At 42.1% G+C, this 72,089-nt stretch overlaps 2 protein-coding genes and 1 pseudogene across 2 annotated transcripts; 2 read left to right on the forward strand and 1 right to left on the reverse strand.

Moving 5' to 3' along the window:
• Window positions 1–1,816: 1,816 nt before the first annotated feature.
• LOC139394280 (zinc finger protein 850-like) lies at window positions 1,817–8,402 on the forward strand. Its single transcript, XM_071142307.1, has 3 exons — window positions 1,817–1,890; window positions 4,627–4,765; window positions 5,017–8,402. Exons 1-3 carry the CDS (start codon window positions 1,882–1,884, stop codon window positions 6,831–6,833), a joined length of 1,965 nt encoding a protein of 654 aa, XP_070998408.1. The 5' UTR covers window positions 1,817–1,881; the 3' UTR covers window positions 6,834–8,402.
• A 6,932-nt stretch (window positions 8,403–15,334) lies between these two features.
• On the forward strand, window positions 15,335–45,145 carry LOC139394281 (zinc finger protein 850-like). Its single transcript, XM_071142308.1, has 6 exons — window positions 15,335–15,480; window positions 42,221–42,359; window positions 42,614–43,969; window positions 44,051–44,387; window positions 44,459–44,641; window positions 44,795–45,145. Exons 1-6 carry the CDS (start codon window positions 15,472–15,474, stop codon window positions 44,985–44,987), a joined length of 2,217 nt encoding a protein of 738 aa, XP_070998409.1. The 5' UTR covers window positions 15,335–15,471; the 3' UTR covers window positions 44,988–45,145.
• A 4,515-nt stretch (window positions 45,146–49,660) lies between these two features.
• Window positions 49,661–72,089, reverse strand: part of LOC139394273 (E3 ubiquitin-protein ligase RBBP6-like) — a 27,332-nt pseudogene continuing 4,903 nt past the window's right edge.

The following is a 72,089-nucleotide window of genomic DNA, read 5'->3' on the forward strand; positions in this document are numbered from 1 at the left end:
GCCAGAAGATTTGAGTGCCGGGAAAGGGAGGGGGTTGGTCAACTGTGCCCATAATTGATTTAGACCTTATTTGAAATAGTTTATTTTAGGGTATCAGGTTGATTTTGAGCTCTACACTCTACGCTAAATGTGTAGTCATTTATGCTAAGAATTCTTTGAGATGCACATCCCAACCAGAAGCCCCACAGTGACTATACGTACATACCCCAACCAGAAGCCATGGACTGAGCTAAAGGGTAGAGCTGCTGCTTTCAAGGAGTGGAACTCTAACCCGGAAGCTTATAAAAAATCCTGCTATGCCCTCCGACTAACCATCAAACAGGCAAAGCGTCAATACTGGACTAAGATGGAATCGTACTACACCTGTTCCGACGCTCATCGGATGTGGCTGGGCCTGCAAACCATTACAGGCTACAAAGGGAAGCACAGCTGTGAGCCTACCAGTCAAGTTAAATTACTTCTATGATCACTTTGAGGCAAGTAACACTGAAACATGCATGAGAGCATCAGCTGTTCTGGATGACTGTGTGATCACACTGTCCGCAGCAGATATAAGACCTTTTAAACAGGTCAACATTCACAAGGCTGTGAACTCCGAATTGTGAACTCTGACCAACTGGCAGGTGTCTTCACTGACATTTTCAATTTCCCTGTCTGAGTATGTAATACCAACATGTTTCAAGCAGACCATCATAGTCCCTGTGCCCAAGAACACTAAGGTAACCTGCCTAAATGACTACCGACCCGTAGCACTCACGTCTGTAGCCATAAAGTGCTTTGAAAGGCTGGTAATGATAGGTAGGTAAAAACACATCTGCCACACTGATCCTCAACACGGGGGCACCTCAGGGGTGTATGTGCTCTGTCCCCTCCTGTAGTCCCAGTACACTCATGGCTAGGCACGACTCCCAACACCATCATCAAGCTTTCAGATGACACAACAGAGGTAGGCCTGATCGCAGACAACGATGAGACAGAAAAATAGGGACGGGATCAGAGACCTGGCCGTGTGGTGCCAGGATAACAACCTCTCCCTCAACGTGATCAAGACAAAGCAGATGATTGTGGAATACAGGAAAAGGAGGACCGAGCACGCCCCCATTCTCGTCAACGGGGCTGTAGTGGAGCAGGTTTAGAGCTACGAGTTCCTTGGTGTCCACATCACCAACAAACTATTATGTTCCACGCACACCAAGACAGTCGTGAAGAGGGCATGATGATGCCTATTCCCCTCTCAGGAGACTGAAAAGATTTGACAGAGGGTTGTGCGTACAGCTCCCTGTCATCCAGGACCTCTATACCAGGCGGTGTCAGTGTAACAGTATTGCTTCCGTTCCTCTCCTCGAACCAGGGACCCTCTGCACACATCAACAACTGACACCCTTGAGGCATCGTTACCCATCGCTCCACAAAAGCCGCGGCCCTTGCAGAGCAACTACTTCAGGGGAACAACTACTTCATGTTGCATTAATATTTGTGTTCAGCGTAATTAAAAAAATGCATCAAATTATGTGTTTTTTTTCTTCCTATGTGTTTGCAATGCTGTGCACAGTTGTACTGCAATATAGTGCTTCAAAAATCTATAAATTCGCTGGTTATTGGAGGACGACTCTTATTTTGAAAAACATATCCGCCTTTTCTGCGGCCATTTCATGATCTGCGACCAGCGGAATGGTAACGTGAAGGAAATGTTTTCAATGGAACCGGATGTGAAGGCAGGGAGTCGGTCTTTTCTTTCGGGACTTTAGGCAGAGAGTCACTGGTTAGAATATAACGTTACCTCCATAATCTCCATACAATTCAACAGACTAGGAATAAACATCTCATCTGCTTCACTTGGTCTGAACTCTGCAAACGACCGACCGTAAACGAGTGTCTACAATGACTCAGGTGAGTAAGACGCATGTAAAATATAAATAAAAACACATCGGCGGCCACGAACGACGTAACACGTTTCACGGAGCTCCGTCAGATGGTGACACATTTATTTAACTTATAGCAGTTTCATTTATTGTTTAATTAATTTCGCTTTACTAAGTATTGTTTACGTGGTTTAATATCTCGTTGCTCTTCCCGAACGGTAATAATGGCCGTGAATTGCTGAATGGAAGATTGCTAAAGTAGGCCGCAGCAAAGCCTTGGATTTTCCTGAACGAGCTACCGACTGGAGAGCTGACTTCAACACCAGAAACGCTGACAATTCCCCCAGTTTGACTGATAAATAAAATGTATCAGGAGCATATTATACATGTAATTGTATTCATGAACATTGAAGGGAAGAAGTTTGAATTTGCTATAATTATCTAGTTATGTTAATCCACCACAAATATTGATTTTGATGGAGACCAAAGTTCACAATAATGGGAATGGATAGGTCTACTGTAGTATACTATAATTAGTCTGGTTAGTTAGGTCTACTGTAGTATACTATAATTAGTCTGGTTAGATAGGTCTACTGTAGTATACTATAATTAGTCTGGTTAGTTAGGTCTACTGTAGTATATTATAATTAGTCTGGTTAGTTAGGTCTACTGTAGTATACTATAATTAGTCTGGTTAGTTAGGTCTACTGTAGTATATTATAATTAGTCTGGTTAGTTAGGTCTACTGTAGTATACTGTAATTAGTCTGGTTAGTTAGGTCTACTGTAGTATACTATAATTAGTCTGGTTAGATAGGTCTACTGTAGTATACTATAATTAGTCTGGTTAGTTAGGTCTACTGTAGTATATTATAATTAGTCTGGTTAGTTAGGTCTACTGTAGTATACTATAATTAGTCTGGTTAGTTAGGTCTACTGTAGTATATTATAATTAGTCTGGTTAGTTAGGTCTACTGTAGTATACTATAATTAGTCTGGTTAGTAGTATACTATAATTAGTCTGGTTAGTAGTATACTATAATTAGTCTGGTTAGTTAGGTCTACTGTAGTATACTATAATTAGTCTGAATGGATAGGTCTACTGTAGTATACTATAATTAGTCTGAATGGATAGGTCTACTGTAGTATACTGTAATTAGTCTGGTTAGTTAGGTCTACTGTAGTATACTATAATTAGTCTGGTTAGATAGGTCTACTGTAGTATACTATAATTAGTCTGGTTAGTTAGGTCTACTGTAGTATACTATAATTAGTCTGGTTAGTTAGGTCTACTGTAGTATACTATAATTAGTCTGGTTAGTTAGGTCTACTGTAGTATACTATAATTAGTCTGGTTAGTTAGGTCTACTGTAGTATACTATAATTAGTCTGGTTAGTTAGGTCTACTGTAGTATACTATAATTAGTCTGGTTAGTTAGGTCTACTGTAGTATACTATAATTAGTCTGGTTAGTTAGGTCTACTGTAGTATACTATAATTAGTCTGGTTAGTTAGGTCTACTGTAGTATACTATAATTAGTCTGGTTAGTAGTATACTATAATTAGTCTGGTTAGTTAGGTCTACTGTAGTATACTATAATTAGTCTGGTTAGTTAGGTCTACTGTAGTATACTATAATTAGTCTGGTTAGATAGGTCTACTGTAGTATATTATAATTATGCTACCAATTATATCCTAGCTTCTGGGCCTGAGTTCATGCAGCACTAGACTATACATGGAGACACAGTTCCCATAATGCAACACTAGACTGACTATACATGGAGACACAGTTCCCATAATGCAACACTAGACTATACATGGAGACACAGTTCCCATAAGGCAACACTAGACTATACATGGAGACACAGTTCCCATAATGCAACACTAGACTATACATGGAGACACAGTTCCCATAATGCAACACTAGACTATACATGGAGACACAGTTCCCATAATGCAACACTAGACTATACATGGAGACACAGTTCCCATAATGCAACACTAGACTATACATGGAGACACAGTTCCCATAATGCAACACTAGACTATACATGGAGACACAGTTCCCATAATGCAACACTAGACTATACATGGAGACACAGTTCCCATAATGCAACACTAGACTATACATGGAGACACAGTTCCCATATTGCAACACTGGACCATACGTGGAGACACAGTTCCCATAATGCAACACTAGACCATACGTGGAGACGCAGTTCCCATAATGCAACACTAGACTATACGTGGAGACACAGTTCCCATAATGCAACACTAGACAATACATGGAGACACAGTTCCCATATTGCAACACTAGATTATACATGGAGACACAGTTCCCATAATGCAACACTAGACTATATGTGGAGACACAGTTCCCATAATGCAACACTAGACTATATACATGGAGACACAGTTCCCATAATGCAGCACTTCACTATACATGGAGACACAGTTCCCATATTGCAACACTAGACTATACATGGAGACAGTTCCCATAATGCAACACTAGACTATAAATAGGACATCAGGAACAACTCAGAGGAACAGTTTTCTGGACAAAGGTTTAATAGTTGAAGACTTGTTTTAGATCATTATTGTTTTGTACCAATATGACAACACTCCTCCTCTCTTTTTGAGTTGTGAAAGTGAAAATTCTGCCCCCTATCCCAAAGAGGTTATTAACGTTTTCTTTTTAAACGGGATTGGAATGATTTGAGTATTTTAAATTACTTGACAACACTCCTCTCTTTTTGGGTTAACAGGAAACACTCTCCCTCCAACCCTCCTCCCCCCTACCCCTCCCGGAGTCCCCGGGACGTACCTCTCCTGGTAACACCTTACTGCTGGGTCTGAAGAGGCTGTCTGTGCGGCTGGTCGACTGCAGGAAAACACCGGAGCTAAGTGGGTTTATGTTCTTATATAAATGTATTTTGGGACACTACCTGAATGTCATTAATTACCACTAAGTACAATATATTTAAGGATGTAGAATCATTACAACCCTACACCCTTGGATACATTGACAATTTGAAGATTTAATACGATTTTACATTGAAGATTTTAAATGCTTAAATTCGGTTACAAGAGTGTGAAAAGCTGGGCCTAAATCTGTCTTCGATAAGGAACCATAACTGTCTGTCTTTGCTTCTCAGGGGGCAGTCTTAACCGTCACTCTCTCAGTAGAAGGGGCTTGTCAACTTGGGAGGCTGATGCTGAGGAGGCAGAGAAAAGTCTCTCCAGATCAGAACACCTCAAGAAACACCAGCAGAGACCCACAAGGAAGAAATCTCACTGCTGCTCTGACTGTGGAAAGAGTTACACCTCTTCAACAGACCTTAGAGGACACCAGATAATTCATACAGGAGAGAAACCTCACTGCTGCTCCCAGTGTGGAGCTAGCCTCTCCACTGCCAGGGCACTGGAAGGACACCTGCGGATTCACACTGGAGAAAAACCATACCAGTGCTCAGAATGTGGGCAGAGATTTAAAGACTCCAGTGGTTTACGGATACATGAGAGAATAAAACACACCGGCGAAAAACCACACTGCTGCTTTGATTGCGGGAAGAGATTTGTTACATCGCAACGCTTAAAAGCTCACCAGCGGACTCACACTGGAGAGAGACCGTTCCACTGCTCTGAGTGTGGGAAGAGTTTCAAACAAGCCTCAACACTCTTTGAACACAAACGAATACACACAGGAGAGAAGCCTCACCACTGTGAGCAGTGCGGGGGAAGCTTTTCCTCCGCTAAGTTACTCAGAATACATCAGAGGATTCACACAGGGGAAAAACCTTACCAATGCACTGACTGTGGGAAAAACTTCAGATTTTTATCTCCTTTAAGATGTCACCAGCTAAGACATACTGGAGAGAAGCCCCACCAATGTACTGAGTGCGGGAAAAGGTTTGCTTTTAAGACTGGACTCTTGCTACATAACAAAGTGCACACTGGAGAGAAAGGCTACCAATGCCCACAGTGTGGCAAGAAGCTAGGATCGTCTCATTCTCTAGAGCAGCATAAGCGAACACACACTGGACAGAAACCCTTCCACTGTTCCCACTGTAAGTTAAGCTTTGCCACTAATTCAGCCCTGTACAAACACCAGAGAATTCACACAGGTGAGAAGCCACACAGCTGCAATGTTTGCCAGAGGAGTTTTGGACGGTCGGATCACCTGAAAAAGCACATGCTAATTCATACAGGAGAAAAACCATACCACTGCTCTAAGTGCGAGCTGAGTTTCACTAACAACAAATCTCTGAAAGAACACGAGGTCAGACACACAGAAGATAAACCTCACTGCTGCTCCCAGTGCGGTGCTAGTCTCTCCTCTGCCAGGGCACTGGAAGGACACATGCGGATTCACACTGGAGAGAAACCGTACGAGTGCTCTGAATGTGGGCAGAAGTTTGCACACAGAACCAACCTTGGGAGACACCGAATAGTACACACAGGAGAGAAACCTTATCAGTGCTCTGACTGCAAGAAGAGCTTTCCAAGACTTGGCTCATTAAATAGTCACAAGTTCACACATTCAGAGAAGAAGATGTACCACTGCTCTCAGTGTGAGTCGAGCTGCACAACACCAGACGCATTGAAGAAACACCAGCTTATACACACTGGAGAGAAGCCTTACCACTGCTCCCACTGTGACAAGAGCTTCCTTCGACAATATTCTCTCAAAGAACACGAGCGTCTTCACAATGGAGAGAAACCGTTCTCTTGCTCAGACTGCGGGAACAACTTTGCCACAATGGCAACCTTGCGAATTCACCAGCGAAGACACACAGGAGAGAGGCCATACCACTGCCCTTTCCCTGACTGTGGGAAGAGTTTTGCCCACACCTTTGCTTTTAAAGTACACAAGAGAAGGCACACAGGAGAGAAGCCGCACCACTGTGATCAGTGTGGGAAGAGTTTTGTCACGTCAGGTGAATTGCGAAATCACTCCAAAAAGAAGCATTAGTGCTTCACAGAGTGTTCAGGACTCAGTTTTTCAAGATCAGATTCCTTTAAAAAAATCACGAGAGTCCACACAGGAAAGAGGCGGTACAGTGTGGCAAGAGCTTCAAGTGTCAATGGACCTGAGATGCCACGTTCAGCGAAAACACAGTGGGACATCCTACCCTTTGCACCCTTGTCAGCGCAGCTTCAGCTCTCATCGGGCATCTGAAGTACCACCAGATGACACAAACGGGAGAGAAATTCTTTGTCTGCACCGCACACTGCGGGAAGAGATTCATTCAGGCAGGTGGGTTGAGGTACCACAGGAGGACACGGGAGAGAAACCTCACACCTGTGATCAGGGTGAAAAGCATTTCAGTAAAAGGATCAGTCTGCAATCACATCAGTTGACACAAACAGGAGAGAAATCTGTCAGCTGTGATGAATGTGGTAAGAGATTCCACACAAGGGAACCCTGGCTTCACACAAGAGAATTCACACCTGAGAGAAAGCTTACCACTGCTCTCTATCCGAGGGAAAGGCTTTACCACCTTAAGTGAACTGTTTATACACCAGAGAACACACACAGGAGCTAGGCCTAATGGCTGTGCACCAGAGAACACACACACAGGAGCAAGGCCTAATGGCTGTGCACCAGAGAACACACACACAGGAGCAAGGCCTAATGGCTGTGCACCAGAGAACACACACACAGGAGCAAGGCCTAATGGCTGTGCACCAGAGAACACACACACAGGAGCAAGGCCTAATGGCTGTGCACCAGAGAACACACACACAGGAGCAAGGCCTAATGGCTGTGCACCAGAGAACACACACACAGGAGCAAGGCCTAATGGCTGTGCACCAGAGAACACACACACAGGAGCAAGGCCTAATGGCTGTGCACCAGAGAACACACACAGGAGCAAGGCCTAATGGCTGTGCACCAGAGAACACACACACAGGAGCAAGGCCTAATGGCTGTGCACCAGAGAACACACACACAGGAGCAAGGCCTAATGGCTGCGCACCAGAGAACACACACTGGTAAATATTTTAATTCGTCATTTGTAAATAATTCACCACCTATAGAAACAACTATCGAATGAGCATCAAGGACACACGGTAACAACTGTGAGATGTGAACGCTAGTAGGTTGCCCTCTTCATCTCACAGTTCCACCTCCGCCAAAACAACCGCTATGCGGGTTGGTGACTAAAACGCATCTGATTGAATCAAGCCCTGAGAACGGTCATACCTCTCAACATACTCACAACTTGCCATTGGATACAATATATTTAGAATTTGGATGCAGAAAATGAAGTTTCTAGTCAAACGCTGTGTGTGGAACATGATATTTACCATCTACTGTTCTTTCTTCTCTGCACTTCTGAAGGAACACTTTTGAAATGTGTCTCTTTTATTATTATTTTTTGCATTTGGATTGTGGGCTCAATTAAATTTGATTTGGCGCCAGCCGAGACCTGCATAGCTGGTGTTGTGACGGTGTCTGAGGTGGGACTGTGTCAGAGCTGGTGTTGTGACGCTGTCTGAGGTGGGACTGTGTCAGAGCTGGTGTTGTGTGACGCTGTCTGAGGTGGGACTGTGTCAGAGCTGGTGTTGTGATGCTGTCTGAGGTGGAACTGTGTCAGAGCTGGTGTTGTGACGCTGTCTGAGGTGGAACTGTGTCAGAGCTGGTGTTGTGACGCTGTCTGAGGTGGGACTGTGTCAGAGCTGGTGTTGTGACGCTGTCTGAGGTGGGACTGTGTCAGAGCTGGTGTTGTGACGCTGTCTGAGGTGGGACTGTGTCAGAGCTGGTGTTGTGACACTGTCTAAGGTGGGACTGTGTCAGAGCTGGTGTTGTGACGCTGTCTGAGGTGGGACTGTGTCAGAGCTGGTGTTGTGACACTGTCTGAGGTGGGACTGTGTCAGAGCTGGTGTTGTGTGACGCTGTCTGAGGTGGGACTGTGTCAGAGCTGGTGTTGTGACGCTGTCTGAGGTGGGACTGTGTCAGAGCTGGTGTTGTGACGCTGTCTGAGGTGGGACTGTGTCAGAGCTGGTGTTGTGACGCTGTCTGAGGTGGGACTGTGTCAGAGCTGGTGTTGTGACGCTGTCTGAGGTGGGACTGTGTCAGAGCTGGTGTTGTGACACTGTCTGAGGTGGGACTGTGTCAGAGCTGGTGTTGTGTGACGCTGTCTGAGGTGGGACTGTGTCAGAGCTGGTGTTGTGACGCTGTCTGAGGTGGGACTGTGTCAGAGCTGGTGTTGTGACGCTGTCTGAGGTGGGACTGTGTCAGAGCTGGTGTTGTGACGCTGTCTGAGGTGGGACTGTGTCAGAGCTGGTGTTGTGACGCTGTCTGAGGTGGGACTGTGTCAGAGCTGGTGTTGTGACGCTGTCTGAGGTGGGACTGTGTCAGAGCTGGTGTTGTGACGCTGTCTGAGGTGGGACTGTGTCAGAGCTGGTGTTGTGACGCTGTCTGAGGTGGGACTGTGTCAGAGCTGGTGTTGTGACACTGTCTGAGGTGGGACTGTGTCAGAGCTGGTGTTGTGTGACGCTGTCTGAGGTGGGACTGTGTCAGAGCTGGTGTTGTGACGCTGTCTGAGGTGGGACTGTGTCAGAGCTGGTGTTGTGACGCTGTCTGAGGTGGGACTGTGTCAGAGCTGGTGTTGTGACGCTGTCTGAGGTGGGACTGTGTCAGAGCTGGTGTTGTGACGCTGTCTGAGGTGGAACTGTGTCAGAGCTGGTGTTGTGACGCTGTCTGAGGTGGGACTGTGTCAGAGCTGGTGTTGTGACGCTGTCTGAGGTGGAACTGTGTCAGAGCTGGTGTTGTGACGCTGTCTGAGGTGGGACTGTGTCAGAGCTGCCAAAAAAAACAAGCTGTTCCTGTTTTTGTGTATTTTGCATCATTAAAAGTGAAGACTGTTATTTTATCAAATCAATTCTCTGTAATTATTACTACCTGATTTAAACTAATCATGTAAATGTAATTAACTAGGAGGTCGGGGCACCAAGGAAAATCTGCAGATTACAAAGTTATAATTGTCCTAATGTAACTCTTCAGATATTAAAATATCTGATCAATTGGTCTTATTATTAATGAATTGGTTACCTCGAACCCAGCCTTTACTATAAATCATCCATACACTAATTGGCTCAATAATTTGTGTGTATGAGAAGGAAAAAAAATCACAACCTGGGATTGCTTATTTCAGCTCATGAACATGGGACCAACACTTTACATGTCGCATTAAATACATTAAACACTTTATAAATGCCCCTCTTCTCTAACTCTCTCCCAATGTTCTGCCACATGTTCCATAATCTACCGCAAGCCTAACGGTTTCTCCCCTCCCTGGGTGGGGAGACTTCCTTCCTGTTATCAGTTTCACAAGTCGTCTGTTGACAGTTCCTCTTCTCCTTGAATGTCTCAACTATACTTCTGCTTATTGTCAAATAGTAACATACTGTCTTAGTCTTCCTATGCACACACAGAGAATTATACTCTTATAATCCTAATACGAAGACAGGTTTTATTCACCAAACTATAAATGAAAAGACAACAGTCAGAAAGTTTAATAACAGTAACTTCCACTAGTCACCAATCAGTTAGCCTGACTTCAGATCAGTTAGCCTGACTGCAGATCAGTTAGCCCGACTTCAGATCAGTTAGCCCGGCTTCAGATCAGTTAGCCCGGCTTCAGATCAGTTAGCCTGACTGCAGATCAGTTAGCCCGGCTTCAGATCAGTTAGCCTGACTTCATATCAGTTAGCCTGAATTCAGATCAGTTAGCCCGAATTCAGATCAGTTAGCCCGGCTTCAGATCAGTTAGCCCGGCTTCAGATCAGTTAGCCCGGCTTCAGATCAGTTAGCCCGGCTTCAGATCAGTTAGCCCGGCTTCAGATCAGTTAGCCCGGCTTCAGATCAGTTAGCCCGGCTTCAGATCAGTTAGCCCGGCTTCAGATCAGTTAGCCCGGCTTCAGATCAGTTAGCCTGGCTTCAGATCAGTTAGCCTGGCTTCAGATCAGTTAGCCTGGCTTCAGATCAGTTAGCCCGGCTTCAGATCAGTTAGCCTGGCTTCAGATCAGTTAGCCCGGCTTCAGATCAGTTAGCCCGGCTTCAGATCAGTTAGCCTGGCTTCAGATCAGTTAGCCTGGCTTCAGATAAGTTCATATAGACATGATGATATAACCTACTATACATCAGGGAGGTGTCCCAAATTAACCTCTAATCCCTTTATAGTGAACTACATTCGACCAGAGTCCTATAAACTAGGGCCCATTAGACTAGGGCTCTAATGACTAGGGCTCATGAGACGAGGGCTCTAATGACAAGGGCTCAGTGGTCCACTTTATGGAAAGGGATGACTGGTTTAGATGACATTACCCTCAACTTGTTAAAATGAAAATAACCTTCAATTCATACTCTTCATCCATGTCTACAGGGGTAATGGGAGCTCATCCGTATCTACAGGGGGAAATGGGAGCTCGTCCTTATCTACAGGGGGAAATGGGAGCTCGTCCTTATCTACAGGGGGAAATGGGAGCTCGTCCTTATCTACAGGGGGAAATGGGAGCTCGTCCTTATCTACAGGGGGAAATGGGAGCTCATCCTTATACAGGGGGAAATGGGAGCTCATCCGTATCTACAGGGGGAAATGGGAGGTCATCCGTATCTACAGGGGGAAATGGGAGCTCATCCGTATCTACAGGGGGAAATGGGAGCTCATCCTTATACAGGGGGAAATGGGAGGTCATCCGTATCTACAGGGGGAAATGGGAGGTCATCCGTATCTACAGGGGGAAATGGGAGCTCATCCGTATCTACAGGGGGAAATGGGAGCTCATCCGTATCTACAGGGGGAAATGGGAGCTCATCCGTATCTACAGGGGGAAATGGGAGCTCATCCGTATCTACAGGGGGAAATGGGAGCTCATCCGTATCTACAGGGGGAAATGGGAGCTCATCCGTATCTACAGGGGGAAATGGGAGCTCATCCGTATCTACAGGGGGAAATGGGAGCTCATCCTTATACAGGGGGAAATGGGAGCTCATCCTTATACAGGGGGAAATGGGAGCTCATCCGTATCTACAGGGGGAAATGGGAGCTCATCCGTATCTACAGGGGGAAATGGGAGCTCATCCGTATCTACAGGGGGAAATGGGAGCTCATCCTTATACAGGGGGAAATGGGAGCTCATCCTTATACAGGGGGTAATGGGAGCTCGTCCTTATACAGGGGGAAATGGGAGCTCGTCCTTATACAGGGGGAAATGGGAGCTCATCCTTATACAGGGGGAAATGGGAGCTCATCCTTATACAGGGGGAAATGGGAGCTCATCCGTATCTACAGGGGGAAATGGGAGCTCATCCGTATCTACAGGGGGAAATGGGAGCTCATCCTTATACAGGGGGAAATGGGAGCTCATCCTTATCTACAGGGGGAAATGGGAGCTCATCCGTATCTACAGGGGGAAATGGGAGCTCATCCTTATCTACAGGGGGAAATGGGAGCTCATCCGTATCTACAGGGGGAAATGGGAGCTCATCCTTATCTACAGGGGGAAATGGGAGCTCATCCGTATCTACAGGGGGAAATGGGAGCTCATCCGTATCTACAGGGGGAAATGGGAGCTCATCCGTATCTACAGGGGGAAATGGGAGCTCATCCGTATCTACAGGGGGAAATGGGAGCTCATCCGTATCTACAGGGGGAAATGGGAGCTCATCCGTATCTACAGGGGGAAATGGGAGCTCATCCTTATACAGGGGGAAATGGAAGCTCATCCTTATACAGGGGGAAATGGGAGCTCATCCTTATACAGGGGGAAATGGGAGCTCATCCTTATACAGGGGGAAATGGGAGCTCATCCTTATACAGGGGGAAATGGGAGCTCATCCTTATACAGGGGGAAATGGGAGCTCATCCTTATACAGGGGGAAATGGGAGCTCATCCTTATACAGGGGGAAATGGGAGCTCATCCTTATACAGGGGGAAATGGGAGCTCATCCTTATACAGGGGGAAATGGGAGCTCATCCTTATCTACAGGGGGAAATGGGAGCTCATCCTTATACAGGGGGAAATGGGAGCTCATCCTTATACAGGGGGAAATGGGAGCTCATCCTTATACAGGGGGAAATGGGAGCTCATCCTTATACAGGGGGAAATGGGAGCTCATCCGTATACAGGGGGAAATGGGAGCTCATCCGTATCTACAGGGGGAAATGGGAGCTCGTCCTTATACAGGGGGAAATGGGAGCTCGTCCTTATACAGGGGGAAATGGGAGCTCGTCCTTATACAGGGGGAAATGGGAGCTCGTCCTTATACAGGGGGAAATGGGAGCTCGTCCTTATACAGGGGGAAATGGGAGCTCGTCCTTATACAGGGGGAAATGGGAGCTCGTCCTTATACAGGGGGAAATGGGAGCTCGTCCTTATACAGGGGGAAATGGGAGCTCGTCCTTATACAGGGGGAAATGGGAGCTCGTCCTTATACAGGGGGAAATGGGAGCTCGTCCTTATACAGGGGGTAATGGGAACTCGTCCTTATACAGGGGGTAATGGGAGCTCGTCCTTATACAGGGGGTAATGGGAGCTCGTCCTTATACAGGGGGTAATGGGAGCTCGTCCTTATACAGGGGGTAATGGGAGCTCGTCCTTATACAGGGGGAAATGGGAGCTCGTCCTTATACAGGGGGAAATGGGAGCTCGTCCTTATACAGGGGGAAATGGGAGCTCGTCCTTATACAGGGGGAAATGGGAGCTCGTCCTTATACAGGGGGAAATGGGAGCTCGTCCTTATACAGGGGGAAATGGGAGCTCGTCCTTATACAGGGGGAAATGGGAGCTCGTCCTTATACAGGGGGAAATGGGAGCTCGTCCTTATACAGGGGGAAATGGGAGCTCGTCCTTATACAGGGGGAAATGGGAGCTCGTCCTTATACAGGGGGTAATGGGAGCTCGTCCTTATACAGGGGATAATGGGAGCTCGTCCTTATACAGGGGGAAATGGGAGCTCGTCCTTATACAGGGGGAAATGGGAGCTCGTCCTTATACAGGGGGAAATGGGAGCTCGTCCTTATACAGGGGGAAATGGGAGCTCGTCCTTATACAGGGGGAAATGGGAGCTCGTCCTTATACAGGGGGGAAATGGGAGCTCGTCCTTATACAGGGGGAAATGGGAGCTCGTCCTTATACAGGGGGAAATGGGAGCTCGTCCTTATACAGGGGGAAATGGGAGCTCGTCCTTATACAGGGGGAAATGGGAGCTCGTCCTTATACAGGGGGTAATGGGAGCTCGTCCTTATACAGGGGGAAATGGGAGCTCGTCCTTATACAGGGGGAAATGGGAGCTCATCCTTATACAGGGGGAAATGGGAGCTCATCCTTATACAGGGGGAAATGGGAGCTCATCCTTATACAGGGGGAAATGGGAGCTATTATAAGTATACTTGTTTTCCACCATAATTTGCAAATAAATTCATTAAAAATCCTACAATGTGATTTTCTGGATTTTTTCTCTCTCATTTTGTCTGTCATGGTTGAAGTGTACCTATGATGAAAATTACAGGCCTCTCTCATCTTTTTTAAGTGGGAGAACTTGCACAATTGGTGGCTGACTAAATACTTTTTTGCCCCACTGTATAACTGGTCTTGGCAGTGGCCTAGTTCTGCCCTTGTCTGATATATAACTGGTCTTGGCAGTGGCCTAGTTCTGCCCTTGTCTGATATATAACTGGTCTTGGCAGTGGCCTAGTTCTGTCCTTGTCCGATATATAACTGGTCTTGGCAGTGGCCTAGTTCTGTCCTTGTCTGATATATAACTGGTCTTGGCAGTGGCCTAGTTCTGCCCTTGTCTGATATATAACTGGTCTTGGCAGTGGCCTAGTTCTGCCCTTGTCTGATATATAACTGGTCTTGGCAGTGGCCTAGTTCTGCCCTTGGTGGACATTCCTGTAGGCTGCATGCCAATTGCACGCTCCCTCAAAACTTGAGACATCTGTGGCATTGTGTTGTGTGACAAAACTGCACATTTTAGAGATGCATTTTATTGTCCCAAGCACAAGGTGCACCTATGTAACGATCATGTTGTTTAATTAGCTTTTTTGACATGCCACACCTGGATGGATGCTCACTAACAGGGATGGAAACAAATGTATGCACAAAATCTTAGAGAAATGAGAGAAATCGTTTTTCTTGCATATCAAACATGGGACCAATACTTTACATGTTGCATTCATATGTGTTCAGTGTAATAAAATTAATATATTTTTAAATGCATCAAATTATTTATGTTTTTCTTCCTATGTGGTTGCAATACTGTGCACAGATGTACTGCAATAGAGTGCTTCAAAAATCGACCAACTTCGCTTGTCATTGCAGGACGACTCTTATTTTGAAAAAAAAATATCTGCCTTTTTTTCTGCGGCCATTTTATGAGCTGCTGCCAGCAGAATGGTAACGGGAAGGAAATGTTTTCAGTGGAACGGATGTGAAGGCGGAGTCTAGTCTTTTCTTTCATGACTTCAGGCAGAGCATCACATGTTGAAATCTAACCATCCGTTACCTCCTTAATCTACAATTAAACAGACTAGAGATAAACATCTCACCTGGTTCACTTCTCCTGAACTCTGCAAACGACAATAAACAAGTGTTTACAATGAATCAGGTGAGTTAATATATATATATATATATATATTATAATCTAATTAGTATTGGCAGTGACCTAGTTCCTGGCATCCGTTTGACTTTCGGAAAGTAACGTGTGTTTAGTTAGGCCTGTTATGCGCAGCCTACCTTCCCGCCTATATATATATATATATATATATATATCAAAGTCAAACGGATATAACATATTGTGTGGTTTGTTTAACACGTTTTAGGTTACCACATGATTCAATATGAGTTATTTCATAGTTCTGATGTTTTTACTATTATTCTACAATGTAATAATGAAAAACCCTTAAATGAGAAGCTGTTCGGGTAGGGTAGTGTGTGTGTGTGTGAATATATATAAATAACAGGCTAAACTAAACACACTTTACTTTCCAAAAGTCAAACGGATGCCGGAACTAGGCCACTGCCAAGACCAGTTATTTATATGGGCGGGAAGGTAGGCTGCGCATAACAGGCTAAACTTTTGAGGGGTAGTGTAGTACACTACACACACTACACACACTACACTACACTACACTACACTACACTACACTACACACTACACTACACACACACTACACTACACTACACACTCTACGGGTCAAAAGTTCTCATTTAAGGGTTTTTCTTTGTTACATTGTAGAATAATAGTGAAAACATCAAAACTATGAAATAACACATATGGAATCATGTCGTAAAACAAACCACAGAATATTTTATATTTGAGATTCTTCAAGTAGCCAGCCTTTGCCTTGATGACAGCTTTACACAATCACCAAGCCTCGGTGTGAAAGAGCAAAAATATCATGATCTGATGATCCCATATATCCAGTGGAAAAGTCATTTGACTCAAACATAAAGATATAAAACTATATTTTTTTGTGAAGAATCAACAACAAGTGGGACACAATCGTGAAGTGGAACGACATTTATTGGATATTTCAAACTTTTTTAACAAATCAAAAACTGAAATTGGGCGTGCAAAATTATTCAGCCCCTTTAAGTTCATACTTTGTAGCGCCACCTTTTGCTGCGATTACAGCTGTAAGTCGCTTGGGGTATGTCTATCAGTTTTGCACATCGAGAGACTGACATTTTTTCCCATTCCTCCTTGCAAAACAGCTCGAGCTCAGTGAGGTTGGATGGAGAGCATTTGTGAACAGCAGTTTTCAGTTCTTTCCACAGATTCTCGATTGGATTCAGGTCTGGACTTTGACTTGGCCATTCTAACACCTGGATATGTTTATTTTTGAACCATTCCATTGTAGATTTTGCTTTATGTTTTGGATCATTGTCTTGTTGGAAGACAACTCTCCGTCCCAGTCTCAGGTCTTTTGCAGACTCCATCAGGTTCTTCCAGAATGGTCCTGTATTTGGCTCCATCCATCTTCCCATCAATTTTAACCATCTTCCCTGTCCCTGCTGAAGAAACGCAGGCCCAAACCATGATGCTGCCACCACCATGTTTGACAGTGGGGATGGTGTGTTCAGCTGTGTTGCTTTTACGCCAAACATAACGTTTTGCATTGTTGCCAAAAAGTTCAATTTTGGTTTCATCTGACCAGAGCACCTTCTTCCACATGTTTGGTGTGTCTCCCAGGTGGCTTGTGGCAAACTTTAAACAACACTTTTTATGGATATCTTTAAGAAATGGCTTTCTTCTTGCCACTCTTCCATAAAGGCCAGATTTGTGCAATATACGACTGATTGTTGTCCTATGGACAGAGTCTCCCACCTCAGCTGTAGATCTCTGCAGTTCATCCAGAGTGATCATGGGCCTCTTGGCTGCATCTCTGATCAGTCTTCTCCTTGTATGAGCTGAAAGTTTAGAGGGACGGCCAGGTCTTGGTAGATTTGCAGTGGTCTGATACTCCTTCCATTTCAATATTATCGCTTGCACAGTGCTCCTTGGGATGTTTAAAGCTTGGGAAATCTTTTTGTATCCAAATCCGGCTTTAAACTTCTTCACAACAGTATCTCGGACCTGCCTGGTGTGTTCCTTGTTCTTCATGATGCTCTCTGCGCTTTTAATGGACCTCTGAGACTCTCACAGTGCAGGTGACTATATACGGAGACTTGATTACACACAGGTGGATTGTATTTATCATCATTAGTTATTTAGGTCAACATTGGATCATTCAGAGATCCTCACTGAACTTCTGGAGAGAGTTTGCTGCACTGAAAGTAAAGGGGCTGAATAATTTTACACGCCCAATTTCAGTTTTTGATTTGTTAAAAAAGTTTGAAATATCCAATAAATGTCTACCACTTCATGATTGTGTACCACTTGTTGTTGATTCTTCACAAAAAAATACAGTTTTATATCTTTATGTTTGAAGCCTGAAATGTGGCAAAAGGTCGCAAAGTTCAAGGGGGCCGAATACTTTCGCAAGGCACTGTAGGTCTACTGTAGTATACTATAATTAGTCTGAATGGATAGGTCTACTGTAGTATACTATAATTAGTCTGGTTAGTTAGGTCTACTGTAGTATACTATAATTAGTCTGGTTAGATAGGTCTACTGTAGTATACTATAATTAGTCTGGTTAGTTAGGTCTACTGTAGTATACTATAATTAGTCTGGTTAGTTAGGTCTACTGTAGTATACTATAATTAGTATGAATGGATAGGTCTACTGTAGTATACTATAATTAGTCTGGTTAGTAGTATACTATAATTAGTCTGGTTAGTTAGGTCTACTGTAGTATACTATAATTAGTCTGAATGGATAGGTCTACTGTAGTATACTATAATTAGTCTGGTTAGTTAGGTCTACTGTAGTATACTATAATTAGTCTGGTTAGTTAGGTCTACTGTAGTATACTATAATTAGTCTGGTTAGTTAGGTTTACTGTAGTATACTATAATTAGTCTGGTTAGTTAGGTCTACTGTAGTATACTATAATTAGTCTGGTTAGTTAGGTCTACTGTAGTATACTATAATTAGTCTGGTTAGTTAGGTCTACTGTAGTATACTAGAATTAGTCTGGTTAGTTAGGTCTACTGTAGTATACTAGAATTAGTCTGGTTAGTTAGACCTACTGTAGTATACTATAATTAGTCTGGTTAGTTAGGTCTACTGTAGTATACTATAATTAGTCTGGTTAATTAGGCCTACTGTAGTATACTATAATTAGTCTGGTTAGTTAGGTCTACTGTAGTATACTATAATTAGTCTGGTTAGTTAGGTCTACTGTAGTATACTATAATTAGTCTGGTTAGTTAGGTCTACTGTATTATACTATAATTAGTCTGGTTAGATAGGTCTACTGTAGTATACTAGAATTAGTCTGGTTAGTTAGGTCTACTGTAGTATACTATAATTAGTCTGAATGGATAGGTCTACTGTAGTATACTATAATTAGTCTGGTTAGTTAGGTCTACTGTAGTATACTATAATTAGTCTGGTTAGTAGTATACTATAATTAGTCTGGTTAGTTAGGTCTACTGTAGTATACTATAATTAGTCTGGTTAGTTAGGTCTACTGTAGTATACTATAATTAGTCTGGTTAGTTAGGTCTACTGTAGTATACTATAATTAGTCTGGTTAGTAGTATACTATAATTAGTCTGGTTAGTTAGGTCTACTGTAGTATACTATAATTAGTCTGGTTAGTTAGGTCTACTGTAGTATATTATAATTAGTCTGGTTAGTAGTATACTATAATTAGTCTGGTTAGTTAGGTCTACTGTAGTATACTATAATTAGTCTGGTTAGATAGGTCTACTGTAGTATACTATAATTAGTCTGGTTAGTTAGGTCTACTGTAGTATACTATAATTAGTCTGGTTAGTTAGGTCTACTGTAGTATACTATAATTAGTATGAATGGATAGGTCTACTGTAGTATACTATAATTAGTCTGGTTAGTAGTATACTATAATTAGTCTGGTTAGTTAGGTCTACTGTAGTATACTATAATTAGTCTGAATGGATAGGTCTACTGTAGTATACTATAATTAGTCTGGTTAGTTAGGTTTACTGTAGTATACTATAATTAGTCTGGTTAGTTAGGTCTACTGTAGTATACTATAATTAGTCTGGTTAGTTAGGTCTACTGTAGTATACTATAATTAGTCTGGTTAGTTAGGTCTACTGTAGTATACTAGAATTAGTCTGGTTAGTTAGGTCTACTGTAGTATACTAGAATTAGTCTGGTTAGTTAGACCTACTGTAGTATACTATAATTAGTCTGGTTAGTTAGGTCTACTGTAGTATACTATAATTAGTCTGGTTAATTAGGCCTACTGTAGTATACTATAATTAGTCTGGTTAGTTAGGTCTACTGTAGTATACTATAATTAGTCTGGTTAGTTAGGTCTACTGTAGTATACTATAATTAGTCTGGTTAGTAGTATACTAGAATTAGTCTGGTTAGTTAGGTCTACTGTAGTATACTATAATTAGTCTGAATGGATAGGTCTACTGTAGTATACTATAATTAGTCTGGTTAGTTAGGTCTACTGTAGTATACTATAATTAGTCTGGTTAGTAGTATACTATAATTAGTCTGGTTAGTTAGGTCTACTGTAGTATACTATAATTAGTCTGGTTAGTTAGGTCTACTGTAGTATACTATAATTAGTCTGGTTAGTTAGGTCTACTGTAGTATATTATAATTAGTCTGGTTAGTAGTATACTATAATTAGTCTGGTTAGTTAGGTCTACTGCAGTATACTATAATTAGTCTGGTTAGTTAGGTCTACTGTAGTATACTATAATTAGTCTGGTTAGTTAGGTCTACTGTAGTATACTATAATTAGTCTGAATGATAGGTCTACTGTAGTATACTATAATTAGTCTGGTTAGATAGGTCTACTGTAGTATACTATAATTAGTCTGGTTAGTTAGGTCTACTGTAGTATACTATAATTAGTCTGGTTAGATAGGTCTACTGTAGTATACTATAATTAGTCTGGTTAGTTAGGTCTACTGTAGTGTACTATAATTAGTCTGAATGGAGAGGTCTACTGTAGTATACTATAATTAGTCTGGTTAGTAGTATACTATAATTAGTCTGGTTAGTTAGGTCTACTGTAGTATACTATAATTAGTCTGGTTAGTTAGGTCTCCTGTAGTATACTATAATTAGTCTGGTTAGATAGGTCTACTGTAGTATACTATAATTAGTCTGGTTAGTTAGGTCTACTGTAGTATACTATAATTAGTCTGGTTAGATAGGTCTACTGTAGTATACTATAATTAGTCTGGTTAGATAGGTCTACTGTAGTATACTATAATTTGCCTGAATGGATAGGTCTACTGTAGTATACTATAATTAGTCTGGTTAGATAGGTCTACTGTAGTATACCATAATTAGTCTGGTTAGTTAGGTCTACTGTAGTATACTATAATTAGTCTGGTTAGTTAGGTCTACTGTAGTATACTATAATTAGTCTGGTTAGATAGGTCTACTGTAGTATACTATAATTAGTCTGGTTAGATAGGTCTACTGTAGTATACTATAATTAGCCTGAATGGATAGGTCTACTGTAGTATACTATAATTAGTCTGGTTAGTTAGGTCAACTGTAGTATACTATAATTAGTCTGGTTAGTTAGGTCTACTGTAGTATACTATAATTAGTCTGGTTAGTAGTATACTATAATTAGTCTGGTTAGTTAGGTCTACTGTAGTATACTATAATTAGTCTGGTTAGTTAGGTCTACTGTAGTATACTATAATTAGTCTGGTTAGTTAGGTCTACTGTAGTATATTATAATTAGTCTGGTTAGTAGTATACTATAATTAGTCTGGTTAGTTAGGTCTACTGCAGTATACTATAATTAGTCTGGTTAGATAGGTCTACTGTAGTATACTATAATTAGTCTGGTTAGTTAGGTCTACTGTAGTATACTATAATTAGTCTGGTTAGTTAGGGCTACTGTAGTATACTATTATTAGTCTGGTTAGTTAGGTCTACTGTAGTATACTATAATTAGTCTGAATGGAGAGGTCTACTGTAGTATACTATAATTAGTCTGGTTAGATAGGTCTCCTGTAGTATACTATAATTAGTCTGGTTAGTTAGGTCTACTGTAGTATACTATAATTAGTCTGGTTAGATAGGTCTACTGTAGTATACTATAATTAGTCTGGTTAGTTAGGTCTACTGTAGTATACTATAATTAGTCTGGTTAGATAGGTCTACTGTAGTATACTATAATTAGTCTGGTTAGTTAGGTCTACTGTAGTATACTATAATTAGTCTGGTTAGTTAGGTCTACTGTAGTATACTATAATTAGTCTGAATGGATAGTTCTACTGTAGTATACTATAATTAGTCTGGTTAGTTAGGTCTCCTGTAGTATACTATAATTAGTCTGGTTAGTTAGGTCTACTGCAGTATACTATAATTAGTCTGGTTAGTTAGGTCTCCTGTAGTATACTATAATTAGCCTGAATGGATAGGTCTACTGTAGTATACTATAATTAGTCTGGTTAGTTAGGTCTACTGTAGTATACTATAATTAGTCTGGTTAGATAGGTCTACTGTAGTATACTATAATTAGTCTGAATGGATAGACCTACTGTAGTATACTATAATTAGTCTGGTTAGTTAGGTCTACTGTAGTATACTATAATTCGTCTGGTTAGTTAGGTCTACTGTAGTATACTATCATTAGTCTGAATGGACAGGTCTACTGTAGTCTACTATAATTAGTCTGGTTAGTAGTATACTATAATTAGTCTGAATGGATAGGTCTACTGTAGTATACTATAATTAGTCTGGTTAGTTAGGCCTACTGTAGTATACTATCATTAGTCTGAATGGATAGGTCTACTGTAGTCTACTATAATTAGTCTGGTTAGTAGTATACTATAATTAGTCTGGTTAGTTAGGTCTACTGTAGTATATTATAATTAGTCTGGTTAGTTAGGCCTACTGTAGTATACTATAATTAGTCTGAATGGATAGGCCTACTGTAGTATACTATAATTAGTCTGGTTAGTAGTATACTATAATTAGTCTGAATGGATAGGTCTACTGTAGTATACTATAATTAGTCTGGTTAGTTAGGTCTACTGTAGTATACTATAATTAGTATGAATGGATAGGTCTACTGTAGTATACTATAATTAGTCTGGTTAGTAGTATACTATAATTAGTCTGGTTAGTTAGGTCTACTGTAGTATACTATAATTAGTCTGGTTAGTTAGGTCTACTGTAGTATACTATAATTAGTCTGGTTAGTTAGGTCTACTGTAGTATACTATAATTAGTCTGGTTAGTTAGGTCTACTGTAGTATACTATAATTAGTCTGGTTAGTTAGGTCTACTGTAGTATACTATAATTAGTCTGGTTAGATAGGTCTACTGTAGTATACTATAATTAGTCTGGTTAGTTAGGTCTACTGTAGTATACTATAATTAGTCTGGTTAGTTAGGTCTACTGTAGTATACTATAATTAGTCTGGTTAGTTAGGTCTACTGTAGTATACTATAATTAGTCTGGTTAGTTAGGTCTACTGTATTATACTATAATTAGTCTGGTTAGATAGGTCTACTGTAGTATACTAGAATTAGTCTGGTTAGTTAGGTCTACTGTAGTATACTATAATTAGTCTGAATGGATAGGTCTACTGTAGTATACTATAATTAGTCTGGTTAGTTAGGTCTACTGTAGTATACTATAATTAGTCTGGTTAGTAGTATACTATAATTAGTCTGGTTAGTTAGGTCTACTGTAGTATACTATAATTAGTCTGGTTAGTTAGGTCTACTGTAGTATACTATAATTAGTCTGGTTAGTTAGGTCTACTGTAGTATACTATAATTAGTCTGGTTAGTAGTATACTATAATTAGTCTGGTTAGTTAGGTCTACTGTAGTATACTATAATTAGTCTGGTTAGTTAGGTCTACTGTAGTATATTATAATTAGTCTGGTTAGTAGTATACTATAATTAGTCTGGTTAGTTAGGTCTACTGTAGTATACTATAATTAGTCTGGTTAGTTAGGTCTACTGTAGTATACTATAATTAGTCTGGTTAGTTAGGTCTACTGTAGTATACTATAATTCGTCTGAATGGATAGGTCTACTGTAGTATACTATAATTAGTCTGGTTAGATAGGTCTACTGTAGTATACTATAATTAGTCTGGTTAGTTAGGTCTACTGTAGTGTACTATAATTAGTCTGAATGGAGAGGTCTACTGTAGTATACTATAATTAGTCTGGTTAGTAGTATACTATAATTAGTCTGGTTAGTTAGGTCTACTGTAGTATACTATAATTAGTCTGGTTAGTTAGGTCTCCTGTAGTATACTATAATTAGTCTGGTTAGTTAGGTCTACTGTAGTATACTATAATTAGTCTGTTTAGATAGGTCTACTGTAGTATACTATAATTAGTCTGGTTAGTTAGGTCTACTGTAGTATACTATAATTAGTCTGGTTAGATAGGTCTACTGTAGTATACTATAATTAGTCTGGTTAGTTAGGTCTACTGTAGTGTACTATAATTAGTCTGAATGGAGAGGTCTACTGTAGTATACTATAATTAGTCTGGTTAGTTAGGTCTACTGTAGTATACTATAATTAGTCTGAATGGATAGGTCTACTGTAGTATACTATAATTAGTCTGGTTAGTTAGGTCTACTGTAGTATACTATAATTAGTCTGAATGGATAGGTATACTGTAGTATACTATAATTAGTCTGGTTAGTTAGGTCTACTGTAGTATACTATAATTAGTCTGGTTAGTTAGGTCAACTGTAGTATACTATAATTAGTCTGAATGGATAGGTCTACTGTAGTATACTATAATTAGTCTGGTTAGTTAGGTCTACTGTAGTATACTATAATTAGTCTGGTTAGTTAGGTCTACTGTAGTATACTATAATTAGTCTGGTTAGTTAGGTCTACTGTAGTATACTATAATTAGTCTGGTTAGATAGGTCTACTGTAGTATACTATAATTAGTCTGGTTAGATAGGTCTACTGTAGTATACTATAATTAGACTGAATGGATAGGTCTACTGTAGTATACTATAATTAGTCTGGTTAGTTAGGTCAACTGTAGTATACTATAATTAGTCTGGTTAGTTAGGTCTACTGTAGTATACTATAATTAGTCTGGTTAGTAGTATACTATAATTAGTCTGGTTAGTTAGGTCTACTGTAGTATACTATAATTAGTCTGGTTAGTTAGGTCTACTGTAGTATACTATAATTAGTCTGGTTAGTTAGGTCTACTGTAGTATACTATAATTAGTCTGGTTAGTAGTATACTATAATTAGTCTGGTTAGTTAGGTCTACTGTAGTATACTATAATTAGTCTGGTTAGTTAGGTCTACTGTAGTATATTATAATTAGTCTGGTTAGTAGTATACTATAATTAGTCTGGTTAGTTAGGTCTACTGTAGTATACTATAATTAGTCTGGTTAGATAGGTCTACTGTAGTATACTATAATTAGTCTGGTTAGTTAGGTCTACTGTAGTATACTATAATTAGTCTGGTTAGTTAGGTCTACTGTAGTATACTATAATTAGTATGAATGGATAGGTCTACTGTAGTATACTATAATTAGTCTGGTTAGTAGTATACTATAATTAGTCTGGTTAGTTAGGTCTACTGTAGTATACTATAATTAGTCTGAATGGATAGGTCTACTGTAGTATACTATAATTAGTCTGGTTAGTTAGGTCTACTGTAGTATACTATAATTAGTATGAATGGATAGGTCTACTGTAGTATACTATAATTAGTCTGGTTAGTAGTATACTATAATTAGTCTGGTTAGTTAGGTTTACTGTAGTATACTATAATTAGTCTGGTTAGTTAGGTCTACTGTAGTATACTATAATTAGTCTGGTTAGTTAGGTCTACTGTAGTATACTATAATTAGTCTGGTTAGTTAGGTCTACTGTAGTATACTAGAATTAGTCTGGTTAGTTAGGTCTACTGTAGTATACTATAATTAGTCTGGTTAGATAGGTCTACTGTAGTATACTATAATTAGTCTGGTTAGTTAGGTCTACTGTAGTATACTATAATTAGTCTGGTTAGTTAGGTCTACTGTAGTGTACTATAATTAGTCTGAATGGATAGTTCTACTGTAGTATACTATAATTAGTCTGGTTAGTTAGGTCTCCTGTAGTATGCTATAATTAGTCTGGTTAGTTAGGTCTACTGCAGTATACTATAATTAGTCTGGTTAGTTAGGTCTACTGTAGTATACTATAATTAGTCTGAATGGATAGACCTACTGTAGTATACTATAATTAGTCTGGTTAGTTAGGTCTACTGTAGTATACTATAATTCGTCTGGTTAGTTAGGTCTACTGTAGTATACTATCATTAGTCTGAATGAACAGGTCTACTGTAGTCTACTATAATTAGTCTGGTTAGTAGTATACTATAATTAGTCTGAATGGATAGGTCTACTGTAGTATACTATAATTAGTCTGGTTAGTTAGGCCTACTGTAGTATACTATCATTAGTCTGAATGGATAGGTCTACTGTAGTCTACTATAATTAGTCTGGTTAGTAGTATACTATAATTAGTCTGGTTAGTTAGGTCTACTGTAGTATATTATAATTAGTCTGGTTAGTTAGGCCTACTGTAGTATACTATAATTAGTCTGAATGGATAGGCCTACTGTAGTATACTATAATTAGTCTGGTTAGTAGTATACTATAATTAGTCTGAATGGATAGGTCTACTGTAGTATACTATAATTAGTCTGGTTAGTTAGGTCTACTGTAGTATACTATAATTAGTATGAATGGATAGGTCTACTGTAGTATACTATAATTAGTCTGGTTAGTAGTATACTATAATTAGTCTGGTTAGTTAGGTCTACTGTAGTATACTATAATTAGTCTGGTTAGTTAGGTCTACTGTAGTATACTATAATTAGTCTGGTTAGTTAGGTCTACTGTAGTATACTATAATTAGTCTGGTTAGTTAGGTCTACTGTAGTATACTATAATTAGTCTGGTTAGTTAGGTCTACTGTAGTATACTATAATTAGTCTGGTTAGATAGGTCTACTGTAGTATACTATAATTAGTCTGGTTAGTTAGGTCTACTGTAGTATACTATAATTAGTCTGGTTAGTTAGGTCTACTGTAGTATACTATAATTAGTCTGGTTAGTTAGGTCTACTGTAGTATACTATAATTAGTCTGGTTAGTTAGGTCTACTGTATTATACTATAATTAGTCTGGTTAGATAGGTCTACTGTAGTATACTAGAATTAGTCTGGTTAGTTAGGTCTACTGTAGTATACTATAATTAGTCTGAATGGATAGGTCTACTGTAGTATACTATAATTAGTCTGGTTAGTAGTATACTATAATTAGTCTGGTTAGTTAGGTCTACTGTAGTATACTATAATTAGTCTGGTTAGTTAGGTCTACTGTAGTATACTATAATTAGTCTGGTTAGTTAGGTCTACTGTAGTATACTATAATTAGTCTGGTTAGTTAGGTCTACTGTAGTATATTATAATTAGTCTGGTTAGTAGTATACTATAATTAGTCTGGTTAGTTAGGTCTACTGTAGTATACTATAATTAGTCTGGTTAGTTAGGTCTACTGTAGTATACTATAATTAGTCTGGTTAGTTAGGTCTACTGTAGTATACTATAATTCGTCTGAATGGATAGGTCTACTGTAGTATACTATAATTAGTCTGGTTAGATAGGTCTACTGTAGTATACTATAATTAGTCTGGTTAGTTAGGTCTACTGTAGTGTACTATAATTAGTCTGAATGGAGAGGTCTACTGTAGTATACTATAATTAGTCTGGTTAGTAGTATACTATAATTAGTCTGGTTAGTTAGGTCTACTGTAGTATACTATAATTAGTCTGGTTAGTTAGGTCTCCTGTAGTATACTATAATTAGTCTGGTTAGTTAGGTCTACTGTAGTATACTATAATTAGTCTGTTTAGATAGGTCTACTGTAGTATACTATAATTAGTCTGGTTAGTTAGGTCTACTGTAGTATACTATAATTAGTCTGAATGGATAGGTCTACTGTAGTATACTATAATTAGTCTGGTTAGTTAGGTCTACTGTAGTATACTATAATTAGTCTGAATGGATAGGTATACTGTAGTATACTATAATTAGTCTGGTTAGTTAGGTCTACTGTAGTATACTATAATTAGTCTGGTTAGTTAGGTCAACTGTAGTATATTATAATTAGTCTGAATGGATAGGTCTACTGTAGTATACTATAATTAGTCTGGTTAGTTAGGTCTACTGTAGTATACTATAATTAGTCTGGTTAGTTAGGTCTACTGTAGTATACTATAATTAGTCTGGTTAGTTAGGTCTACTGTAGTATACTATAATTAGTCTGGTTAGATAGGTCTACTGTAGTATACTATAATTAGTCTGGTTAGATAGGTCTACTGTAGTATACGATAATTAGCCTGAATGGATAGGTCTACTGTAGTATACTATAATTAGTCTGGTTAGTTAGGTCTACTGTAGTATACTATAATTAGTCTGGTTAGTTAGGTCTACTGTAGTATACTATAATTAGTCTGGTTAGTAGTATACTATAATTAGTCTGGTTAGTTAGGTCTACTGTAGTATACTATAATTAGTCTGGTTAGTTAGGTCTACTGTAGTATATTATAATTAGTCTGGTTAGTAGTATACTATAATTAGTCTGGTTAGTTAGGTCTACTGTAGTATACTATAATTAGTCTGGTTAGATAGGTCTACTGTAGTATACTATAATTAGTCTGGTTAGTTAGGTCTACTGTAGTATACTATAATTAGTCTGGTTAGTTAGGTCTACTGTAGTATACTATAATTAGTATGAATGGATAGGTCTACTGTAGTATACTATAATTAGTCTGGTTAGTAGTATACTATAATTAGTCTGGTTAGTTAGGTCTACTGTAGTATACTATAATTAGTCTGAATGGATAGGTCTACTGTAGTATACTATAATTAGTCTGGTTAGTTAGGTCTACTGTAGTATACTATAATTAGTCTGGTTAGTTAGGTCTACTGTAGTATACTATAATTAGTATGAATGGATAGGTCTACTGTAGTATACTATAATTAGTCTGGTTAGTAGTATACTATAATTAGTCTGGTTAGTTAGGTTTACTGTAGTATACTATAATTAGTCTGGTTAGTTAGGTCTACTGTAGTATACTATAATTAGTCTGGTTAGTTAGGTCTACTGTAGTATACTATAATTAGTCTGGTTAGTTAGGTCTACTGTAGTATACTAGAATTAGTCTGGTTAGTTAGGTCTACTGTAGTATACTAGAATTAGTCTGGTTAGTTAGACCTACTGTAGTATACTATAATTAGTCTGGTTAGTTAGGTCTACTGTAGTATACTATAATTAGTCTGGTTAATTAGGCCTACTGTAGTATACTATAATTAGTCTGGTTAGTTAGGTCTACTGTAGTATACTATAATTAGTCTGGTTAGTTAGGTCTACTGTAGTATACTATAATTAGTCTGGTTAGTTAGGTCTACTGTATTATACTATAATTAGTCTGGTTAGATAGGTCTACTGTAGTATACTAGAATTAGTCTGGTTAGTTAGGTCTACTGTAGTATACTATAATTAGTCTGAATGGATAGGTCTACTGTAGTATACTATAATTAGTCTGGTTAGTTAGGTCTACTGTAGTATACTATAATTAGTCTGGTTAGTAGTATACTATAATTAGTCTGGTTAGTTAGGTCTACTGTAGTATACTATAATTAGTCTGGTTAGTTAGGTCTACTGTAGTATACTATAATTAGTCTGGTTAGTTAGGTCTACTGTAGTATACTATAATTAGTCTGGTTAGTTAGGTCAACTGTAGTATACTATAATTAGTCTGGTTAGTTAGGTCTACTGTAGTATACTATAATTAGTCTGGTTAGATAGGTCTACTGTAGTATACTATAATTAGCCTGAATGGATAGGTCTACTGTAGTATACTATAATTAGTCTGGTTAGTTCGGTCTACTGTAGTATACTATAATTAGTCTGGTTAGTTCGGTCTACTGTAGTATACTATAATTAGTCTGGTTAGATAGGTCTACTGTAGTATACTATAATTAGTCTGGTTAGTTAGGTCTACTGTAGTATACTATAATTAGTCTGGTTAGTTAGGTCTACTGTATTATACTATAATTAGTCTGGTTAGATAGGTCTACTGTAGTATACTAGAATTAGTCTGGTTAGTTAGGTCTACTGTAGTATACTATAATTAGTCTGAATGGATAGGTCTACTGTAGTATACTATAATTAGTCTGGTTAGTAGTATACTATAATTAGTCTGGTTAGTTAGGTCTACTGTAGTATACTATAATTAGTCTGGTTAGTTAGGTCTACTGTAGTATACTATAATTAGTCTGGTTAGTTAGGTCTACTGTAGTATACTATAATTAGTCTGGTTAGTAGTATACTATAATTAGTCTGGTTAGTTAGGTCTACTGTAGTATACTATAATTAGTCTGGTTAGTTAGGTCTACTGTAGTATATTATAATTAGTCTGGTTAGTAGTATACTATAATTAGTCTGGTTAGTTAGGTCTACTGTAGTATACTATAATTAGTCTGGTTAGTTAGGTCTACTGTAGTATACTATAATTAGTCTGGTTAGTTAGGTCTACTGTAGTATACTATAATTCGTCTGAATGGATAGGTCTACTGTAGTATACTATAATTAGTCTGGTTAGATAGGTCTACTGTAGTATACTATAATTAGTCTGGTTAGTTAGGTCTACTGTAGTGTACTATAATTAGTCTGAATGGAGAGGTCTACTGTAGTATACTATAATTAGTCTGGTTAGTAGTATACTATAATTAGTCTGGTTAGTTAGGTCTACTGTAGTATACTATAATTAGTCTGGTTAGTTAGGTCTCCTGTAGTATACTATAATTAGTCTGGTTAGTTAGGTCTACTGTAGTATACTATAATTAGTCTGTTTAGATAGGTCTACTGTAGTATACTATAATTAGTCTGGTTAGTTAGGTCTACTGTAGTATACTATAATTAGTCTGAATGGATAGGTCTACTGTAGTATACTATAATTAGTCTGGTTAGTTAGGTCTACTGTAGTATACTATAATTAGTCTGAATGGATAGGTATACTGTAGTATACTATAATTAGTCTGGTTAGTTAGGTCTACTGTAGTATACTATAATTAGTCTGGTTAGTTAGGTCAACTGTAGTATACTATAATTAGTCTGAATGGATAGGTCTACTGTAGTATACTATAATTAGTCTGGTTAGTTAGGTCTACTGTAGTATACTATAATTCGTCTGGTTAGTTAGGTCTACTGTAGTATACTATAATTAGTCTGGTTAGTTAGGTCTACTGTAGTATACTATAATTAGTCTGGTTAGATAGGTCTACTGTAGTATACTATAATTAGTCTGGTTAGATAGGTCTACTGTAGTATACTATAATTAGCCTGAATGGATAGGTCTACTGTAGTATACTATAATTAGTCTGGTTAGTTAGGTCAACTGTAGTATACTATAATTAGTCTGGTTAGTTAGGTCTACTGTAGTATACTATAATTAGTCTGGTTAGTAGTATACTATAATTAGTCTGGTTAGTTAGGTCTACTGTAGTATACTATAATTAGTCTGGTTAGTTAGGTCTACTGTAGTATACTATAATTAGTCTGGTTAGTTAGGTCTACTGTAGTATACTATATTTAGTCTGGTTAGTAGTATACTATAATTAGTCTGGTTAGTTAGGTCTACTGTAGTATACTATAATTAGTCTGGTTAGTTAGGTCTACTGTAGTATATTATAATTAGTCTGGTTAGTAGTATACTATAATTAGTCTGGTTAGTTAGGTCTACTGTAGTATACTATAATTAGTCTGGTTAGATAGGTCTACTGTAGTATACTATAATTAGTCTGGTTAGTTAGGTCTACTGTAGTATACTATAATTAGTCTGGTTAGTTAGGTCTACTGTAGTATACTATAATTAGTATGAATGGATAGGTCTACTGTAGTATACTATAATTAGTCTGGTTAGTAGTATACTATAATTAGTCTGGTTAGTTAGGTCTACTGTAGTATACTATAATTAGTCTGAATGGATAGGTCTACTGTAGTATACTATAATTAGTCTGGTTAGTTAGGTCTACTGTAGTATACTATAATTAGTCTGGTTAGTTAGGTCTACTGTAGTATACTATAATTAGTATGAATGGATAGGTCTACTGTAGTATACTATAATTAGTCTGGTTAGTAGTATACTATAATTAGTCTGGTTAGTTAGGTTTACTGTAGTATACTATAATTAGTCTGGTTAGTTAGGTCTACTGTAGTATACTATAATTAGTCTGGTTAGTTAGGTCTACTGTAGTATACTATAATTAGTCTGGTTAGTTAGGTCTACTGTAGTATACTAGAATTAGTCTGGTTAGTTAGGTCTACTGTAGTATACTAGAATTAGTCTGGTTAGTTAGACCTACTGTAGTATACTATAATTAGTCTGGTTAGTTAGGTCTACTGTAGTATACTATAATTAGTCTGGTTAATTAGGCCTACTGTAGTATACTATAATTAGTCTGGTTAGTTAGGTCTACTGTAGTATACTATAATTAGTCTGGTTAGTTAGGTCTACTGTAGTATACTATAATTAGTCTGGTTAGTTAGGTCTACTGTATTATACTATAATTAGTCTGGTTAGATAGGTCTACTGTAGTATACTAGAATTAGTCTGATTAGTTAGGTCTACTGTAGTATACTATAATTAGTCTGAATGGATAGGTCTACTGTAGTATACTATAATTAGTCTGGTTAGTTAGGTCTACTGTAGTATACTATAATTAGTCTGGTTAGTAGTATACTATAATTAGTCTGGTTAGTTAGGTCTACTGTAGTATACTATAATTAGTCTGGTTAGTTAGGTCTACTGTAGTATACTATAATTAGTCTGGTTAGTTAGGTCTACTGTAGTATACTATAATTAGTCTGGTTAGTAGTATACTATAATTAGTCTGGTTAGTTAGGTCTACTGTAGTATACTATAATTAGTCTGGTTAGTTAGGTCTACTGTAGTATATTATAATTAGTCTGGTTAGTAGTATACTATAATTAGTCTGGTTAGTTAGGTCTACTGTAGTATACTATAATTAGTCTGGTTAGTTAGGTCTACTGTAGTATACTGTAATTAGTCTGGTTAGTTAGGTCTACTGTAGTATACTATAATTAGTCTGAATGGATAGGTCTACTGTAGTATACTATAATTAGTCTGGTTAGATAGGTCTACTGTAGTATACTATAATTAGTCTGGTTAGTTAGGTCTACTGTAGTATACTATAATTAGTCTGGTTAGATAGGTCTACTGTAGTATACTATAATTAGTCTGGTTAGTTAGGTCTACTGCAGTGTACTATAATTAGTCTGAATGGAGAGGTCTACTGTAGTATACTATAATTAGTCTGGTTAGTAGTATACTATAATTAGTCTGGTTAGTTAGGTCTACTGTAGTATACTATAATTAGTCTGGTTAGTTAGGTCTCCTGTAGTATACTATAATTAGTCTGGTTAGATAGGTCTACTGTAGTATACTATAATTAGTCTGGTTAGTTAGGTCTACTGTAGTATACTATAATTAGTCTGGTTAGATAGGTCTACTGTAGTATACTATAATTAGTCTGGTTAGATAGGTCTACTGTAGTATACTATAATTAGCCTGAATGGATAGGTCTACTGTAGTATACTATAATTAGTCTGGTTAGATAGGTCTACTGTAGTATACTATAATTAGTCTGGTTAGTTAGGTCTACTGTAGTATACTATAATTAGTCTGGTTAGTTAGGTCTACTGTAGTATACTATAATTAGTCTGGTTAGATAGGTCTACTGTAGTATACTATAATTAGTCTGGTTAGATAGGTCTACTGTAGTATACTATAATTAGCCTGAATGGATAGGTCTACTGTAGTATACTATAATTAGTCTGGTTAGTTAGGTCAACTGTAGTATACTATAATTAGTCTGGTTAGTTAGGTCTACTGTAGTATACTATAATTAGTCTGGTTAGATAGGTCTACTGTAGTATACTATAATTAGCCTGAATGGATAGGTCTACTGTAGTATACTATAATTAGTCTGGTTAGTTAGGTCTACTGTAGTATACTATAATTAGTCTGGTTAGTTCGGTCTACTGTAGTATACTATAATTAGTCTGGTTAGATAGGTCTACTGTAGTATACTATAATTAGTCTGGTTAGTTAGGTCTACTGTAGTATACTATAATTAGTCTGGTTAGTTAGGTCTACTGTAGTATACTATTATTAGTCTGGTTAGTTAGGTCTACTGTAGTATACTATAATTAGTCTGAATGGAGAGGTCTACTGTAGTATACTATAATTAGTCTGGTTAGATAGGTCTCCTGTAGTATACTATAATTAGTCTGGTTAGTTAGGTCTACTGTAGTATACTATAATTAGTCTGGTTAGATAGGTCTACTGTAGTATACTATAATTAGTCTGGTTAGTTAGGTCTACTGTAGTATACTATAATTAGTCTGGTTAGATAGGTCTACTGTAGTATACTATAATTAGTCTGGTTAGTTAGGTCTACTGTAGTATACTATAATTAGTCTGGTTAGTTAGGTCTACTGTAGTATACTATAATTAGTCTGAATGGATAGTTCTACTGTAGTATACTATAATTAGTCTGGTTAGTTAGGTCTCCTTTAGTATACTATAATTAGTCTGGTTAGTTAGGTCTACTGCAGTATACTATAATTAGTCTGGTTAGTTAGGTCTCCTGTAGTATACTATAATTAGCCTGAATGGATAGGTCTACTGTAGTATACTATAATTAGTCTGGTTAGTTAGGTCTACTGTAGTATACTATAATTAGTCTGGTTAGATAGGTCTACTGTAGTATACTATAATTAGTCTGAATGGATAGACCTACTGTAGTATACTATAATTAGTCTGGTTAGTTAGGTCTACTGTAGTATACTATAATCCGTCTGGTTAGTTAGGTCTACTGTAGTATACTATCATTAGTCTGAATGGATAGGTCTACTGTAGTCTACTATAATTAGTCTGGTTAGTAGTATACTATAATTAGTCTGGTTAGTTAGGTCTACTGTAGTATATTATAATTAGTCTGGTTAGTTAGGCCTACTGTAGTATACTATAATTAGTCTGAATGGATAGGCCTACTGTAGTATACTATAATTAGTCTGGTTAGTAGTATACTATAATTAGTCTGAATGGATAGGTCTACTGTAGTATACTATAATTAGTCTGGTTAGTTAGGTCTACTGTAGTATACTATAATTAGTATGAATGGATAGGTCTACTGTAGTATACTATAATTAGTCTGGTTAGTAGTATACTATAATTAGTCTGGTTAGTTAGGTCTACTGTAGTATACTATAATTAGTCTGGTTAGTTAGGTCTACTGTAGTATACTATAATTAGTCTGGTTAGTTAGGTCTACTGTAGTATACTATAATTAGTCTGGTTAGTTAGGTCTACTGTAGTATACTATAATTAGTCTGGTTAATTAGGCCTACTGTAGTATACTATAATTAGTCTGGTTAGTTAGGTCTACTGTAGTATACTATAATTAGTCTGAATGGTCTACTGTAGTATACTATAATTAGTCTGGTTAGTTAGGCCTACTGTAGTATACTATAATTAGTCTGGTTAGATAGGTCTACTGTAGTATACTATAATTAGTCTGGTTAGTTAGGTCTACTGTAGTATTCTATAATTAGTCTGGTTAGTTAGGTCTACTGTAGTATACTATAATTCGTCTGGTTAGTTAGGTCTACTGTATTATACTATAATTAGTCTGGTTAGATAGGTCTACTGTATTATACTAGAATTAGTCTGGTTAGTTAGGTCTACTGTAGTATACTATAATTAGTCTGAATGGATAGGTCTACTGTAGTATACTATAATTAGTCTGGTTAGTTAGGTCTACTGTAGTATACTATAATTAGTCTGGTTAGTAGTATACTATAATTAGTCTGGTTAGTTAGGTCTACTGTAGTATACTATAATTAGTCTGGTTAGTTAGGTCTACTGTAGTATACTATAATTAGTCTGGTTAGTTAGGTCTACTGTAGTATACTATAATTAGTCTGGTTAGTAGTATACTATAATTAGTCTGGTTAGTTAGGTCTACTGTAGTATACTATAATTAGTCTGGTTAGTTAGGTCTACTGTAGTATATTATAATTAGTCTGGTTAGTAGTATACTATAATTAGTCTGGTTAGTTAGGTCTACTGTAGTATACTATAATTAGTCTGGTTAGTTAGGTCTACTGTAGTATACTATAATTAGTCTGGTTAGTTAGGTCTACTGTAGTATACTATAATTAGTCTGAATGGATAGGTCTACTGTAGTATACTATAATTAGTCTGGTTAGATAGGTCTACTGTAGTATACTATAATTAGTCTGGTTAGTTAGGTCTACTGTAGTATACTATAATTAGTCTGGTTAGATAGGTCTACTGTAGTATACTATAATTAGTCTGGTTAGTTAGGTCTACTGTAGTGTACTATAATTAGTCTGAATGGAGAGGTCTACTGTAGTATACTATAATTAGTCTGGTTAGTAGTATACTATAATTAGTCTGGTTAGTTAGGTCTACTGTAGTATACTATAATTAGTCTGAATGGATAGGTCTACTGTAGTATACTATAATTAGTCTGGTTAGATAGGTCTACTGTAGTATACTATAATTAGTCTGGTTAGTTAGGTCTACTGTAGTATACTATAATTAGTCTGGTTAGATAGGTCTACTGTAGTATACTATAATTAGTCTGGTTAGTTAGGTCTACTGTAGTGTACTGTAATTAGTCTGAATGGAGAGGTCTACTGTAGTATACTATAATTAGTCTGGTTAGTTAGGTCTACTGTAGTATAATATAATTAGTCTGAATGGATAGGTCTACTGTAGTATACTATAATTAGTCTGGTTAGTTAGGTCTACTGTAGTATACTATAATTAGTCTGAATGGATAGGTATACTGTAGTATACTATAATTAGTCTGGTTAGTTAGGTCTACTGTAGTATACTATAATTAGTCTGGTTAGTTAGGTCAACTGTAGTATACTATAATTAGTCTGAATGGATAGGTCTACTGTAGTATACTATAATTAGTCTGAATGGAGAGGTCTACTGTAGTATACTATAATTAGTCTGGTTAGTTAGGTCTACTGTAGTATACTATAATTAGTCTGGTTAGTTAGGTCTACTGTAGTATATTATAATTAGCCTGGTTAGATAGGTCTACTGTAGTATACTATAATTAGTCTGGTTAGTTAGGTCTACTGTAGTATACTATAATTAGTCTGGTTAGTTAGGTCTACTGTAGTATACTATAATTAGTCTGGTTAGTTAGGTCTACTGTAGTATACTATAATTAGTCTGGTTAGATAGGTCTACTGTAGTATACTATAATTAGTCTGGTTAGATAGGTCTACTGTAGTATAGTATAATTAGCCTGAATGGATAGGTCTACTGTAGTATACTATAATTAGTCTGGTTAGTTAGGTCAACTGTAGTATACTATAATTAGTCTGGTTAGTTAGGTCTACTGTAGTATACTATAATTAGTCTGGTTAGTTAGGTCTACTGTAGTATACTATAATTAGTCTGAATGGAGAGGTCTACTGTAGTATACTATAATTAGTCTGGTTAGATAGGTCTCCTGTAGTATACTATAATTAGTCTGGTTAGTTAGGTCTACTGTAGTATACTATAATTAGTCTGGTTAGATAGGTCTACTGTAGTATACTATAATTAGTCTGGTTAGTTAGGTCTACTGTAGTATACTATAATTAGTCTGGTTAGATAGGTCTACTGTAGTATACTATAATTAGTCTGGTTAGTTAGGTCTACTGTAGTATACTATAATTAGTCTGGTTAGTTAGGTCTACTGTAGTATACTATAATTAGTCTGAATGGATAGTTCTACTGTAGTATACTATAATTAGTCTGGTTAGTTAGGTCTCCTGTAGTATACTATAATTAGTCTGGTTAGTTAGGTCTACTGCAGTATACTATAATTAGTCTGGTTAGTTAGGTCTCCTGTAGTATACTATAATTAGCCTGAATGGATAGGTCTACTGTAGTATACTATAATTAGTCTGGTTAGTTAGGTCTACTGTAGTATACTATAATTAGTCTGGTTAGATAGGTCTACTGTAGTATACTATAATTAGTCTGAATGGATAGACCTACTGTAGTATACTATAATTAGTCTGGTTAGTTAGGTCTACTGTAGTATACTATAATTAGTCTGGTTAGTTAGGTCTACTGTAGTATACTATAATTAGTCTGAATGGAGAGGTCTACTGTAGTATACTATAATTAGTCTGGTTAGATAGGTCTCCTGTAGTATACTATAATTAGTCTGGTTAGTTAGGTCTACTGTAGTATACTATAATTAGTCTGGTTAGATAGGTCTACTGTAGTATACTATAATTAGTCTGGTTAGTTAGGTCTACTGTAGTATACTATAATTAGTCTGAATGGATAGTTCTACTGTAGTATACTATAATTAGTCTGGTTAGTTAGGTCTACTGCAGTATACTATAATTAGTCTGGTTAGTTAGGTCTCCTGTAGTATACTATAATTAGCCTGAATGGATAGGTCTACTGTAGTATACTATAATTAGTCTGGTTAGTTAGGTCTACTGTAGTATACTATAATTAGTCTGGTTAGATAGGTCTACTGTAGTATACTATAATTAGTCTGAATGGATAGACCTACTGTAGTATACTATAATTAGTCTGGTTAGTTAGGTCTACTGTAGTATACTATAATTCGTCTGGTTAGTTAGGTCTACTGTAGTATACTATAATTAGTCTGAATGGATAGGTCTACTGTAGTCTACTATAATTAGTCTGGTTAGTAGTATACTATAATTAGTCTGGTTAGTTAGGTCTACTGTAGTATATTATAATTAGTCTGGTTAGTTAGGCCTACTGTAGTATACTATAATTAGTCTGAATGGATAGGCCTACTGTAGTATACTATAATTAGTCTGGTTAGTAGTATACTATAATTAGTCTGAATGGATAGGTCTACTGTAGTATACTATAATTAGTCTGGTTAGTTAGACCTACTGTAGTATACTATAATTAGTCTGGTTAGTTAGGTCTACTGTAGTAAACTATAATTAGTCTGGTTAGTTAGGTCTACTGTAGTATACTATAATTAGTCTGGTTAGTTAGGTCTACTGTAGTATACTATAATTAGCCTGAATGGATAGGTCTACTGTAGTATACTATAATTAGTCTGGTTAGTTAGGTCTACTGTAGTATACTATAATTAGTCTGGTTAGTTAGACCGACTGTAGCATACTATAATTAGCCTGAATGGATAGGTCTACTGTAGTACACTATAATTAGTCTGGTTAGTTAGGTCTACTGTAGTATACTATAATTAGTCTGGTTAGTTAGGTCTACTGTAGTATACTATAATTAGTCTGGTTAGTTAGGTCTTCTGTAGTATACTATAATTAGTCTGGTTAGTTAGGTCTACTGTAGTATACTATAATTAGTCTGGTTAGTTAGACCTACTGTAGTATACTATAATTAGTCTGAATGGATAGGTGTACTGTAGTATACTATAATTAGTCTGGTTAGTAGTATACTATAATTAGTCTGGTTAGTTAGGTCTACTGTAGTATACTATAATTAGTCTGGTTAGTAGTATACTATAATTAGTCTGGTTAGTAGTATACTATAATTAGTCTGGTTAGTTAGGTCTACTGTAGTATACTATAATTAGTCTGGTTAGTTAGGTCTACTGTAGTATACTATAATTAGTCTGGTTAGTTAGGTCTACTGTAGTATACTATAATTAGTCTGAATGGATAGGTATACTGTAGTATACTATAATTAGTCTGGTTAGTTAGGTCTACTGTAGTATACTATAATTAGTCTGGTTAGTTAGGTCTACTGTAGTATACTATAATTAGTCTGGTTAGTTAGGTCTACTGTAGTATACTATAATTAGTCTGGTTAGTTAGGTCTACTGTAGTATACTATAATTAGTCTGGTTAGTTAGACCTACTGTAGTATACTATAATTAGTCTGGTTAGATAGGTCTACTGTAGTATACTATAATTAGTCTGGTTAGTTAGACCTACTGTAGTATACTATAATTAGTCTGGTTAGTTAGGTCTACTGTAGTATACTATAATTAGTCTGGTTAGTTAGACCTACTGTAGTATACTATAATTAGTCTGGTTAGTTAGGTCTACTGTAGTATACTATAATTAGTCTGGTTAGTTAGGTCTACTGTAGTATACTATAATTAGTCTGGTTAGTTAGGTCTACTGTAGTATACTATAATTAGTCTGGTTAGTTAGGTCTACTGTAGTATACTATAATTAGTCTGAATGGATATGTCTACTGTGGCATTTACAGAGAGACTGCATTGTCGGAACTAGAAGCACAAGCATTTCGCTACACTCGCATTAACATCTGCTAACCATGTGTATGTGACAAATAAAATTTGATTTTATTTGATTTGATTTGATTTAGTATACTAGAATTAGTCTGGTTAGTAGTATACTATAATTTGTCTGGTTAGTTAGGTCTACTGTAGTATACTATAATTAGTCTGGTTAGTAGTATACTATAATTAGTCTGGTTAGTTAGGTCTACTGTAGTATACTATAATTAGTCTGGTTAGTAGTATACTTTAATTAGTCTGGTTAGATAGGTCTACTGTAGTATACTATAATTAGTCTGGTTAGTAGTATACTATAATTAGTCTGGTTAGTAGTATACTATAATTAGTCTGGTTAGATAGGTCTACTGTAGTATACTATAATTAGTCTGGTTAGTTAGGTCTACTGTAGTATACTATAATTAGTCTGGTTAGTTAGGTCTACTGTAGTATACTATAATTAGTCTGGTTAGTAGTATACTATAATTAGTCTGGTTAGTAGTATACTATAATTAGTCTGGTTAGTAGTATACTATAATTAGTCTGGTTAGATAGGTCTACTGTAGTATACTATAATTAGTCTGGTTAGTTAGGTCTACTGTAGTATACTATAATTAGTCTGGTTAGTTAGGTCTACTGTAGTATACTATAATTAGTCTGGTTAGTAGTATACTATAATTAGTCTGGTTAGTAGTATACTATAATTAGTCTGGTTAGATAGGTCTACTGTAGTATACTATAATTAGTCTGGTTAGTAGTATACTATAATTAGTCTGGTTAGTAGTATACTATAATTCGTCTGGTTAGTTAGGTCTACTGTAGTATACTATAATTAGTCTGGTTAGTTAGGTCTACTGTAGTATACTATAATTAGTCTGGTTAGTTAGGTCTACTGTAGTATACTATAATTAGTCTGGTTAGTTAGGTCTACTGTAGTATACTATAATTCGTCTGGTTAGTTAGGTCTACTGTAGTATACTATAATTAGTCTGGTTAGTTAGACCTACTGTAGTATACTAGAATTAGTCTGGTTAGTAGTATACTATAATTAGTCTGGTTAGTTAGGTCTACTGTAGTATACTATAATTAGTCTGGTTAGTTGTATACTATAATTAGTCTGGTTAGTTAGGTCTACTGTAGTATACTATAATTAGTCTGGTTAGTTAGGTCTACTGTAGTATACTATAATTAGTCTGGTTAGTTAGGTCTACTGTAGTATACTATAATTAGTCTGGTTAGTTAGGTCTACTGTAGTACACTATAATTAGTCTGGTTAGTAGTATACTATAATTAGTCTGGTTAGTTAGGTCTACTGTAGTATACTATAATTAGTCTGGTTAGTTAGGTCTACTGTAGTATACTATAATTAGTCTGGTTAGTTAGGTCTACTGTAGTATACTATAATTAGTCTGGTTAGTTAGACCTACTGTAGTATACTATAATTAGTCTGGTTAGTTAGGTCTACTGTAGCATACTATAATTAGTCTGGTTAGTAGTATACTATAATTAGTCTGGTTAGTTAGGTCTACTGTAGTATACTATAATTAGTCTGGTTAGATAGGTCTACTGTAGTATACTATAATTAGTCTGGTTAGTTAGGTCTACTGTAGTATACTATAATTAGTCTGAATGGATAGACCTACTGTAGTATACTATAATTAGTCTGGTTAGTAGTATACTATAATTAGTCTGGTTAGATAGGTCTACTGTAGTATACTATAATTAGCCTGAATGGATAGGTCTACTGTAGTATACTATAATTAGTCTGGTTAGTTAGGTCTACTGTAGTATACTATAATTAGTCTGGTTAGTTAGGTCTACTGTAGTATACTATAATTAGCCTGAATGGATAGGTCTACTGTAGTATACTATAATTAGTCTGGTTAGTTAGGTCTACTGTAGTATACTATAATTAGTCTGGTTAGTTAGGTCTACTGTAGTATACTATAATTAGTCTGGTTAGTTAGGTCTACTGTAGTATACTATAATTAGTCTGGTTAGTAGTATACTATAATTAGTCTGGTTAGTTAGGTCTACTGTAGTATACTATAATTAGTCTGGTTAGTTAGGTCTACTGTAGTATACTATAATTAGTCTGGTTAGTTAGGTCTACTGTAGTATACTATAATTAGTCTGAATGGATCGGTCTACTGTAGTATACTATAATTATGCTACCAATTATATCCTATCTTCTGGGCCTGAGTTCCCATAATGCAACACTAGACTATAAATAGGACATCAGGAACAACTCAGAGGAACCGTTTTCTGGACAAAGGTTTAATATTTGAAGACTTGTTTTAGATCATTATTGTTTTGTACCAATATGACAACACTCCTCCTCTCTTTTTGAGTTAACAGGAAACACTCTCCCTCCAACCCTCCTCCCCCCTACCCCTCCCGGAGTCCTTGGGTCGTACCTCTCCTGGTAACACCTTACTGCTGGGTCTGAAGAGGCTGTCTGTGCGGCTGGTCGACTGCAGGAAAACACCGGTGCTAAGTGGGTTTATGTTCTTATATAAATGTATTTTGGGACACTACCTGAATGTCATTAATTACCACTAAGTACAATATATTTAAGGATGTAGAATCATTACAACTCTACACCCTTGGATACATTGACAATTTGAAGATTTAATACGATTTTACATTGAAGATTTTAAATTCTTAAATTCGGTTACAAGAGTGTGAAAAGCTGGGCCTAAATCTGTCTTCGATATGAAGGAACCATAACTGTCTGTCTTCGCTTCACAGGGGACAGTCCTAACCGTCACTCTCTCAGTAGAAGGGGCTTGTCAACTTGGGAGGCTGATGCTGAGGAGGCAGAGAAAAGTCTCTCCAGATCAGAACACCTCAAGAAACACCAGCAGAGACCCACACGGAAGAAACCTCACTGCTGCTCTGACTGTGGGAAGAGTTACACCTCTAAAGTAAACCTTAGAGGACACCAGAGAATTCATACTGGAGAGAAACCTCACTGCTGCTCCCAGTGTGGAGCTAGCCTCTCCTCTGCCAGTGCACTGGAAGGACACATGCGGATTCACACTGGAGAAAAACCATACCACTGCTCAGAATGTGGGCAGAGATTTAAAGACTGCAGTGGTTTACGGATACACGAGAGAATAAAACACACCGGCGAAAAACCACACTGTTGCTCTGACTGCGGGAAGAGATTTGCTACATCGCAACGCTTAAAAGCTCACCAGCGGATTCACACTGGAGAGAGACCGTTCCACTGCTCTGAGTGTGGGAAGAGTTTCAAACAAGCCTCAGCACTGTCTGAACACAAACGAATACACACAGGAGAGAAGCCTCACCACTGTGAGCAGTGCGGGGGAAGCTATTCCTCTTCTAAGTTACTCAGAATACATCAGAGGATTCACACAGGGGAGAAACCTTACCAATGCGCTGACTGTGGGAAAAGCTTCAGATTTCTGTCTTCTTTAAGACGTCACCAGCTAAGACATACTGGAGAAAAGCCCCACCAATGTACTGAGTGTGGGAAGAGGTTTGCTGTTAAGAGTGGGCTCTGGTTACATAACATAGTGCACACTGGAGAGAAAGGATACCAATGCCCACAGTGCGGTAAGAAGCTAGGATCATCTCATTCTCTAGAGCAGCATAAGCGAACACACACTGGACAGAAACCCTTCCACTGCTCCCACTGTAAGTTAAGCTTTGCCACTAATCCAGCCCTGTACAAACACCAGATAATTCACACAGGCGAGAAACGACACAGCTGCAATGTTTGCCAGAGGAGATTTGGACGGTCCGATCACCTGAAAATTCACATGCAAATTCACACAGGAGAAAAGCCATACCACTGCTCTAAGTGCGAGCTGAGTTTCACTAACAACAGATCTCTGAAAGAACATGAGGTCAGACACACAGAAGATAAACCTCACTGCTGCTCCCAGTGCGGTGCTAGTCTCTCCTCTGCCAGGGCACTGGAAGGACACATGCGGATTCACACTGGAGAGAAACCGTACGAGTGCTCTGAATGTGGGCAGAAGTTTGCACATAGAGCCAGTCTTGGGTCACACAGAAGAATACACACAGGAGAGAAACCCTATCACTGCTCTGACTGCAAGAAGAGCTTTCAAAGACTTGGCACTTTAAAACTACACAAGTTCACACATTCAGAGAAGATGTACCACTGCTCTCAGTGTGAGTTGAGCTGCACAACGCCAGACGCATTGAAGAAACACCAGCGTATACACACTGGAGAGAAGCCTTACCACTGCTCCCACTGTGACAAGAGCTTCCTTTGGCAACAGTCTCTCAAAGGACACGAGCGTAGTCACAAGGGAGAGAAACCGTTCTCTTGCTCAGACTGCGGGAACAACTTTGCCACAATGGAAACCTTGCGAATTCACCATCGAAGACACACAGGAGAGAGGCCATACCAATGCCCTTTCCCTGACTGTGGGAAGAGTTTTTCCCAGGCCAGCGCCTTTAAAGTCCACAAGAGAAGGCACACAGGAGAGAAGCCGCACCACTGTGATCAGTGTGGGATGAGTTTTGTCACGTCAGGTGACTTGCAAACTCACTCCAAAAGAAGCCATACTGCTGCACAGCCTGTGGACTCAGTTTCTCTAGATCTCATTACTTAAAGATTCACCAGAGAGGCCACACAGGAGAGAGGCCATACAGCTGCTCAGAGTGTGACAAGAGTTACACTTTGAAGAGTCACCTTACAAGACACCAGCAGAGACACACAGGAGAGAAACCTCACTACTGCGCAGAGTGCGGCAAGAGCTTCAAGTGTTTAATGGACCTGAGATGCCACGTTCAGCGCAAACATAGTGGGACACCCTACCACTGCACCCAGCTTCAGCTCCCCTCAGCATCTGAAGTACCACCAGATGACACACACGGGAGAGAAACCATTCATATGCACCGACTGCGGGAATTCACTCAGGCCGTGGTTTTGACGTACCACAGGAGGATTCACACCGGAGAGAAACCTCACAGCTGTGATCAGTGTGACAAGAGTTTCAGTAAAAGGAGCAGTCTGCAATCACACCAGCGGACACATACAGAAGAGAAGCCTTACAGCTGTGATGAGTGTGGGAAGAGATTCACCAATTCAGGAACCCTGGTTTCGCACAAGAGAATACACTCCTGAGAGAAAGATTACCACACACAGGAGCGAGGCCTAATGGCCATGTTCAAGTGAACACACACTGATAATTTTTTTATGCCTGGATCAAATATGTAGTTTTGTAAATGATGGAACACATTTTATAGAATGAGCATCAAGGACACACAGTAACAACTGTGAAACATGAAACACTTCTAGTTTGTCAATTGACAATTCCCACAACTGAAACCACACTTGAAAATACAGAGGCTTTCACTCAGTGTTGTGGCCAACCGCTATGCAGACACAGGTCTGATTGAATCAAGCCCTGAGAACGGACATATTTCTCAACATCACAACTTGCTGTTGGATACAAATTATTAAATTATTAAAAATTATAAACATTTGAAGAAGTAAACGGTGCAGGTGAAGTTCTAATCGAACTCTGTATGGAACATGATATTTACCTTCTACTGTTCTTTCAAAATTAACACTTGTTTCGTTTTGCTTTTGGATTGTGGGCTCAATTCAATGAGATTTGTCGTTTGCCGACACCTGCATAGCTGGTGTTGTGACGATGTCTGAGGTGTAACCACATTGGAGCTGTCGAGGACATTACCATAATCTCATGCAGTCTTTTTAGATTCAAACCTCGATTAGCCTGAGATAATGCTGTAATCTACACCTTTATTAGCCTGATATAATGCTGTAATATACACCTTGATTAGCCTGATATAATGCTGTAATCTACACCTTGATTAGCCTGATATAATGCTGTAATCTACACCTTGATTAGCCTGATATAATGCTGTAATCTACACCTTGATTAGCCTGATATAATGCTGTAATCCACACCTTGATTAGCCTGATATAATGCTGTAATCTACACCTTGATTAGCCTGATATAATGCTGTAATCCACACCTTGATTAGCCTGATATAATGCTGTAATCTACTCCTTGATTAGCCTGATATAATGCTGTAATCTACACCTTTATTAGCCTGATATAATGCTGTAATCCACACCTTGATTAGCCTGATATAATGCTGTAATCTACACCTTGATTAGCCTGATATAATGCTGTAATCCACACCTTGATTAGCCTGATATAATGCTGTAATCTACACCTTGATTAGCCTGATATAATGCTGTAATCCACACCTTGATTAGCCTGATATAATGCTGTAATCTACACCTTGATTAGCCTGATATAATGCTGTAATCCACACCTTGATTAGCCTGATATAATGCTGTAATCCACACCTTGATTAGCCTGATATGTTGTACAGTGCACAATTACAAGATTATGTTCTATACTGCTATGGGTTTAAAGCCAACAGGTAGGCCTCTGGGTTTAAAGCCAACAGGTAGACCTCTGGGTTTAAAGCCAACAGGTAGGCCTCTGGGTTTAAAGCCAACAGGTAGGCCTCTGGGTTTAAAGCCAACAGGTAGGCCTCTGGGCTTACAGCCAACAGGTAGACCTCTGGGTTTAAAGCCAACAAGTAGGCCTCTGGGCTTACAGCCAACAGGTAGACCTCTGGGCCAACAGCCGATTGGGTGTAACCTTGTGATAAGGCTGCATCCTGTCTTCCAGACACTGAGGGTGCAGCTACATCCTGTCTTCCAGACACCGAGGGTGCAGCTACATCCTGTCTTCCAGACACCGAGGGTGCAGCTACATCCTGTCTTCCAGACACCGAGGGTGCAGCTACATCCTGTCTTCCAGACACCGAGGGTGCAGCTACATCCTGTCTTCCAGACACCGAGGGAGCAGCTACATCCTGTCTTCCAGACACCGAGGGAGCAGCTACATCCTGTCTTCCAGACACCGAGGGTGCAGCTACATCCTGTCTTCCAGACACCGAGGGTGCAGCTACATCCTGTCTTCCAGACACCGAGGGAGCAGCTACATCCTGTCTTCCAGACACTGAGGGTGCAGCTACATCCTGTCTTCCAGTTGATTGTCGGAGAACTGAAAGATTACTTTTGTATAGCAACAGCAATATGACCTGGAGACAGAAACTCCACCTATTCTGAGCTAATCTTGTTGGTCCTGCTCGAGTGCACAATATACCCTTTTATGCTTGTCACACTTCTGCTGACTGCTATGTAGACAAAGAGCTTTTTATTAAACCTGAGACCCAACTCTGTTCAGGGGCTCTTATCTCCTCTCCACTGAGTGATTGTTAACCCCTCCAGAATTGTAATTCTTATAATAAACGTTGTTTTAAGAATCTGCAGCAGCCTCTTCCTTCTGATTGAATTTCCACAACAGTTGCTGTGTAATTAATGAATTAAGTGATGTGTAATCTACACCTTAACTAGTCTGACGTAATCTATACCATTATTTAGGTTGTTTGAGATTATTATTTATCTCGTTAAAACTTGATCTGATTGAATGGTGCCCTAAATGTCAGAATGACTAACCAGTGAGCCTATCATTATGGATTGGTGACTAAACTGAATGACTAACCAGTGAGTCTATCCTTATGGATTGGTGTCACGAGAATATCTAATCCCAATGATGATAATAATCACTATAAGCTTTGACCAATTCCCCAGAGGTTGTAAGGCCCTGGCTAATAGAAGACTTAGACAAAGTCTCAGAATTCTGCAAAAGGGGTTCTGAGTTCTGAGATTTTTCAGAGTTCTGAAAATCATACATTGCACGTAGTCTTTTATACCTCACATTTTGGTTATAACATAAACTTTATAAATGCCCCTCTTCTCTAACTCTCTCCCAATGTTCTGCCACATGCTCCATAACCTACCGCAAGCCTAACGGTTTCTCCCCTCCCTGGGTGGGGAGACTTCCTTCCTGTTAACAGTTTCACAAGTCGTCTGTTGACAGTTCCTCTTCTCCTTGAACGTCTCAACTATACTTCTGCTTATTGTCAAATTAGTAACATGCCGTCTTAGTCTTCCGATGCACACACATTAGAGAATTATACTCTTATAATTCTAATACATTTCACTCTGTTGTACTGTTTCAGGCTGGAATACTTTAGTCATTACCTTAAACATAAATTCCTTTATCAATTGGTGACTAGCCAGCTTATCATTATGGATTGGTGACTAACCATCTTACCATTATGGACTGGTGACTAACCAGCTTATCATTACGGATTGGTGACTAACCAGCTTGTCATTACGGATTGGTGACTAACCAGTTTATCATTACGGATTGGTGACTAACCATCTTATCATTATGGATTGGTGACTAACCAGCTAATCATTATGGATTGGTGACTAACCAGCTTATCATTACGAACTGGTGACTAGCCAGCTTATCATTATGGATTGGTGACTAGCCAGCTTATCATTATGGATTGGTGACTAACCAGCTAATCATTACGGACTGGTGACTCAGCTAAATGCACATATGGTGTTTCACCAAACATTGATTTTGCGTTAATGAGAGAAGTGTTGAACTCCAATGAATGGCTGATCAAAAAGGTCCTGAACATAAGATAGCAGGTTTTACAAGTGTTATGAATTTAGAAAATAAACCATTTAAACATGTGAAAAATGTGTCACAGTCAATAAAACACAAGAACTGTGGTATTCTGATATTAAACATTAGACAGGTTTTATTCACCAAACTATAAATGAAAAGACAACAGTCAGAAAGTTTAAAGGGAAAACAAAGTTTAATAACAGTAACTTCCACTAGTCACCATTCAGTTAGCCTGACTTCAGATCAGTTAGCCCCGGCTTCAGATCAGTTAGCCCCGGCTTCAGATCAGTTAGCCCCGGCTTCAGATCAGTTAGCCCCGGCTTCAGATCAGTTAGCCCCGGCTTCAGATCAGTTAGCCCCGGCTTCAGATCAGTTAGCCCCGGCTTCAGATCAGTTAGCCCGACTTCAGATCAGTTAGCCCCGGCTTCAGATCAGTTAGCCCGACTTCAGATCAGTTAGCCCCGGCTTCAGATCAGTTAGCCCGCCTTCAGATCAGTTAGCCCGCCTTCAGATCAGTTCATATAAACATGATGATATAACCTACTATACATCAGGGAGGTGTCCCAAATGAACCTCTAATCCCTTTATAGTGAACTACATTCGACCAGAGTCCTATAAACTAGGGCCCATTGGACTAGGGCGCTAATGACTAGGACCCATTGGACTAGGGCTCTAATGACTAGGGCCCATACGACTCTGGTTAAACGTAGTGTACTATATAGTGAACAGGGTTACATTTGGAACACTTCAGAGTTTCAGACACCTTATAGCCATAGATCAGGGTAATCGAATATAATGCAGCATCATCTTTGTACAAAAACACATTCACAGAGAACCTGCATCAGAGAGAGAGCATCACATTAACAGAAAACACAAAATTACTTACAAATATCTGAGGTGAGCTCCACTTATTCCAGTGGTTCCATTACAGATAAACAAACTATATCCAACTCAGCTTAAGTACTTAAAAGAATTTGACAAAGTACCCCCCACAAGAAGGTTTTGTCCAGTTATAACCTTTAGCTAGAGGCTAACGGAGCTAGCATAAACTAGCAAACTCAGGTTGTAACCATTAGCTAGATGCTAACGGAGCTAGCATGAGCTAGCAATCTCAGTTGTAGTCTTTAGCTAGATGCTAACGGAGCTAGCATGAGCTAGCAGTCTCAGTTGTAGTCTTTAGCTAGATGCTAAAAGAGCTAGCATGAACTAGAAAAACTCAGGCTGTAACCATGAGCTAGATGCTAACAGAGCTAGCAGGGTCTCAGATGGTGGCTGACTCCTGCCCAGTCTTCTCCTCTGCCTCCCCTCCTCCTCCTCCCTCTTCCTCTTTATTCTTCCTGTGCTTCTTCTTCTTGTTCTTGTGTTTGTGTTCCTTCCTTCCTTCGACGGGAGGCTCAACGTCGGCAGAATGCTTCTTGTGCTTCTTGTGTTTTTTATGTTTCTTGTGTTTCTTCTTCTTCTTCTTGTCCGTCGCCGTGGAGCCGCTGTGGTTGCTAGGGGAGCCGCCGGGGCTCTGGGAGGCGGGGCTCTGGGTGTTGTGTGAGGGGCTATGGCTCAGGCCACTGCCTCGCTCCCCGTCTGACCCCTCCCCTTCGCTGTAGTCGGGGACGAAGGCTGCCTCGTCCGTCTCTCTACCCAGGTCGGAACACAGACGCTGTCGCCTTGGCTCTGGCCCCGCCCCTCGACTCTCCTCCCTCCCTACCCCTCCTCTTCCTTCCTCCTTCACTCCTCTGGATTCGGTCTTAGCTGGTTTTCTAAAGTTCACCTGACCCTTTTTAAGGCCTCTGCCTTCCTCCCTCCTTCTAGTCCCCTCCTCCCTCCCTCTCCTCCCCTCTGTGTTGGCTGTTTTAGAGACACTACCCTGCACCTCCCTGCCTTGGCCACTAGGCGGTGCTGGTGAGACTTCTCTCCTCAGAGCGTCTCTGGGCACGGAGGAGGAAACCGCCAACGCCCCATTCTCCCTGGACGCTGAGTGCTGCTCCTCTTCCTCCTCCTCCTCCTCCTCTCTCTCCCACTTGGACCGGGGTGGAGGCTGGATGAGGACTCCTCCGGTCCCACGGTCCCTCCTCTCCCTGCCTGGGCTGGGGAACTGGACGGGACTGGGTCTCCTCTGGGTCTGTAGGTCCCGGGGTTTTGACACAGCACCCTGGCTCTGGCTCGGCTCAGACCTGCTGCTGCTGGAACACACAGATCCAAGATCAGGGGTTAGAGAGAACATCAACTAGAAACCATTATACCCATGTTATATACACAGATCTAGGACCAGGGGTTAGAAACCATTATACCCATGTTATATACACAGATCTAGGATCAGGGGTTAGAAACCATTATACCCATGTTATATACACAGATCTAGGATCAGGGGTTAGGAACCATTATACCCATGTTATATACACAGATCTAAGATCAGGGGTTAGAGAGAACATCAACTAGGAACCATTATACCCATGTTATATACACAGATCTAGGATCAGGGGTTAGAGAGAACATCAACTAGGAACCATTATACCCATGTTATATACACAGATCTAGGATCAGGGGTTAGGAACCATTATACCCATGTTATATACACAGATCTAGGATCAGGGGTTAGAAACCATTCTAACCAATGTTCCCTCATTTGTTTCGGGACTGAGACATTTCAGGTCAGCTGAGCTCAAACTCGAATGTTGTGAAAATACTGTGCAACTTCCGGCGGCCGTTTACTGTGAAGGCCCTTACCCGTTTACTGTGAAGGCCCTTACCCGTTTACTGGGAAGGCCCTTACCCGTTTACTGGGAAGGCCCTTACCCGTTTACTGTGAAGGCCCTTACCCGTTTACTGGGAAGGCTTTACTGGGAAGGCCCCACCCGTTTACTGTGAAGGCCCTTACCCGTTTACTGGGAAGGCTTTACTGTGAAGGCCCTTACCCGTTTACTGGGAAGGCTTTACTGTGAAGGCCCTTACCCGTTTACTGGGAAGGCCTTTACCCGTTTACTGTGAAGGCCCTTACCCGTTTACTGTGAAGGCCCTTACCCGTTTACTGTGAAGGCCCTTACCCGTTTACTGGGAAGGCTTTACTGGGAAGGCCCCACCCGTTTACTGTGAAGGCCCTTACCCGTTTACTGGGAAGGCTTTACTGTGAAGGCCCTTACCCGTTTACTGGGAAGGCTTTACTGTGAAGGCCCTTACCTGTTTACTGGGAAGGCTTTACTGTGAAGGCCCTTACCCGTTTACTGGGAAGGCCTTTACCCGTTTACTGGGAAGGCTTTACTGTGAAGGCCCTTACCCGTTTACTGGGAAGGCTTTACTGTGAAGGCCCTTACCCGTTTACTGGGAAGGCTTTACTGTGAAGGCCCTTACCCGTTTACTGGGAAGGCCCCACCCGTTTACTGTGAAGGCTTTACTGTGAAGGCCCTTACCCGTTTACTGGGAAGGCTTTACTGTGAAGGCCCTTACCCGTTTACTGGGAAGGCTTTACTGTGAAGGCCCTTACCCGTTTACTGGGAAGGCTTTACTGTGAAGGCCCTTACCCGTTTACTGGGAAGGCTTTACTGTGAAGGCCCTTACCCGTTTACTGGGAAGGCTTTACTGTGAAGGCCCTTACCCGTTTACTGGGAAGGTTTTACTGTGAAGGCCCTTACCCGTTTACTGGGAAGGCTTTACTGTGAAGGCCCTTACCCGTTTACTGGGAAGGCTTTACTGTGAAGGCCCTTACCCGTTTACTGGGAAGGCTTTACTGTGAAGGCCCTTACCCGTTTACTGTGAAGGCTTTACTGTGAAGGCCCTTACCCGTTTACTGGGAAGGCTTTACTGTGAAGGCCCTTACCCGTTTACTGTGAAGGCTTTACTGTGAAGGCCCTTACCCGTTTACTGGGAAGGCTTTACTGTGAAGGCCTACTGCAGCTCTGATTGGTTGTTGCACCGGTCTGTGCAGAATATTCGATCACAATTCTCACAGTAGAGGGAAACGCTGATAGTGTTAACTAAAGGAGAAAGCTCTAGAACGCTGATAAGTGTTAACTAAAGGAGAAAACACTATCAGCTTTCTAGAGCTTTCTCCTTTAGTTAACACTATCAGCTTTCTAGAGCTTTCTCCTTTAGTTAACACTATCAGCGTTCTAGAGCTTTCTCCTTTAGTTAACACTATCAGCGTTCTAGAGCTTTCTCCTTTAGTTAACACTATCAGCGTTCTAGAGCTTTCTCCTTTAGTTAACACTATCAGCGTTCTAGAACTTTCTCCTTTAGTTAACACTATCAGCGTTCTAGAGCTAACTGAAGGAGAAAGCTCTAGATAGTGTTAAACCACAATGATTGTTGATTAACAACACGGGCTAATAAAGAACCGTTGGAAGGTCAGAGGTCGAAAGGGCAACTCACCCAGTTGAAGTGACAGAGTGGTCTGATGAGTGGTGGGTCGTGGGCTCAGAACTCTTTCTGCTGATCTTTCTGGTCTTCCCAGAACCCTCCTTCACCACCACCACTGCTGTTGCTATTGCTCTGTCTTCAGCTACAGTCTCTCTCTGGGACCCTGCCGCTCGCTCCCCTGTAGAGGCAGGTCTGTCTACGGAGGACGAGGTCTTCTCTCCTTTCTGTTCCCTGGTGGCTGACTTCTCCCTGGATGATGACCTGTCCGTCTTGGCTGACGCTGGTCTCCCTCTCTCCTTGGAGCTCTCAGCTGGTCTCTCTCTCTCCTTGGAGCTCTCAGCTGGTCTCTCTCTCTCCTTGGAGCTCTCAGCTGGTCTCTCTCTCTCCTTGGAGCTCTCAGCTGGTCTCTCTCTCTCAGCGGGCGGCGTGTACCCGCTCTCTGTTCTCTCCCCGGTGACATCAGGTTTCTTAGCGATGGCCGAGCGTTCCGCGATGGTCATGCGGTCTAGAGAGACTGACCTTCCTCCTCCTCCTCCTCCTCCTCCTCTCTCCGGCAAACGTTCCCCTGACGACGGCCTCTCGGACCTAACAGACCTGACCTCTGACCTCTCGCCAGACAACCTCCGCTCCACCATCACCGCCACCCTCTCTGTCCCTCCATCCCTCTCTGCTCTCTCAGGACCAGCAGGTCTCTCTCCAGTAGAGGTGATAGTAGTGGTGATATTAGCAGCTGGAGCTGGTCTCTCCTCTGGGCGGGCCATACTGCTGTTCCTCCCCAGGTCTCTGTTCAGTTTGATTCTCCTCTGGGGGAAGGGTTTGACCTGCAGACCCATGAGAGGCCAGATAGACCCCCTGTCACTCTCTCTTCTGCCCGCCTCAGAGCTCCCTGGGATGGGCAGCAGCCCGTCGCCTCTCCCCTCTCTCCCCAGGTCCATGGAGGAACCAGGGATGGAGATGGAGATGGGATGGAAACGGTCTAGCCTCCCTGTCTGTGAGGAACCAGGGATGGGGAGCAGACCCTCTCCTCTACCCGACTCTCTGCATGCCAGGTTCAGGAGGAGGGAAGGCTTGGCAGGAAGTCCTCTCTGGAGGTACGGACCCTCGGCTCGGCGGAGCTTAGCTGGGGGCCCCCCCATCCCCCTGTCCATCCCCCTCCCCCTTTCCCTCTCTTCCACTCTCCTCCTCTTCTCCGCTGGGGAGGGAGGTGCAGGCTGGAGGGGGCGACCAGGGGGGCGTACCCCGACACTGTGAATGGGATCTCTCCTTCCCCCGCGGGCGTCGCCCAGGTGTTTAGGGAGGTCGTGGGGGTGAGGGGGGAGGGGGCGGGGCAGGGGGAGTTTAGCCAAACCTCCTCGAACAGTAGGGGTGCTCCGCCCCTTCTCTCTCTTGATTGGCTCGTCTGGTTTGACTGGTTTGGATGCTTTGGTTGGTTTAGCGGCTGAAGACTCTTTGTTCTTAGAGGCTGTGACCGTCGCCTCTCCTCCCGTCTTTCTCTTAACCTTCTCTCCTTTCACCTTTCCCTCCGTCTTTACTTTCACCTTACCCCCCTTCTCCTTCCTGCTCTTCTCTGATTGGCCGGACGAGGTGGGAGGGGTTTTACCGGACAGCAGCGCTGCCTTATTGGTCGAGACCTTGGTGGAGGTGGGTGGGGCTTTGCTAGGGGTCAGGGTGTGGAGATCATCCATTGGCTCGTCCCTGACGGGTGTGGCGTCTCCCCTGTCCAGCGATTGGTCGGCTGAATCCAGCTCCTCCCCGTTCTTCTTTTTCTTCAGTTTCTTCCCTTTCAGAGTTTTAGTTCCGCCCTCTGACGTTTTGGTTCCCCCCTGCGTGCGTTCCTTACTTCCGTCCCCCCTGACGGAGGCAGAGGGCAGAGCGGACAAGGCGTGGTGAGTTCTGTGGGTCCCCCTCTCTCACCCCTCCTCACCCGCCCCTGGGGGGAGTAGTCTCTGGGAGGAGGGGTGAGGCGGTCCCGCTCTCTGCTGCCCCGGCCACCGCGGTGGTGCACCGAGGCATGCTGGGTACTGTAGTCTTTGTAGTACTTGTTGTACCAGTCCCTGTACTCTTTCTCCCACTGTCTGTAGCTGTCTCTCTCCCAGCGCTCCCTGCCCCCGGGAGACAGGTCAGGTCCGCCTTTAGGCTCGTAAGGAGCCGGCTCTCGAGGGGGGGGCTTATGGTGACCTCTAACCCCTCCAGGACTCCTGCTCCTCCTGTAGCCCCCCGGGGAGCGAGACCTGGGCCGATACCCCCCTCCTCCTCCTCCTTCAGCTCCGTCTCCTCCTTCCCAGCCCCCACCACCACCACCACCTCGGTAAGGCGGAGGGGAGCGAGGAGAACCGGAGCGACGGTAGCCGTAGGAACGGGAGCGTGAGCGGGACCGTGGCGAGCGGCCGTAGGAGCGGCTGCGTCCTCCCCGGCCTCCGTTGCGTCTGGAGAAGGGGGAGCGTCCGTAAGACCTGGAACGGGAGCGGGAGCGGCTGGGGGTGTACGAGTAAGACCTGGAGCGGGAGCGAGGAGATCGGGAGTAGGGGGAACGGCTGAACGGAGAACGACTGTAGGAACGAGACCTGGGGAGGAGAGAAAAACACTTGATATGTCTGATTACCATCTCTACACAATTCATATCATCTCTGTCCTAGATATGAAAAACACTTGATATGTCTGATTACCATCTCTACACAATTCATATCATCTCTGTCCTAGATATATCTCCGTCAGAGAAGATATCTCCATGAACAGTTCAAGAGGTTTAATCCAGAACTATGATGAGATGTGGTGTTGTTACCTGGAGTAGGAGCGTCTCCGTCTCTTGGGAGCAGGTCTGTATTCCATCAGCTCTTTGGCAAAGTCTTTAGTGAACTCATCCAGCTTGGACGTTACCCTGGTAACACAGAGAGACAGGACTGGTCACATCCCATAATACATGTCTGAGGGAAACCTTTGAACAGGTCAATCTCTCTCAGCCACGGAACAGAAACTAATAGCCCGGGGTAACATCCCCCCCCCCCCCACTACTAGCCCGGGGTAACATTCCCCCCCCCACTACTAGCCCGGGGTAACATTCCCCCCCCCCACTACTAGCCCGGGGTAACATTCCCCCCCCCACTACTAGCCCGGGGTAACATTCCCCCCCCCCCACTACTAGCCCGGGGTAACATTCCCCCCCCCCACTACTAGCCCGGGGTAACATTCCCCCCCACTACTAGCCCGGGGTAACATTCCCCCCCACTACTAGCCCGGGGTAAGATTCCCCCCCCCCCCACTACTAGCCCGGGGTAACATTCCCCCCACTACTAGCCCGGGGTAAGATTCCCCCCCACTACTAGCCCGGGGTAACATTCCCCCCCACTACTAGCCCGGGGTAACATTCCCCCCCCCACTACTAGCCCGGGGTAACATTCCCCCCACTACTAGCCCGGGGTAACATTCCCCCCCACTACTAGCCCGGGGTAACATTCCCCCCCCCCACTACTAGCCCGGGGTAACATTCCCCCCACTACTAGCCCGGGGTAACATTCCCCCCACTACTAGCCCGGGGTAACATTCCCCCCACTACTAGCCCGGGGTAACATTCCCCCCACTACTAGCCCGGGGTAACATTCCCCCCACTACTAGCCCGGGGTAACATTCCCCCCACTACTAGCCCGGGGTAACATTCCCCCCACTACTAGCCCGGGGTAACATTCCCCCCCCACTACTAGCCCGGGGTAACATTCCCCCCCACTACTAGCCCGGGGTAACATCCCCCCCCCCCCCCACTACTAGCCCGGGGTAACATTCCCCCCCCACTACTAGCCCGGGGTAACATTTCCCCCCCCCCCCCACTACTAGCCCGGGGTAACATTCCCCCCCACTACTAGCCCTGGGTAACACACCCCCTCCCCCCCACTACTAGCCCGGGGTAACATTCCCCCCCCCATCAATAGCCCGGGGTAACATTCCCCCCCATTACTAGCCCGGGGTAACATTCCCCCCCCCCCCCCATTACTAGCCCGGGGTAACATTTCCCCCCCCACTACTAGCCCGGGGTAACATTCCCACCCACTACTAGCCCGGGGTAACATTCCCCCCCATTAATAGCCCGGGGTAACATTTCCTGTCCCCCCCCCCCCACTACTAGCCCGGGGTGACATTCCCCCCCACTACTAGCCCAGGGTAACATTCCCCCCCCCCCCCATTACTAGCCCGGGGTAACATTCCCCCCCACTACTAGCCCGAGGTAACATTCCCCCCCCACTACTAGCCCAGGGTAACATTCCCCCCCACTACTAGCCCGGGGTAACATTTCCCCCCCCCATTAATAGCCCGGGGTAACATTCCCCCCCACTACTAGCCCGGGTAACATTCCCCCCCCCCCCACTACTAGCCCGGGTAACATTCCCCCCCCCCCCCCCCCCACTACTAGCCCGGGGTAACATTTCCCCCCCCCCCACTACTAGCCCGGGGTAACATTTCCCCCCCCCCCCACTACTAGCCCGGGGTAACATTTCCCCCCCCACTACTAGCCCGGGGTAACATTTCCCCCCCCCCACTACTAGCCCGGGGTAATATTCCCCCCCCACTACTAGCCCGGGGTAACATTCCCCCCCCCAACTACTAGCCCGGGGTAACATTCCCCCCCCCCCAACTACTAGCCCGGGGTAACATTCCCCCCCCACTACTAGCCCGGGGTAACATTCCCCCCCCACTACTAGCCCGGGGTAACATTTCCCCCCCCCACTACTAGCCCGGGGTAACATTCCCCCCCCACTACTAGCCCGGGGTAACATTCCCCCCCCACTACTAGCCCGGGGTAACATTCCCCCCCACTACTAGCCCGGGGTAACATTCCCCCCCACTACTAGCCCGGGGTAACATTCCCCCCCACTACTAGCCCGGGGTAACATTCCCCCCCACTACTAGCCCGGGGTAACATTCCCCCCCCCCCCCCCAACTACTAGCCCGGGGTAACATTCCCCCCCCCCAACTACTAGCCCGGGGTAACATTCCCCCCCCCCAACTACTAGCCCGGGGTAACATTCCCCACCCCCCAACTACTAGCCCGGGGTAACATTCCCCCCCCACTACTAGCCCGGGGTAAAATTCCCCCCCACTACTAGCCCGGGGTAACATTCCCCCCCACTACTAGCCCGGGGTAACATTCCCCCCCACTACTAGCCCGGGGTAACATTCCCCCCCACTACTAGCCCGGGGTAACATTCCCCCCCACTACTAGGCCGGGGTAACATTCCCCCCACTACTAGCCCGGGGTAACATTCCCCCCCACTACTAGCCCGGGGTAACATTCCCCCCCACTACTAGCCCGGGGTAACATTCCCCCCCACTACTAGCCCGGGGTAACATTCCCCCCCACTACTAGCCCGGGGTAACATTCCCCCCACTACTAGCCCGGGGTAACATTCCCCCCCACTACTAGCCCGGGGTAACATTCCCCCCCACTACTAGCCCGGGGTAACATTCCCCCCCACTACTAGCCCGGGGTAACATTCCCCCCCACTACTAGCCCGGGGTAACATTCCCCCCCCCCCATTACTAGCCCGGGGTAACATTCCCCCCCACTACTAGCCCGAGGTAACATTCCCCCCCCACTACTAGCCCAGGGTAACATTCCCCCCCACTACTAGCCCGGGGTAACATTTCCCCCCCCCCCCATTAATAGCCCGGGGTAACATTCCCCCCCCACTACTAGCCCGGGTAACATTCCCCCCCCACTACTAGCCCGGGGTAACATTTCCCCCCCCCCCACTACTAGCCCGGGGTAACATTTCCCCCCCCCCCCCACTACTAGCCCGGGGTAACATTTCCCCCCCCCCCCCACTACTAGCCCGGGGTAACATTTCCCCCCCCACTACTAGCCCGGGGTAACATTTCCCCCCCCCCACTACTAGCCCGGGGTAATATTCCCCCCCCACTACTAGCCCGGGGTAATATTCCCCCCCCACTACTAGCCCGGGGTAACATTCCCCCCCCCCCAACTACTAGCCCGGGGTAACATTCCCCCCCCCCCAACTACTAGCCCGGGGTAACATTTCCCCCCCCCCACTACTAGCCCGGGGTAATATTCCCCCCCCCACTACTAGCCCGGGGTAACATTCCCCCCCACTACTAGCCCGGGGTAACATTCCCCCCCACTACTAGCCCGGGGTAACATTCCCCCCCACTACTAGCCCGGGGTAACATTCCCCCCCACTACTAGCCCGGGGTAACATTCCCCCCCACTACTAGCCCGGGGTAACATTCCCCCCCACTACTAGCCCGGGGTAACATTCCCCCCCACTACTAGCCCGGGGTAACATTCCCCCCCACTACTAGCCCGGGGTAACATTCCCCCCCACTACTAGCCCGGGGTAACATCCCCCCCCCCCCCACTACTAGCCCGGGGTAACATTCCCCCCCCCCCCCAACTACTAGCCCGGGGTAACATTCCCCCCCCCAACTACTAGCCCGGGGTAACATTCCCCCCCCCCCCAACTACTAGCCCGGGGTAACATTCCCCCCCCCCCCAACTACTAGCCCGGGGTAACATTCCCCCCCCACTACTAGCCCGGGGTAAAATTCCCCCCCACTACTAGCCCGGGGTAACATTCCCCCCCACTACTAGCCCGGGGTAACATTCCCCCCCACTACTAGCCCGGGGTAACATTCCCCCCCACTACTAGCCCGGGGTAACATTCCCCCCCCCACTACTAGCCCGGGGTAACATTCCCCCCCCCACTACTAGCCCGGGGTAACATTCCCCCCCCCACTACTAGCCCGGGGTAACATTCCCCCCCACTACTAGCCCGGGGTAACATTCCCCCCCACTACTAGCCCGGGGTAACATTCCCCCCCACTACTAGCCCGGGGTAACATTCCCCCCCACTACTAGGCCGGGGTAACATTCCCCCCCACTACTAGGCCGGGGTAACATTCCCCCCCCACTACTAGGCCGGGGTAACATTCCCCCCCCCACTACTAGGCCGGGGTAACATTCCCCCCCCCACTACTAGGCCGGGGTAACATTCCCCCCCCACTACTAGGCCGGGGTAACATTCCCCCCCACTACTAGCCCGGGGTAACTTCCCCCCCCCACTACTAGCCCGGGGTAACTTCCCCCCCCCACTACTAGCCCGGGGTAACATTCCCCCCCACTACTAGCCCGGGGTAACATTCCCCCCCACTACTAGCCCGGGGTAACATTCCCCCCCACTACTAGCCCGGGGTAACATTCCCCCCGACTACTAGCCCGGGGTAACATTCCCCCCCACTACTAGCCCGGGGTAACATTACAATGAATTCAACTGTTTACTAATCCCAGTAATGTGAAGATACCAGCCTCAGGCATAGCAGCCTCAGCAGCATCATTACAATGAATGAAATCAGGTGCAACTCACTGTTCCTGTTGGAGTCTTCTCTGTCTGTAGAAGTCCTCCTTGGAGAGGGGGGGTCCGGAGGATAGGAGGGGCGGGGGACCCAGCGAGTGGGGCTGGGTGTTGGGAGGGGGAACCCAGGGGGCATTAACCCCCGGAGGCATCTGGCCGTGTGTGTAGAGGGGCTGAGGGGGGTAGTTAACAGGGGGAGGGGGTCCGGTGGAGTAGGGAGGGGGGTAGGACTGGGGCGGGATGGAGTGGGGGTTGGGTGGAGGGTGGTAGAGGTTAGGGCCCGGGTAGAGGTGAGGGGCTGGGCCCGGGGCGGAAGGAAGGGGGTGGCGTGGGGGGGGAACGTGGTCAGAAAGAGGTCTGTAGGGTCTGGAGGGGGGTGAGAGAGGGGGAGGGTTACAATTTAGACTTGAGTCATTTAGTAGCTCTTATGCAAAGTTGACAAAACAGCATTACAGTAACCCTGTTATGACCTCTATATTCTATAGTCCTGTATTCTACAGTAACCCTGTTATGACCTCTATATTCTACAGTAACCCTGTTATGACCTCTATATTCTATAGTCCTGTATTCTACAGTAACCCTGTTATGACCTCTATATTCTATAGTCCTGTATTCTACAGTAACCCTGTTATGACCTCTATATTCTATAGTCCTGTATTCTACAGTAACCCTGTTATGACCTCTATATTCTATAGTCCTGTATTCTACAGTAACCCTGTTATGACCTCTATATTCTATAGTCCTGTATTCTACAGTAACCCTGTTATGACCTCTATATTCTATAGTCCTGTATTCTACAGTAACCCTGTTATGACCTCTATATTCTATAGTCCCGTGTGATCAGCGTCGTACCTGTCCCAAGGTGGTCTGGGTCCTCCTCTGTGGGAATGGGAGGGCTGTGGAGGTGGACCTGATGGGTGGGAGGGCCTTATGGGTGGAGGGTGACCAATCATAGGCATGTGGTATCCCTGGGAAACCAATCAGAGAGAAAGCTCAAGGAAATACACAGGAACATTTTAGGAAATGCAAATAAGATAGTTTTTTTTTTAAATGGGAATAGTGTGTCTTAGAATCTACAGAGGCTACGACAGGTCATAAGAGCCCTATGTAGCCTCTAAGACAACTAGTGTGTCTCACCTGAGGTCCGCTGTCGGCTGATCTGATTGGTGGCTCTGACACCATGTAAGGCCCCGCCTCCATCTCACTGAGAGAAAAAAACACCAATGAATCAGTCAGTTAATCAAATCAGTCAAATATCAACGGTTGAGATGTGTATCTGTGTGGCGTCCGTCGTCCCGGCAACTCACCCTGGCGGCGGTGGCTCGTTGTGATTGGCCAAGTGCCTTGGCTCCGCCCGGTGTGGTTCAGGGGCGGGGTCAGGAGAGATTGACACCTCAGGCGGTCCCATCGGTGGGGTCTGAATGGGCAGGCTTTGTGTCAGGGTGACAGGAGGAGTGAGGGAGGCTGGGGGGCGAGAGGCGTTGGCCAATAGGGGGTCCTGCTGGCGAGCGTTGGGCAATAGGGGGTCCTGCTGGCGAGCGTTGGGCAATAGGGGGTCCTGCTGGCGAGCGTTGGCCAATAGAGGGTCCTGCTGGCGAGCGCTAGCCAATAGGGGGTCCTGCTGGCGAGTGCTGGCCAATAGGGGGTCCTGTTGGCGAGTGCTGGCCAATAGGGGGTCCTGCTGGCGAGTGTTGGACAATAAGGGGTCCTGCTGGCGAGTGCTGGCCAATAGGGGGTCCTGCTGGCGAGTGCTGGCCAATAAGGGGTCCTGCTGGCGAGTGTTGGCCAATAGGGGGTCCTGCTGGCGTGAGCCGAGGGTTCTGAATGGCTGAGGCCGTGCTGGGGGTGGGGCAGACTGCTGCAGGGTTTTGTTTCGTGCTGGTTTGGTGTAACCAGACTCATTCTTAAAGTTATTCACTGCCTGAGGGGAGAAAGAGAGGGGAGAGAGAGAGAGAGAGGGGGAAGAGGGAGAGAGAGGGGGGAGAGAGAGAGGGGGAAGAGGGAGAGAGAGGGGGGAGATTTTGAATGAATAAATAAAGCTATAGTGTGTATGAGTGTAGTTTAATTAAGTGTGTGTGTGTGTGTGTGTGTGTGTGTGTGTGTGTGTGGTTTGTCAATGTGTGTGTGTGTGGGGTTTGGCCTAATGCGTCTCCGTGATGTGTACCTGTCGTAGGAACTTGTTAGCGATGAGAGCGTCAGGTGAGACGTCGGACTGTTTGCAGGTGAAACAGGTGTGTTCCTCTGAGTCCAGCAGATTGGTCCTGATACCTAGAGGTTAAAAGGTCATACACAGAAGTTAGAGGTCAGGGGTGAAACAAATACAGAACTGTTAATTGAGACAATAAGGACCCCCCCCCCCCCCTGCATTTCCAAAACACAGATTAAATCATCTGCCTGTTATATTGAATGTAAACAATGTTGTTGCTTCAGTAGAGTGATCAGGGGACTAGTTCATCACTAAATAAATGTTGTGTTGCTTCAGTAGAGTGATCAGGGGACTAGTTCATCACTAAATAAATGTTGTGTTGCTTCAGTAGAGTGATCAGGGGACTAGTTCATCACTAAATAAATGTTGTGTCGCTTCAGTAGAGTGGTCAGGGGACTAGTTCATCACCACTAAATAAATGTTGTGTTGCTTCAGTAGAGTGATCAGGGGACTAGTTCATCACTAAATAAATGTTGTGTTGCTTCAGTAGAGTGATCAGGGGACTAGTTCATCACTAAATAAATGTTGTGTTGCTTCAGTAGAGTGATCAGGGGACTAGTTCACCACTAAATAAATGTTGTGTTGCTTCAGTAGAGTGATCAGGGGACTAGTTCATCACTAAATAAATGTTGTGTTGCTTCAGTAGAGTGATCAGGGGACTAGTTCATCACCACTAAATAAATGTTGTTGCTTCAGTAGAGTGATCAGGGGACTAGTTCACCACTAAATAAATGTTGTGTTGCTTCAGTAGAGTGATCAGGGGACTAGTTCACCACTAAATAAATGTTGTGTTGCTTCAGTAGAGTGATCAGGGGACTAGTTCACCACTAAATAAATGTTGTGTTGCTTCAGTAGAGTGATCAGGGGACTAGTTCACCACTAAATAAATGTTGTGTTGCTTCAGTAGAGTGATCAGGGGACTAGTTCACCACTAAATAAATGTTGTGTTGCTTCAGTAGAGTGATCAGGGGACTAGTTCATCACTAAATAAATGCTGTGTTGCTTCAGTAGAGTGATCAGGGGACTAGTTCACCTCTAAATAAATGTTGTGTTGCTTCAGTAGAGTGATCAGGGGACTAGTTCATCACTAAATAAATGTTGTGTTGCTTCAGTAGTGATCAGGGGACTAGTTCATCACTAAATAAATGTTGTGTTGCTTCAGTAGAGTGATCAGGGGACTAGTTCATCATCATCACTAAATAAATGTTGTGTTGCTTCAGTAGTGATCAGGGGACTAGTTCATCACTAAATAAATGTTGTGTTGCTTCAGTAGAGTGATCAGGGGACTAGTTCATCACTAAATAAATGTTGTGTTGCTTCAGTAGAGTGATCAGGGGACTAGTTCATCACTAAATAAATGTTGTGTTGCTTCAGTAGAGTGATCAGGGGACTAGTTCATCACCACTAAATAAATGTTGTGTTGCTTCAGTAGAGTGATCAGGGGACTAGTTCATCACTAAATAAATGTTGTGTTGCTTCAGTAGAGTGATCAGGGGACTAGTTCATCACTAAATAAATGTTGTGTTGCTTCAGTAGAGTGATCAGGGGACTAGTTCATCACCACTAAATAAATGTTGTGTTGCTTCAGTAGAGTGATCAGGGGACTAGTTCATCACTAAATAAATGCTGTGTTGCTTCAGTAGAGTGATCAGGGGACTAGTTCATCACTAAATAAATGCTGTGTTGCTTCAGTAGAGTGATCAGGGGACTAGTTCATCACTAAATAAATGTTGTGTTGCTTCAGTAGAGTGATCAGGGGACTAGTTCATCACCACTAAATAAATGTTGTGTTGCTTCAGTAGAGTGATCAGGGGACTAGTTCATCACCACTAAATAAATGTTGTGTTGCTTCAGTAGAGTGATCAGGGGACTAGTTCACCACTAAATAAATGTTGTGTTGCTTCAGTAGAGTGATCAGGGGACTAGTTCATCATCACTAAATAAATGTTGTGTTGCTTCAGTAGAGTGATCAGGGGACTAGTTCATCACTAAATAAATGTTGTGTTGCTTCAGTAGAGTGATCAGGGGACTAGTTCATCACTAAATAAATGTTGTGTTGCTTCAGTAGAGTGATCAGGGGACTAGTTCATCACTAAATAAATGTTGTGTTGCTTCAGTAGAGTGATCAGGGGACTAGTTCATCACTAAATAAATGTTGTGTTGCTTCAGTAGAGTGATCAGGGGACTAGTTCATCACTAAATAAATGTTGTGTTGCTTCAGTAGAGTGATCAGGGGACTAGTTCATCACCACTAAATAAATGTTGTGTTGCTTCAGTAGAGTGATCAGGGGACTAGTTCATCACCACTAAATAAATGTTGTGTTGCTTCAGTAGAGTGATCAGGGGACTAGTTCATCACCACTAAATAAATGTTGTGTTGCTTCAGTAGAGTGATCAGGGGACTAGTTCATCACCACTAAATAAATGTTGTGTTGCTTCAGTAGAGTGATCAGGGGACTAGTTCATCACCACTAAATAAATGTTGTGTTGCTTCAGTAGTGATCAGGGGACTAGTTCACCACTAAATAAATGTTGTGTTGCTTCAGTAGAGTGATCAGGGGACTAGTTCATCACTAAATAAATGTTGTGTTGCTTCAGTAGAGTGATCAGGGGACTAGTTCACCACTAAATAAATGTTGTGTTGCTTCAGTAGAGTGATCAGGGGACTAGTTCATCACCACTAAATAAATGTTGTGTTGCTTCAGTAGAGTGATCAGGGGACTAGTTCACCACTAAATAAATGTTGTGTTGCTTCAGTAGAGTGATCAGGGGACTAGTTCATCACTAAATAAATGTTGTTGCTTCAGTAGTGACCAGGGGACTAGTTCATCACTAAATAAATGTTGTGTTGCTTCAGTAGAGTGATCAGGGGACTAGTTCACCACTAAATAAATGTTGTGTTGCTTCAGTAGAGTGATCAGGGGACTAGTTCACCACTAAATAAATGTTGTGTTGCTTCAGTAGAGTGATCAGGGGACTAGTTCACCACTAAATAAATGTTGTGTTGCTTCAGTAGAGTGATCAGGGGACTAGTTCATCACTAAATAAATGTTGTGTTGCTTCAGTAGAGTGATCAGGGGACTAGTTCATCACCACTAAATAAATGTTGTGTTGCTTCAGTAGAGTGATCAGGGGACTAGTTCATCACTAAATAAATGTTGTGTTGCTTCAGTAGAGTGATCAGGGGACTAGTTCATCACTAAATAAATGTTGTGTTGCTTCAGTAGAGTGATCAGGGGACTAGTTCATCACTAAATAAATGTTGTGTTGCTTCAGTAGAGTGATCAGGGGACTAGTTCATCACTAAATAAATGTTGTGTTGCTTCAGTAGTGATCAGGGGACTAGTTCATCACCACTAAATACATGTTGTGTTGCTTCAGTAGAGTGATCAGGGGACTAGTTCATCACCACTAAATAAATGTTGTGTTGCTTCAGTAGAGTGATCAGGGGACTAGTTCATCACTAAATAAATGTTGTGTTGCTTCAGTAGAGTGATCAGGGGACTAGTTCATCACTAAATAAATGTTGTGTTGCTTCAGTAGTGATCAGGGGACTAGTTCATCACTAAATAAATGTTGTGTTGCTTCAGTAGAGTGATCAGGGGACTAGTTCACCACTAAATAAATGTTGTGTTGCTTCAGTAGAGTGATCAGGGGACTAGTTCATCACCACTAAATAAATGTTGTGTTGCTTCAGTAGAGTGATCAGGGGACTAGTTCATCACCACTAAATAAATGTTGTTGCTTCAGTAGTGATCAGGGGACTAGTTCATCACCACTAAATAAATGTTGTGTTGCTTCAGTAGAGTGATCAGGGGACTAGTTCATCACCACTAAATAAATGCTGTGTTGCTTCAGTAGAGTGATCAGGGGACTAGTTCATCACCACTAAATAAATGTTGTGTTGCTTCAGTAGAGTGATCAGGGGACTAGTTCATCACCACTAAATAAATGCTGTGTTGCTTCAGTAGAGTGATCAGGGGACTAGTTCACCACTAAATAAATGTTGTGTTGCTTCAGTAGAGTGATCAGGGGACTAGTTCATCACCACTAAATAAATGTTTTGTTGCTTCAGTAGAGTGATCAGGGGACTAGTTCATCACCACTAAATAAATGCTGTGTTGCTTCAGTAGAGTGATCAGGGGACTAGTTCACCACTAAATAAATGTTGTGTTGCTTCAGTAGAGTGATCAGGGGACTAGTTCACCACTAAATAAATGTTGTGTTGCTTCAGTAGAGTGATCAGGGGACTAGTTCACCACTAAATAAATGTTGTGTTGCTTCAGTAGAGTGATCAGGGGACTAGTTCATCACCACTAAATAAATGTTGTGTTGCTTCAGTAGAGTGATCAGGGGACTAGTTCATCACCACTAAATAAATGTTGTGTTGCTTCAGTAGAGTGATCAGGGGACTAGTTCATCATCATCACTAAATAAATGTTGTGTTGCTTCAGTAGAGTGATCAGGGGACTAGTTCATCACCACTAAATAAATGCTGTGTTGCTTCAGTAGAGTGATCAGGGGACTAGTTCACCACTAAATAAATGTTGTGTTGCTTCAGTAGAGTGATCAGGGGACTAGTTCATCACTAAATAAATGTTGTGTTGCTTCAGTAGAGTGATCAGGGGACTAGTTCATCACTAAATAAATGTTTTTAAAACATTCAAACAGAAAATAGCTTTGTTTCCATGACAACAGAAGGGCAACACTATTCGGCTGGCAGCCACACAACTTAACTTACAATGAAAGAGCAAGGAACGTTTTGCCAAGGCCATCAGATGTCTTATTGGCAGAGAGAGATTTACAGTCAGCTACATTTCCTAATGTCTTTAAGTTAATCTTGCAAGATATTTCTGTTTTTAAATTATTATTTTATGCTTTATAAAGGCAGAATTCTGACCCAAAAATAACCTAGGGATGGGAAATGCCCAAATATAGGCATGGGAAATGCCCAAATATAACCTAGGGATGGGAAATGCCCAAATATAACCTAGGGATGGGAAATGCCCAAATATAACCTAGGGATGGGAAATGCCCAAATATAACCTAGGGATGGGAAATGCCCAAATATAACCTAGGGATGGGAAATGCCCAAATATAGGCATGGGAAATGCCAATATAACCTAGGGATGGGAAATGCCCAAATATAGGCATGGGAAATGCCCAAATATAACCTAGGCATTGGAAATGCCATGGGCCTCACGATACGATCGCGATACTTAGGCGCCGATGCCACGTGTTTTAGGATTCAATACTGCGATGTTAGTGCGATTTCGATGTTCCAGACATATTGCTCACCACATGTCTGCTGCTATCGAAAAAGGAAGATAAAAGAGTTTCACAAAGACAATGCTAACTAGCATTAGCGCAATGACTGGCAGTCTACAGGAACAGCTAGCATGCCATCTGTTCATCCCACTCTGGGGAAGTGGGGCCCTGGGTCACCGGTTTGACTGGGCGGGGGGGTTGGGTCACCGGTTTGACTGGGCGGGGGGGTTGGGTCACCGGTTTGTCTGGGCGGGGTGGGGGGGGGGGGACCTGGACCAGCTGTGTGTGTGTGTTAACTCACAGTCGTCAGGTTGTTACAGCCGTGTGTGTGTGTGTGTGTTAACTCACAGTCGTCAGGTTGTTACAGCCGTGTGTGTGTGTGTGTTAACTCACAGTCGTCAGGTTGTTACAGCCGTGTGTGTGTGTGTGTTAACTCACAGTCGTCAGGTTGTTACAGCTGTGTGTGTGTGTGTGTGTTAACTCAGTCGTCAGGTTGTTACAGCCGTGTGTGTGTGTGTGTTAACTCACAGTCGTCAGGTTGTTACAGCCGTGTGTGTGTGTGTTAACTCACAGTCGTCAGGTTGTTACAGCCGTGTGTGTGTGTGTGTGTTAACTCACAGTCGTCAGGTTGTTACAGCCGTGTGTGTGTGTGTGTGTGTTAACTCACAGTCGTCAGGTTGTTACAGCCGTGTGTGTGTGTGTGTGTGTTAACTCACAGTCGTCAGGTTGTTACAGCCGTGTGTGTGTGTGTGTTAACTCACAGTCGTCAGGTTGTTACAGCTGTGTGTGTGTGTGTGTGTTAACTCACAGTCGTCAGGTTGTTACAGCCGTGTGTGTGTGTGTGTTAACTCACAGTCGTCAGGTTGTTACAGCCGTGTGTGTGTGTGTTAACTCACAGTCGTCAGGTTGTTACAGCCGTGTGTGTGTGTGTGTGTTAACTCACAGTCGTCAGGTTGTTACAGCCGTGTGTGTGTGTGTGTGTGTTAACTCACAGTCGTCAGGTTGTTACAGCCGTGTGTGTGTGTGTGTGTGTTAACTCACAGTCGTCAGGTTGTTACAGCCGTGTGTGTGTGTTAACTGACAGTCGTCAGGTTGTTACAGCCGTGTGTGTGTGTTAACTCACAGTCGTCAGGTTGTTACAGCCGTGTGTGTGTGTGTGTTAACTCACAGTCGTCAGGTTGTTACAGCCGTGTGTGTGTGTGTGTTAACTCACAGTCGTCAGGTTGTTACAGCCGTGTGTGTGTGTGTGTGTGTTAACTCACAGTCGTCAGGTTGTTACAGCCGTGTGTGTGTGTGTGTTAACTCACAGTCGTCAGGTTGTTACAGCCGTGTGTGTGTGTGTGTTAACTCACAGTCGTCAGGTTGTTACAGCCGTGTGTGTGTGTGTGTTAACTCACAGTCGTCAGGTTGTTACAGCCGTGTGTGTGTGTGTGTTAACTCACAGTCGTCAGGTTGTTACAGCCGTGTGTGTGTGTGTGTTAACTCACAGTCGTCAGGTTGTTACAGCCGTGTGTGTGTGTGTTAACTCACAGTCGTCAGGTTGTTACAGCCGTGTGTGTGTGTTAACTCACAGTCGTCGCAGTAGGAGTTACCACAGCAGGGTATGACCACAGCATCATTCATCAGGTCGTTACCTGGAACAGATTAGAAGACTGAATCACTTTGTTTAAGACATTTTAACAACAAGTCTCTGCTCAGATGTCATTTTTTTGGGGTGTTTGACAAAAACATCTCCTAGTTAAATTAAACCAATAAATAAATTGTATAATTAAAGTGTAATAATAATAATAATAATAATAATGAATGCGTTAATTACAGATGGGGCAGAGCAGCTCATCAGGGATTGGATCAGCCTCATCTTCAGACGATGACGCTTCACGAGGAACAAAGGGGGGACGTTCCTTCTTACCCAGAGCATAGGCCTCCCTGCAACACATTATCTATAGTCTCTCCTTCTTACCCAGAACACGAAAACACAAAATGAGCACAGAGACAGAGAGACAGAGAGAGACACAGAGACAGAGAGAGAGACACAGAGAGAGAGACACAGAGAGAGAGACACAGAGAGAGAGACACAGAGAGAGAGAGGAGAGAAGAGAAGAGAGAGAGACAGAGAGAGAGAGAGACACAGAGACAGACAGAGAGAGACACAGAGAGAGAGAGAAGAGAGAGAGAGAGAGAGAGACACAGAGAGAGAGAAGAGACAGAGAGAGACACAGAGAGAGAGAAGAGAGAGAGAGACAGAGAGAGACACAGAGAGAGAGAAGAGAGAGAGAGAGACACAGAGAGAGAGAAGAGAGAGAGAGAGACACAGAGAGAGACAGAGAGAGACACAGAGAGAGAGAGAAGAGAGAGAGACAGAGAGAGACACAGAGAGAAAGAAGAGAGAGAGAGACACAGAGACAGACAGAGAGAGACACAGTGTGGTACATACGCGTCTATAGCAGGAATAGCATATTCTCCAGTGCTGGTCAACATGGCTCCTTTAGTTCCTGGTTCAGCCTTCACCATAAAGCTCTGAGGGATTCCCTTACTGGTCCTGATTGGCTTAGGAGCCTCTACGCTCTTATCCTACAACACAGATACCATATGTAATGTTATGTAGTGTATATGTAGGGATGCCCTTACTGGCTTAGGGGCCTCTACGCTCTTATCCTACAACACAGATACCATATGGCATGTTATGTAGTGTATATGTTATGTAGTGTATATGTCATGTTATGTAGTGTATATGTAGGGATGCCCATACTGGCTTAGGAGCCTCCACGCTCTTATCCTACAACACAGATACCATATGTCATGTTATGTAGTGTATATGTCATGTTATGTAGTGTATATGTAGAGAGGCCCTTACTGGTCCTTACTGGCTTAGGAGCCTCTACGCTCTTATCCTACAACACAGATACAATATGTCATGTTATGTAGTGTATATGTCATGTTATGTAGTGTATATGTAGGGATGCCCTTACTGGTCCTGATTGGCTTAGGAGCCTCTACGCTCTTATCCTACAACACAGATACCATATGTCATGTTATGTAGTGTATATGCAGTGTTGTGTAGTGTAGTGTTGTGTAGTGTAGTGTAGTGCTGTGTAGTGCTGTGTAGTGTAGTGTAGTGTAGTGCTGTGTAGTGTATATGTAGTGTAGATGTAGTGTAGTGTATATGTAGTGTTGTGTAGTGTAGTGTAGTGCAGTGTAGTGCTGTGTAGTGCAGTGCAGTGTAGTGTAGTGTAGTGCTGTGTAGTGTAGTGCTGTGTAGTGCAGTGTAGTGTATATGTAGTGTAGTGTTGTGTAGTGTTGTGTTGTGTGGTGCTGTGTAGTGCAGTGTAGTGCAGTGTAGTGCAGTGTAGTGCTGTGTAGTGCTGTGTAGTGTAGTGTAGTGTAGTGTAGTGTAGTGCTGTGTAGTGCTGTGTAGTGTATATGTAGTGTAGTGTATATGTAGTGTAGTGTATATGTAGTGTAGTGTATATGTAGTGTAGTGTAGTGTAGTGCAGTGTAGTGCAGTGTAGTGCTGTGTAGTGTAGTGTAGTGTAGTGTAGTGTAGTGTAGTGCTGTGTAGTGCTGTGTAGTGTAGTGCTGTGTAGTGTATATGTAGTGTAGTGTATATGTAGTGTAGTGTATATGTAGTGTAGTGTATATGTAGTGTAGTGTATATGTAGTGTAGTGTATATGTAGTGTAGTGTAGTGCAGTGTAGTGCAGTGTAGTGCAGTGTAGTGCTGTGTAGTGCTGTGTAGTGTAGTGTAGTGCAGTGCAGTGCTGTGTAGTGTAGTGCTGTGTAGTGCTGTGTAGTGTAGTGTTATGTAGTGTTGTGTTGTGTCGTACCATCTGCATGGGGCAGTGTTTGATGTAGTGTCCGTTCTTGCCACAGCGATAGCAGGTGTAATGTGCAGGAGGCGGTCCTATGGCCTTCTTAGAGTAACTGAGGAGGAGACACAGAAAAAAAACACATTGCTCACGGACTCAACCTTTTTCACCAAGTAGACCGGAATACTGGGTCGATTCCAAAACAACCAAAGAGCGTTGAAGCGTGAGGCTAAACTTGTCTCCGTTTTTACGTACACGTACAAACAGTGTACACGCACGTACACAGAAACTCTGTGACAGAGAGCATCATCTTGCATCACCCCATCATCTACGGTTCACGCTGCCACTGAGTCTCAAGTTTAAACATTAGACTACAGTTCACTGAAACAGCAGAGGTGTGGAGTCCACGCTCGAGTCGGACTCCAGTCAACAACATTTTATTGACTTGAGACGCGACTCGATAGAAAATAAAAACAACTTGAGACTTGACTTGAACTGTACTTTGACTTGAGATTGAGGACTAGCATTTGGCCAGGTTATGAGTAACATTTTGATGACTTGAGACTTGACTTGAACTGTACTTTGACTTGAGATTGAGGACTAGCATTTGGCCAGGGTATGAGTAACATTTTGACACTCATTTCCCATAGATTATGCTTCTCCTCACGCAGCCAGAGACAGACCGATTGGCTAGTGAATACTTATG

The sequence above is a fragment of the Oncorhynchus clarkii genome, unplaced genomic scaffold (genome assembly GCF_045791955.1).
Source record: "Oncorhynchus clarkii lewisi isolate Uvic-CL-2024 unplaced genomic scaffold, UVic_Ocla_1.0 unplaced_contig_458_pilon_pilon, whole genome shotgun sequence".
Taxonomy (NCBI): domain Eukaryota; kingdom Metazoa; phylum Chordata; class Actinopteri; order Salmoniformes; family Salmonidae; genus Oncorhynchus; species Oncorhynchus clarkii.

What these genes read in the sequence shown, in the direction of transcription:
- LOC139394280 (XM_071142307.1), top strand. An exon ending in CAGGAAAACACCGGAGCTAA is followed by an intron (nt 4,766 to 5,016) that starts GTGGGTTTATGT and finishes TTTGCTTCTCAG; the next exon opens with GGGGCAGTCTTAACCGTCAC.
- LOC139394281 (XM_071142308.1), top strand. An exon ending in GAAGAGCTTTCAAAGACTTG is followed by an intron (nt 43,970 to 44,050) that starts GCACTTTAAAAC and finishes GCACAACGCCAG; the next exon opens with ACGCATTGAAGAAACACCAG. An exon ending in TGTGGGATGAGTTTTGTCAC is followed by an intron (nt 44,388 to 44,458) that starts GTCAGGTGACTT and finishes CAGTTTCTCTAG; the next exon opens with ATCTCATTACTTAAAGATTC.